This window comes from Orbicella franksi, chromosome 4 (genome assembly GCF_964199315.1).
Source record: "Orbicella franksi chromosome 4, jaOrbFran1.1, whole genome shotgun sequence".
NCBI classification, from domain to species: Eukaryota; Metazoa; Cnidaria; class Anthozoa; order Scleractinia; family Merulinidae; genus Orbicella; species Orbicella franksi.
The window spans coordinates 14,709,601-14,779,800 of NC_138148.1; the positions used below are offsets into that span (position 1 = coordinate 14,709,601).

General features: G+C 42.4%; 4 protein-coding genes and 1 pseudogene across 4 annotated transcripts in view; 1 reads left to right on the forward strand and 4 right to left on the reverse strand.

The window, feature by feature from the left end:
- Nucleotides 1-6,888: 6,888 nt before the first annotated feature.
- Nucleotides 6,889-13,272, reverse strand: LOC145485543 (uncharacterized; annotated as a pseudogene).
- Nucleotides 13,273-26,737: 13,465 nt separating this feature from the next.
- On the reverse strand, nucleotides 26,738-56,623 carry LOC145483533 (scavenger receptor cysteine-rich type 1 protein M130-like). The gene is made up of 2 exons (XM_081462062.1): nucleotides 55,865-56,623; nucleotides 26,738-27,517 (listed from the first exon to the last, which is right to left on the reverse strand). Exons 1-2 carry the CDS (start codon nucleotides 56,106-56,108, stop codon nucleotides 26,877-26,879), a joined length of 885 nt encoding a protein of 294 aa, XP_081318188.1. The 5' UTR covers nucleotides 56,109-56,623; the 3' UTR covers nucleotides 26,738-26,876.
- LOC145483543 (uncharacterized) lies at nucleotides 40,590-41,304 on the reverse strand. Its single transcript, XM_081462073.1, has one exon. The coding sequence runs from the start codon at nucleotides 41,302-41,304 to the stop codon at nucleotides 40,651-40,653; it is 654 nt and encodes a 217-aa protein (XP_081318199.1). The 3' UTR covers nucleotides 40,590-40,650.
- Nucleotides 56,598-58,722, reverse strand: LOC145485544 (uncharacterized). The gene is made up of 3 exons (XM_081464201.1): nucleotides 58,395-58,722; nucleotides 57,831-57,980; nucleotides 56,598-56,743 (listed from the first exon to the last, which is right to left on the reverse strand). Exons 1-3 carry the CDS (start codon nucleotides 58,720-58,722, stop codon nucleotides 56,598-56,600), a joined length of 624 nt encoding a protein of 207 aa, XP_081320327.1.
- An 8,218-nt stretch (nucleotides 58,723-66,940) lies between these two features.
- Nucleotides 66,941-70,200, forward strand: part of LOC145483534 (uncharacterized) — a 45,878-nt gene continuing 42,618 nt past the window's right edge. The window contains exon 1 of the mRNA XM_081462063.1: nucleotides 66,941-68,291. Coding sequence (XP_081318189.1) covers nucleotides 67,316-68,194 — 879 coding nt within the window. The 5' untranslated portion in view covers nucleotides 66,941-67,315 and the 3' untranslated portion in view covers nucleotides 68,195-68,291. The remainder of the gene's footprint in view (nucleotides 68,292-70,200) is intronic.

The window sequence follows — 70,200 nt, forward strand, 5'->3', positions numbered from 1 at the left end:
TTTGTGGGATCTAATTTTTGGCCTGTGTAAAAAGACTGGTTTTCCCTGAAGGGTTTTAGTTTATCACAATTACTGTAACTGATATACCTTCAGACGATCATTTTCTGTACGCTTTTTGGCGGCTACATCGGTGTGTACCAAAGGCAATTTCATTGTTTTATTTCTGAACGTTTTGTTTCTAATTTCATCATTTTGTTATTGATCGGAAGAGACGTTTTTTGTATGCATAATTCCGCCAGCGGAGTAAATTTTGCGGGGACTTTTTAATGCGGGAACTTTTTTGCCGGTGGAGGAAAAAACCGCTAAAATCACGAACATTAAAACCCCATAAAATTTTGTGCCACATGCTATTTATTGATAGCATATCAAGTCATTGCAAGCTACTGTGTTTATTGTGTTAAATATATGACCGATCGCTTTCTGCACTATAACTAACGAATTATTCTGAGATCTGCATGTGAACCATTGCCGTTTGGGAAGCTATAATAAGTTACTACTGAAATAGAGTTGCGACTATCATGAGTCATACACTGATTGTTTTACTTGATGTTTCAGATCCTTGCTGCTGAGTCACCCAACAGGGTTTCCCTCATTGAAGATTCCATGGGTGAGAGTTCTGACTCCGACGACGATCTTCCACTGTCATCAGCTTTAGTTGCAGTTCACCCGCCTGAGCCGACACGACAGCCAAACAGTTACCCGCGAATTCCAGAAGACAGTAATTCTGAGACTGAGGCAAAACAATCTGGTGTCAGAGAATGACAACAAACGCCATTGACACATTAAACAGCGCGATCAGCAGTGTAAGTAATCATTTTTTATACTTCTTGTGTGCAGACACTGTTTTATTGGGAGACCTGTGCTTTGTTCTGATGAAGGGCTAATGCGTGCAACATCAGTTTCACAAACTCGATGCCGTGATTAATTTACCTAGATCAACTCTAATTTTTGAAACAACTAAATGTTTCTGCATAACTAAGTGTTTCGCCCGCCGATGAGACACAACAGTTTCTTCAGAAACTAAAAACTTGCAATTGAATTGCTATATATGTGATTGTAATCTGGATTTAAGACAATTTCGTACCAAAAAGCAGTTTTTCTTTCGGGCTAAACGACAGGTTTGAGTCAGTTTAACTTTTGTGTATGAATATCTTCACCTAATTAATAACTGACTGAATTGAAAAAAAATGAATCTAGACTAAATTATTTTCCAATATCAATGTCAGTAACTGCAAACAATATAATATAGATTTAGGCCAGCCTAAAAGCGTAGCTCCTGGGCCGGGTTGTTCAAAGCCCAAGTAAGCTAACCCAGAAAAAGATAGAATTTTGATTTGAGTTTTCTAACTTTGTGGTGAGGTTTCTGTATATTGTTTGGCCTTCTGTTTTGAGTTTTAATAATCACCATATACAAAAAACAAAACAGCAAAAAGCATTTGAATGGAAGAAAAAGTTAAAATTCGATTAACTTTTAATCCTGGGTTAGCGTAAACTGGCTTCTGAACAATCCTGCCGTGTTTCCAACAAGCTAACCCAATATGAGCCTGCAATCCAATCGATAACCAGCACTTGGTCAGCGGTCAACTTCAAAAAACACGTGACCTCGAGGAGCTGTAGACTTGAGCCCGCGATGTGGTCATGTGATACTGGTCAGTGGATACCTTGTTTTGACAGGTGTCAATTGATCATAACATGGATGTTCAATATCAAGGATGTACAGGGATGTACACGGTAAACCAAGGCTGCATGTCTCTGTCAACCTATTATTTGGAGTATGGCCGCCATGTTGGGCAACTCCGCCGTCGTCGTCGTCGTCATCGTCATGCGTATGCGCCCACGAGCAATACCGCTAGCCATGATAACCATGAGAAAATCAACTCATGGGTTTCCTTTTCTTTCCTATATGAGTATGGGGCTCCACTAATAATTAGGGGAAATGTTCACACGTGTGGTCACTAACATAAGTTTTATTATTGTTTTAGGAACGCCAACGAAAAATCTTGAGTCAGCATCAGAAATGGGGCTGATTACAACCATTCTGGAACGGCTGGAGTGTTCTTTTGCCAGGCAAGAGGCAAAGTTGGACCAACTGCTACAGTCCTTGAGTTCACAGAGCCTTCCGCAGCAGCCACAGCAGCCCTTCAAGCCACAGCAGGTGTCCACCCCAGATGTTAGTAACAGGCAGTCTTCAGTGGAATACCCTTTTATGGCATCAGCTTATTCCAGACCTCCTCTATCAGACCATGGCGTTGCATCAGTCCTTCCAGCGACTCCATTATTTCCGGAAGTGGACAGATTTCTGGAAGATGTTTACCTGATGGACAGAGAAATGCCAGGTATGACAAAACACACGCTTTTGGATTAGCATGCACAGTTTTCGATCTGATTTTTTTCTAAAAGAGACAGACATCATTTTTACTTATCGCCTGTGGCATGAATTCTTCGTATTTTTTTCAACAATGGAATCATTGCAGAATATGTAGGAGTATAGCTTTTCCACTGAAAAATTAAACAAATCGAATGTGGCTTAGCGCTGTCTGTACTCTTATCGACAACGTGTACGTGTCATTACAGTGGTCACTGTCAGTGTCTTTCCTTTTAGAAATGGGCACAGTTCCTGTCGGTGGGTGTCGTGATGTCCAACTAGAAAGAGTGGAATATGATTTTGCCAAAGCTGCAGTAAAGCCATCACAACTGGTTTTGCGCTTGGTGGATAAGCTGTTTTCAAAGGACGTCTTAATGCGCTCTACCGTCCACGGCACAAAAGACTTTGATGCTCTTGACCAGAAGATTATAGCTGCGATAAAGGGTAAGCTTAGTTAACATATTGAAAATGCCGGTCTCTGACAACAAAACAAAGTATGTTTAGGCTGCTAAAACATACTGTTATGAACTTGAATATACGGTATTTTAAAAGAAAAAAACAACATAGCATTATGTTTGTCTTATCATGACCTAAATATACTTAAAGGAGCTCAGTCGTGGTGTTTTGAGTTATTTTGGCCGGGTACAAAATTTCCATTTCACTGAAAGAAACCTGAAAATTAAGTAAATTGAAGATAAAAAGACACCAAAGAGATAATAATAAACCATAAAGGAACAAGGATGGTTAAGGGTGGAGAATTTTTACAAAACTTACCCATAGTTTCTCTTTTTTTCCAGCGGAAGTTGTGCAGACATTCGGATACCAGTGCCAAAATTCTGAGGAGCTGAACAGGATGTGGGAAACTTGCAAAGTTAGCATCAGCAAGAGATGCCAAAACACCAGAAATAAAAATAGACAAACTTAGGCATTTTTTTTTACCTCTCAACAATAGGCACAATGTTTTTATAGATCTAGGTTTAGGAATCTTTTTTTCACTTTTGCTGTTCTATTCTTGTATTTGTATTTGGCAATAAATAGACAAGATTAAAATCCATGTTTCGTCATTATAATGTAATTACCGCATTATATTGACGGCTAGTTGGTAGAAAATATATTCTCCTGTTGGGCCCCGTCACTACGTGAGTCAGGATATATTTTCTCCCAACTAGCCGTCAATACAATGCGGTAATGCTGTCTCAACCTTGTGTTTAGTTTTGTATCACAATTTAACCATTTTTTGATAAAACTTTACTTGGCAAAGAAAAAGCCGAAGAATGTAGACAATTTATCTTCATGCAAACAGAGAAACTTCAAAAAGCGGTTTCTTTTGTGCACTTTCACTCGCGCAGTGACTCACAAAGCGACTACTTTGAATGATTATAACCAATAACGTGCCTTTCATCACCTACATGAAACCCCCTTTTAAATTAAATAGCTCGTAGACATGAACTAGTGTACAGTTAAAGACGTCTGAACTGGAAAAGTTAAGTTTTTGTTTCATCCCAATACATGTACGTCTCGTTCGCCTGTTACAAACACACACACAACTCACTGAAGACTGGGACCTACCTTCCTTATATGGAGGGCAGACAATGGAATGAAATCCAAAATGGCGTCAGTCCATGAGGGAATTCGAGGGCGCATTTCTTGACGTTACTGGCGCACGCTAGACATTCATTTTACGGCAGTGGAGGTTAACACCACGCCTCGACAGGAGACTCGACATGTTGAGTTGTTTGTGAATGATGAACGGCAAAGGAAAGTCGAAGGACTTCACGACAGAGGAGAATGTAAGCTTAGATAGAACGTTATTGACAGTCGAAATGGTAAGGGCATCACACTGTTGTATCTCTTCATAGACAAACTATTGATCGAATAAACGTTAAGCTTGTAGGTTTTTGAAATATCTTGTGAATTCTTTTGAATAGTTTCATTCGGGTTGTGTTGACACTCAGCTTAATTGCTTAAGCTTAATTGTTTTGAAGGTCATCGAAGGGCTGTGTGTACAGTTGTCAGTTCCATTCATTCATAAATACCATACGCTTACCGACACTCACCGAAATATCGTTTCGGGATTGTGATTTTTCGTTTAGCTACGCGAATTTTCGTTTCATTTCTGGTGAAATCTCATCGAAATACCGTTCTTAGATAAGCGAATTTTCGTGTCGCTCAATGAATTTTCTTCGAAATATCGCCTGATAAATCACAATTCTTCGCTTGAAATTTCTACGATATTTCGCGGGAACAATAGCTGAATTTTGAGGAAATTCGTTTGCATTCTTTTTGCACAGTACTGTATATGCCTTGATAATAAAGGGAAGGTTTGGTGGCCTAATATTAATTGTTAGTACATTGGACTCCAGATCAAGTGGTTTGGGTTCGATCCCTAGCAAGGGCACTGCATTGTGTTCTTAGGCAATGTAATCAAGTGGGAGGACCTTTTCTGGACAGCAGTAAATGAATTTTTTCCTTGCAAAAGGGTCAGGGACAAGCAGACACCCCCCTGGATTGACTCTGAAGTTAAAGCACTGTGCAGAAAGGACAAGGCCAGTCAAAGAGCTTTGAAAACCAAAAACCAAGACCATATAGACAATTTTAAATCTCTGAAAAGAAATGTAAAGAAACTGATCCATAAGAAGTACACTGACTACCTTCACAACCTTGCTGATTCAGTTGAAAAAGAACCAAAGAAGTTTTGGAGCTTCTACAGCACTAAAAGAAAATCCAGAAAACTCCCACTGGCTATCAAGAGAAACAAAGATGACATAAACCCAGTCACTGCATCTAAAAAAAAAGCAAATCTCTTTAATGATTACTTCCACTCAGTCTACAGTCACACCAGTACTGAACCCCCACCACCAGGATCCCATCCTGTTGTATCTATTCATGAACTTTCAAGTGTGGCTGTATCTGCTTCTGAAGTAAAATCCATCTTCAACAATCTGGATGCATCAAAAAACCCCGGACCAGATGGTATAACTGCCAGGCTACTTAAAGAGGTTGCACCTGAAATAAGTGCCTCAGTTACATCAATTTTCAACAAATCATTAACAAGCGGTGTTTTGCCAGAGAAATGGAAGGACTCAAAACTTACCCCTGTTTTCAAGTCTGGTCAAAAAGATGTAATTACCAACTACAGAGGTATCTCACTCCTGTCCATCATGTCAAAAGTACTTGAAAGATGTGTACATACCCACATATATAATCATGTTGTGGACCTTCCACACCCCGATCAACATGCTTTCAGAAAACAAAAATCTTGTGTCACCCAACTTGTTCAATATGTACATTCATTGGCAAAAACACTTGATTCAGGTGGTCAAACAAATGTTATATACCTGGACATGGCAAAAGCTTTTGATCGGGTCTCACACAAGAAACTTGTGTATAGACTCGAAATGTTTGGCTTACAAAATCCCTTATTAGCTTGGATCAAGGACTACCTCACAAATAGACGCCATAGAGTCATCATTGAAGGCACTGCATCTGACTGGAAACCTCTCACTTCAGGTGTTCCTCAGGGATCCATCATTGACTCCATTCTATTTCTCGTGTATGTAAATGACATTATGGAACACCTCTCTGCTGGCACAAGTTTTCCTCTCTATGCAGATGATACAAAATGTGCCAGAGTGATAAATGACTTCAACGACTGTTATACCCTCCAAAACGATCTGACAGCTGTATGTGACTGGAGTAAACTATGGGAAATGAATTTTAATCTACAGAAATGTAAACAACTCTGCATAACAAGAAAGAAAAAACCTATTCACAATATCTATCATCTTGGCACGGAAAGTTTACTTATGACTGACAAGGAGAAGGATTTAGGCATAATACTACATCATAAACTGGCCTGGCATGATCACATCATTACAAAAGTGAACTCTGCAAATAAGATCCTGCGGCTAATTAAACGTACATGCGGAAATCGGACAGAGACTGGTGTGATAGGTAAGCTTAACATCCATCTTGTGAGACCTCATCTTGAATACGCCTGCGAGATCTGGTCCCCTCACCAAGCCTTTTTACAGGATATGATTGAAAGCATTCAGAGACGAGCCACGCGACTCATGATCAAAGGAAAATCTTACACGGAATGTTTAAAATCTCTCCATCTTCTTACCCTTAAGTCTAGAAGGACTCTACTTGACTTGATCTTTTTTACAAGTGTTTGATTGGTCTTTTAAATATTGACCTATCCATGTTTATTAATTCCAGAGACACTGCAGCATGCAATCTGAGAAATGCTGACCTGTCATTTAAAATTCAATATTCAAGAACAAATATTCTGAAGTACTCTTATTTCCATAGAACAGTCAAAGCCTGGAACTTTTTACCCTTGCATGTCAGAAAGTCTGAGTCTCTTTCTGAATTCAAACGACTTTTCAAGACGTATTTTTATCAGTTAGATGCTAAATTAGCTTAATCTTTCTTATATTATTATTATTATTATTATTACTACCGGTTTTATTATTACTACTATATTTATATTTAATTTTTCTGTGGTTTGGGTGGCCATTTGTAAGGGAACTTGTTCTTGTTTTTGGCTTTCCCTCAGCTTTATATATGAATATGTATGTATTTCTGTTGAGAAAATGATTAAAGTAAAGTAATACACTTTACTCTCATAGTGCCTCTCTTCACCCAGGTGTATAAATGGGTACCAGTGAGTTTAATGCTGGGGTAACCCTCCAACTGACCAGCATTCCATCCAGGAAGGTAGAAATACTCTTAGTCGCTTCATGCAGGATAAACTCTGGCATGATATCATACCACTAGGCTTGAATGCAGACTTTATCTTTTTTTACCCTGATATATACAAAAAAACTTAGATTACAATAGGTCAAGAAACTGCTTGAGCTCAGTGTTAACTTTTCCAGTGGCAACACTTTGCTTGACTAGTTGTATCACATTGCCTGTGCATACTGTGCAACCTTCATCATTTGCATTTAACTTGGGAAAACCACAGTAACAAAATTTGTTATCATTGTCTTTGACCCTCTTAGGTATGTAGGAGTCACAACCTTTCTTTTTCTCTTGCCAGTAGGAAACACTGTAAGGGTCCATCTCTCTAAGCCATAGGAGACAGACAAACTCACGACGGAACACAATCCACCACCTCATACTTTTCTTCACATTTCAAGTGTTCTCCACATACTTGGCTAGCTTGACATGTTTAGCCTCTCGACCCTGCATGGAGTTTAGGCCAAGCACAAACCCAAGCTTCTCCAGCAGCTGGTTGGTGTGATATGGGATAGCATAGCCGAGGGTCCACACAGTGGGATTCACTCCTTCTAACAGCAGATGATTTGCTGTGAAATAGTTTTGGCACAAGTTTTTCAAATCCTCAACTTGCTGCTTCCTTACTTCCACTCTGGAGTAAATGGCAGCAGCATCCCTGATTTTCACACCAGTAAATGCCAGTGTGTGCAGTTTTACAACAGACGCACTTGACAGTTTGTCTATCTGCAACAGTTCCTGAATAAGGTAAGCAAAGTTCCATGAAAACTTCTTTGATTCCAGTCCAGTGAATCTATAAGAGAAAGAAATTCCCTTCTTTCTCTTCTCACTGAACCACCTATTAAAGCTGTTGCAAAGCCTTCCACACTTTATGGTTTCCCGCACACACTTAAAAAATCCTACCAGTGGTGACGAGTTTGGAAGGTCTTGATACCACTGTTGCTGTCCTTAGTTTAGCTTGGTCAGTGTACTGCATGGCCACTGTCAGGAGAACTGAAAACCACTGCTGCCAGGCATTGTTGGTGTTGTGTAGTGGCTCAGCCTTAGCTAAATCCGCATATTTGCCCAAGGGGGGAACAAATTCTTGCCTAGATTTCTCCTTGGCAATTAACTTGGTGACCTCTGCTCTTTGTTTCCCTTCAGGATCTTTAAGTTTGGCTTTAAACTTTTCAACCTTCTCTACAACTAGAATCCACTTGTTGTAATGCCATGATTGCCAAGTTGCTTCCGGTCCACCAATTGAGCCACCGATAGTGGTTTTTTCAGTTTGGTTCGCATTGGCAAAAGGGGAAAAGTAAACTGCACAGTTATTTAGTTCCCCAGATATGGTGACACCCATTTCATGTCAGCTGGGATCAATTGGAATCTAAATTCCACCACATGGCCTTGGTCAGTGGTGCGTTTAGCCTCCTCTATAAGCTTCATTTCTTTGACCAAATGCTTGGTATACTGTTTCATTAATGGAGTGTCTTCAGCACAATTAGTACCCATCAGAAGGTGGTTGTCATTGCAGCTCTGCACCCTGTTCAGGAGGTTCAAAATGCTGAAAAGGTATGCTATAAATGCAAATTAAACCTCAAACAAAAATGAGGCAATTATTAAAAAGTGCTCAACACTAGCTAGCATATGTTCTAAATAAAGTAACTAAATAATAATATTAAACTAATAATAATATTTATTATTGTCGAGGAAAAGGTTGTTATTCATTGTGGTGGATGCAATAATAAAGTGTATTATCGTTTGTCTCACGATGTAGTCACTTGAGATGTAGATCGCGACGTTTCGACTGCTTACTGCTAGTCTTCTTCAGGCGATAAGGTCGACTGATTGCACGGTATCATTTATATCACAAAGGTCGGCTGTGATTGGTGCATTTCGATCCTCCTATTGTTCCATTGTTCAGGCGAGTAGCTGTTCCCTCAGTGGTCCGCTGTTGCATCGTTCTCCTGTTGTGTTTCTTGATCGTGGGTATCCATGCTTCAGGAATTTCAATTCCACTATCCCTGTTGATGTTGTTAGGGTGAAGTCTTATGTGAATAGCTTCCTTGACCCTATGTGTGTACCAGTGAGGATCTTGATCAATAAACTTGACCTCATTCCAGATAGGATAGTGGCCGGTCTCGTGGGTGTGTTCAGAAATGGTGGAGGTCTGGGTACGGGCAAGTCGTATATCCCTGTCGTGTTCTTTGATCCTCTCCTGCATAGATCTCCCTGTTTCCCCGATGTAGACTTTGCCGCACTCACAGGGAATCCTGTAGACAACACCATCTTGTTTAGCCAGGTAGACAGCTAAATACCCACTATCAAGAAACACAACAACTGGAGAACGATACAACAGCGGACCACTGAGGGAACAGCTACTCGCTGAAACAATGGAACAATAGGAGGATCGAAATGCACCAATCACAGCCGACCTTTGTGATATAAATGATACTGTGCAATCGGTCGACCTTATCGCCTGAAGAAGACTAGCAGTAAGCAGTCGAAATGTCGTGATCTACATCTCAAGTGACTACATCGTGAGACAAACGACAATACACTTTATTATTGCATCCACCACAATGAATAACAACAACCTTTTCCTCAACATTGACCAGAAATATGGGCGCACAGCCCTAAGGTTGATTCGTCGACATAAGCGTTGCTCACGCAAGCTCGCACACTATACCAACCATCTCACCTTTCTCACAAGGTGTATTAAGAACCACATTGTTCCAAGAGATCTGCAAGTTCAGCCGCCAGTTCCCACCAGAGGTGCACGCAGAGTCGCTGAACTAGCATCCATGAGATTCCCGAGGGAAAGAATCAGACTGACGCAGAGAGCCAAGGCAGATATGAAGAAAGAAGCCGAATCAACAGCACAGAGCATAACATCTGCTCCTTCTGCAGATGACGCTGCAGAAGTACTCGAAGAGGTTAAATCCACTACCCAGCGAGTCTTTAATAACACCAAAGACCGTCAACAGTGCAAGTTTGAGAAACTTTTGCGAGAGAAACAGTCTTCTGTTTCTCCTACAACTTTTGTTGACAAAACAAAGTGGGTTATCAACTTGTCATCCGGGACCCTTAACGAAGCTGAGGTGTCCTTACTGAAGAAAGGTCTAAATTTCGCCGTGACTCCTACGAGCGTCCCAGCCACCGAGATCATTGCCAAGATTGAGTCAGCAGTCAGGCCACAAGATGCGGAGCGAGCAGACACAGTCAGGAGATCCGTCAACACCATCCTTCAACAGGCACAGCCACCCACGCCCAACATCACGAAGGAACAGCAGGAGGCTCTTCAAAGCTTAAAAGAGGACAACTCCATCATGGTCCTTCCGGCTGACAAAGGACGCGCCAGCGTAATCCTGGACGTTGACACATACCATGCAAAAATGTCAGTGCTAATTGATTCCGGACCGTACCAGCTGCTCAACAAAGATCTGATGGACCGCTTGACCCGGAAGCTATCTGAGAAGCTGCTAACCCTGAAACGGAGTGGACACATCAGAGGCGGTTTATAATAAGATCAGACCCCGACACAAACAACCACCTAGGATCTATGGTTTGCCGAAGATCCACAAGGCCGACACATCGCTTAGGCCAATTGTGTCGTGTGTCAACACCTTTGCATACGACCTGTCTGCTTTCTTGGCTAACGTATTATCTCCTCTTGCAGGTAACTCGAACTTCACAGTGAAGAACTCAACTGACTTCGCCTCCACCATCGCCAGTGAAGAGATCCAGGACCACGAGATCATGGTGTCTTTCGACGTAGAGTCACTGTTTACCAATGTACCAATCGAGGGTGCTGTACAAGCCGTGCTACAAAAAATGGAGAACGACGCAGGCCTGGCTGACCGCACGACACTTACTCCAGTTCAAATCGCAGACCTTTTGAATTTCGTATTAAGATCTATGTACTTCCAGTACAACGGATCGATTTACGAACAACGAGACAGCACAGCCATGGGGAGCCCTGTATCCACGGTTATTGCTAATCTCTACATGGAGATACTTGAAGAACAAGCAATAGAGTCCGCACCTTGCAAGCCTAAGATCTGGAAACACTACGTAGATGATCCTTTCACCATCCTGGATCGGGATAGAGTTGACGTCTTCCTGCAAGACCTGAACAGTCAACAACCATCAAGCCGTTTCACCATGGAGATCGAGAACAACAACAAGATCGCCTTTCTCAACACGTCAGTTTACAGAGAACCTGATGGCCGCCTTACCACCATTGTCTACAGGAAACCAACACATACTGATCAGTACCTAGCATATGATTCACACCACCCTCAGCCAGTAAAGCGCGGTATTGTGAAGTGTCTGTACGACTGAGCTAAACGTCTCGTCACCAAACCATCAGTAATTGCTGGAGAGAAGAAACATCTGTCATCTGTACTTGTTTCTAACGGATATCCCTCCTCTTTTGTACAGAAGATCACAAAGGCACGAACAACCCCAAGAAGAGAGCCTGTCGCGGAATTTAAATCCACCGCCGTTTTACCTTATGTCCAAGGAGTTTCGGAGTCTCTCCGCCGCTGCCTAGAACAACAAGGCATTTGCACCGTCTTTTAGTCCGACACGACACTTCGGTCACACTTAGTGCGACCAAAGGACACCATCAACCCGGCTAAACAAGATGGTGTTGTCTACAGGATTCCTTGTGAGTGGGGCAAAGTCTACATCGGGGAAACAGGGAGATCTATGCAGGAGAGGATCAAAGAACACAACAGGAATATACGACTCGCCCGTACCCAGACCTTCGCCATTTCTGAACGCACTCACGAGAGCGGCCACTATCCTATCTGGAATGAGGTCAAGTTTATTGATCGAGATCCTCACTGGTACACACATAGGGTCAAGGAAGCTATTCACATAAGACTTCACCCTAACAACATCAACAGGGATAGTGGAATTGAAATTCCTGATGCATGGATACCCACGATCAAGAAACACAACAACAAGAGAACGATACAACAGCAGACCACTGAGGGAACAGCTACTCGCTGGAACAATGGAACAATAGGAGGATCGAAATGCACCAATCACAGCCGACCTTTGTGATATAAATGATACCGTGCAATCAGTCGACCTTATCGCCTGAAGAAGACTAGCAGTAAGCAGTCGAAACGTCGCGATCTACATCTCAAGTGACTACATCGTGAGACAAACGATAATACACTTTATTATTAATATTTATTATTAATTTAAAGAGCTAATTGCATGATAAGCTATTATTTTACATTAATTACAAACAAATTCAGTTCAAACAGGGGACTCGGATAGTACTCATGGTGATTTAATGTTATCATCATGTTCTACAGTTACATTACATGTATTATTAGTCTCATATCATCTGGAAGTAACAATAATAATACCTGTTGCTGTATTATCCTTCCCAAAGGGAGCACCGTCGGCACCAATGGCTACATGCAGAACTGCTTTTTCTCTATTGAACCAATGCAGGCAGGGGTTTTTGTTGTCTAGAAACAAGTACATATCTGCAAGCCTCAGCAGAAAAGGTTTCAAGGGCCTGTATACACCAGATGTTGATTCCAGGGAATGTTTGCTGGCCAGATCTTCCAAGGATAGTACTTGACCAATTTCTATGCCTCTGACAAAGCTCCTGAGTGTTTTGTTAGGCAAAATTTTTGGAACTTCACATGCTTTCATAAATTCTGTTCTCTGGTTTTTCTTTTTCTTTCTAGTCTCTTTTACGACATCTGAACTGTTTGTAATGCTTGTGTACTTTCTCTTGTTCATGAGGCCTCCTTCATATAGTACACGCAAGCTTCTCACTTGATTTTCCTTGCTTTGTTCATAATCTTTTATTTTGCCTTTAACAATACCTGGAATTATCTCTTGCATGCAAATATTTGAATTCCTGATGTAAGTGGTCATCTCAGGTTTTGATGCAGTGCATATTAATGTCATCCACAAACCATCAAGCACTGGTTTGTTGTCTCGGGGCAATTTTCTCTTGGCTCCAGCACAAGTATGGATCGGTCCAAGTGCAGCCATGGTCTTCTTTCTACGTCTGAAAAACTGCCTCCTGGAAAGATTAAGTTTTTCGCTGTTGGTTGGATGGATTTCACTTGAGATAGTGGGCCCTCTGTCATCTTTTACCTTTTTGGCTTGATCACCACTATCATTTTCTACATTTTTTAATTCAGCAATCTGTGTATAATTAAGTTCATACAAATCAACGAAAATGTTCTTTAAGAATAACAATAAATATAACTGTTTTTTTTTTAGTTCTGAATAAATAGTCTGCAAATTAGTCCAGCTCAATTTCTCAATCTGAAGAGCTGATTAATTAAAATGGAACTACTAATGTGTATAACATCATGTCACCGATCACTAAATTCTATGATCAACCAGTTTCATAACACTCAGGCAGGGTGAGCTAAATAGTCTTTTAATATAAGTTTTAAACGTATGAACTACATGAGCAATCCAAATAAAACGGCGTATATTTTATGAAATTTATGATCACACAAGATATTGTGTCAATTGCATATGCGAGGAATAAAACATTAATTTATCCAAACCTTTCGCTTTCGTCTTCGAATACGTTCTTTAGTTTTGTGAAGTTTCGTCTTCAAAGCTTCAAGTTCCGTCCCTTTCTCATTGAATTGTGATCTCAGCTCGCTTATTTTCGCTTCATATTGGACCAGCGCTTGCGTTCTCTCTTTCTTTAAGCAGTTGTATGCAGCAAGCGGAAAGTGTTTTTTTTGCCCACTCGAGGTTACTCTAAGGACCACATGGTAATTTTTTTTGTATCAGGTCAAAAGCTATGAATTTGTACATTTTTAATAAGAAGAGACATTGAACAAACTTCGTATGGCTTTCGATTTTAATGTAAGTTTTACCTTTAGAGAAAATCTTAATAGAAAAGCAATACCTTGAACACTCTTCAGCTGAAATTTCTCGGAAATTTTCGCTTCCAATCATACTACTTTTCTCGGTTAAGTTTTCATTATTACACCAGTATTTACACATCAAAAGAAAGCTACTGAACCGTAAAATCTGAAAAAAGGCGCCATTTTTTTGCTGTGTTGTACCTAGGCTACGGAAATCTCAGTTAAAATCGGCCAGTTTGGCCCAAGATCCTTCCACTTATACATGCAGAAGCCTTTGCCCGCCCAAACGTCGCCATCTTGAAAAAATGGCCACGCGCTGACGACCCATTTGAGGGGTGGTCTGGCCCCATCATGTTTTGAAATCAAGCCTGAAAGTTGCAAATAACTCTCATAGATGGGGATGACTTTTTGGCGATAATTAGTGCATGATCTGAAAATTCCTGGTTTTGAGTTGAATAACAGCAGCCTTCAGGAGAGAAGTTTGTATAAATAACTATAGGATCTATTTTGCACCTGCAACCTATGTAAAGCTGGGCGGTGGCAGGATCTATTCTTGCCGACGGAAACAATATTTGCGAGATCACACATATCAATTCTTTCATGTTTTAAACAATAGTGCGCAGTTTTTCTTTAATACTTAATACAGGTCGATTACACTTGGCTATTTATCCACTGGGAAGTTAAACAAGGGAATATAAAGAGATTAGGGAAATGATGCAATGAGTGTTAGCCCCTCGTCAGTTCAAAGAAGCTAAATACCACGGTGGCAGTTACTGTAAGATATCTGGATAAAAATATGGGAAGCCGCGACAAATTTGCATTAGACCATTGTTAACGCAACGAGGCAAAATAGCTTGATGCTTGATTAGCAACAGAAAAGCTATCAACTTTAAAATGGTTAAGCTAAATGTAATTGCCTTAAGAGTCAGACTGGAAATATCGAGAATGGCCAGGTTAGAAAAATCGAAAGTCCTGAAACTATGCCTAAAGAACGCTTTTTGGGAGCCAATTTGGAAAATATTATTCCAATTTTCTTAGAATTTAAAGTCTTTGAGAAATTCGCGAAAAACGAAAATATGGCTTTTTGCCTCATTAAATATGCAAAAAATATCTGGAAAATTTGACAAAGTTCTCAGTATTCGCACTGAAACAATTTACAAAACTAGAACTCGGGGTAAACTTAGCGTAAGAACTTTACTTTTCTTCTATCTAACAATAGAAAGTTTTAAATTTTTTTAAGCATTTTGAAGGATTCCATCGACCGTTGAAGAATTGCCTTCTAAAGCCCCTATGAAAACGACAAAAGTTGCGTAGTTTTGCGGGCTTAAAACGCATCTTGGTATGTCCGATATGGAACTAAAACAAGTACTCTGCAAAAGAGTCTCATTTCTACTATAATAATATGGAAAAAATCTCTGGGCAATTGAGGTTCACACAGGTAAAATGCAAGAGTTCGCAACAGTCTCTTCTCAAATTTGCATAATGCGGTATGTTCAAAGAACTCTATTGTTGAGCACTATAGTCTGTTTTTGTTCCATTTGTGGGCCTTGCTATGTGGGAAATATACAAAGAAAAGAGAGTTGATCCATGTCGTTATTACAACATTGTTTCATTATTTTACGCAAGATACAAAAAAGCTATAGAGAAAGCCCAAAATATAAGTTCAAAGTTACATAGATTAAACGCGCTACATGTATTACATGACTGGCGTCACGTAAGATATATTTTCAGTTAGCACCAAATGGAATTCTTCGATTATTGACGTTTAGACACATGCTCAAAGCTCAAGTCTTCTCTCATTTTTGTTGTTTGCGGATGATACTAATTTATTCTTTAGCCACAAAGATATAAAGATTTTAGGTGAATCAGTAAACCAAGAACTCTGCAAAGTTGCAAACTTGCTTGCTTGCAATAAGTTATCTTTAAATGTGAAGAAAACACATTTTATGATTTTCAAAGCAAAGAACAAAAAGATGAACCATAATATAAATATTAAAATTGGTAATGAAATTATCGAACCTGTTAATAATACTAATTTCTTAGGGTTGATTATTGATGATGATCTGTCTTTGAAGCATCATACTATTAAAGTAACTTCTAAGATATCAAAGCTCTGTGGGATTATGGTTAGAGCAAGACATTATTTACCTATAAGATTATTACGAACTGTATATAATGCTATGGTTTACCCATACTTGTGTTATTGTAGTGTTGTATGGGCAAGTACTTATCCTTCTAGATTAGACGCTTTATACAAAGTACAAAAGAAAATTATAAGAATTATAACTTTTTCTAAGTACCAGCTAGAAAGTAGACAATTATTTATATCGCTCCAATTGTTAAACATATATGAGTTAAACTCTTACCAAATAGACTTATTCATGTATTCATATACCAAGGGAAGCTTGCCTAGTGCTTTCTCAAACTGTTTCTCATTGAATAATACTATTCATCAACATTATAGCAGGTCTTCTGGAAAATTTCATATGAAATTCAAAAGAACAAATTATGGAAGATTCTCTATAAAATATAAGTTCCTATGATTTGGAATACCTTGCCAGATGTTTTAAAGAATATAAGATCTTTGCAGATGTTTAGAAAGAAATTGAAAACTTTCGTGCTTAGTCAAAATATTGATTATTAGATAAATTTAAACTCATTATCTTACTATTGCTGTTTTGTGGACACAGATTTATATGGCCACATATTATGAAATGTTATTGTTGAGTTATGTTATATAATAGGGGGATGTCCTTAGAAAAGCTTGTATGAGCTTGCTGGGATCTCCTGCTACTCTAAAATGTTATTTATTATATATCACACTGTTGTAATAGATGAGTGGCAAATAAATTCAATCAATCAATTCAATCAATCAACGCTTATAATAGAAGCATATAGGGGTTTGTCTTTCCTGTTTTATACACACACCATTAGTCTGCAAATATTCGAAATGACACTGGTCTTTTAAAGTATTTTTTAACCAACGTGAGTTGATTTTGATGGACAATGGATTAATTAAATACACGAAATGAAGCAAAGAGGTTTTATTAATGTGATCCAGCTAGACCAAGGAAGCAGGTTCTCTTGAAAAATAGAGTAAGACTGTTTGATGTCTATCCCGCGATCTGACCTCGGTTGGAATTCGGCCTAGTCCAAACGTTGTGCTTCTGCCGTGCCAAAGTCAAATAAATTTGGCCCGGCAGTGGCGTGACAAAAAGCTATGAAAGAGTCAAACATTGAATTTAAGAAGAAGATCGGAAGAAGTTTGCTTTGCTGAAGACCTTTTTAAATGCTAGAAAGCAACTGCTGAAGCAGTAGGATATGAATTCACAGGGAAGGAGGAGTCTTTTTTCAAGTGAAGGAAGGGGGAGGGGGGCGGAAGGTCGGGGGCTTGAAAATGAGCTGTGCCGGTGCAAGTTTGCAGCGGGGTCTAAGGGCATCCCCAAAAAACATTTTAAATCTAGGGGCTCGGAAATGGTATTTTTGACATTCTCCATGGTGTAGTTCTTAAGAAAATCAACCTAGTAGATAAACTATAAAATGACAGGTACTTTTAGAGCATTTACAGCAATATATTTTGAAGGTATTGTGAGCTTGATACGTCTTTCTCAGCCCTCTATTTATAAAATTTTGAGGGGTTCCATCAACTGTCGAAGAATTCAAGCCCCCAATGGAAATGGCAAAAATTGCGTAATTTTACATGCGTAAGAGGCGTTTTAGTTTGCCCAATATCAAGTCGAAATAAATACTATGATTAAATTTTTGTATTCTTCAATCAGTTTTTGGAACAAAAAATCTGGGCAGTAAGAACGCGGGCCAGCAAAGACAAACATTTTTAAGGCTAGGTGAACTTCTTTGCATAATTGATGAAAATTGAAAAGTCTCTTCATAGAATGAGTACTCGATATATTTCTAACAGTGTTTTTTGTCATTGTTGGTGTCTTCAATTACTTAGCTTTAATAGTTTCCAAATAACACAGAAAGAGGGAAAATCGATGGTTAAACGGACAACCGTTTGCATAACATAATATCCCCTGTCATGTTTTTTGGCTCAATCCCTGTAAAAGGTAGCGCAAAAGTTCTCGCTGTGGACCTTTCGAAGATTAACCCCTAAAATGTATGACAAGCACCTGTTATTTTTATATGAGTCTTCCCCCCGCCCCCCGCGCCCCCCCCCCCCCGGTGAGTGAGTAAAGTTTGCATGCCGTGTAGCGCAACTTCGGCGTGCTCTTACGTACTGAATTCATAGCCGAACTGAATTCATAGCCTGCTGCATTAGCCACCATTGCTTATATTTGTAGCATTTAAAATGGCCTTCAGCAAAGCAAGCGTCTTCCGATCTTCTGATTGATTGAACTTGATGTTTGGAATTACCTCTGTTCTCTTGTCATTGCCACTGCCGGGACAAATTTATTTGGGGTCGGAACAGCGGAAACGCGACGTCTGGACTAGGCCGAATTCCAACCGAGGTCAGATCACGGGATCGATTTCAAACAGTCTTACTCTATTTTTCAAGAAAACTTGCTTCCTTGGTCTGGCTGGATCACGTTAATAAACCTCTTCGTTTCATTTCGTGTATTTAATTAATTCGTTTTCCATCAAGATCAAAATCGAGACGCATGTTAAAATTTACTTTAAAAGACCAGTCTCCTTTCGAATATTTGCAGACTAATGGAGTGTGTATAAATGGGAAAGACAAACCCTGATATGTCTCTATTATAAGCAACTGTCTAAACCTCAATAATCGAGGAATTGGAGCTACCTGAAAATATATCTTACGTGATGCCAGTCATGTAGTACATGTAGCGTGTTTAGTCTATGTGACTTTGAACTTATATTTTGGGCTTTTTCTGTAGTTTTATGTACCTTGCGTGAAATAATGAAACAATGTTGTAATAACCACATGGATCAACTCTCTTTTCGTATATTTCCCACAAAGCATGGCCCACAAATGGAACAAGAACAGACTATAGTGCTCAACAATAGAGTTCTTTGCACATACCGCATTATGCAAATTTGAGAAGAGACTGTCGCGAACTTTTGCATTTTACTTGAGTGAACCGCAATTGCCCAGAACTTTTTTTCCATATTATTATAGTAGAAACAACACTCTTTTGTAGAGTACTTGTTTTAGTTCCATATCGGACATACCAAGATGCGTTTTAATCCCGTAAAACTACGGAATTTTTGCTGTTTTCATAGGGGCTTTAGAAGGCAATTCTTCAATGGTCGACGGAATCCTTCAAAATGCTTAAAAAATTTAAAACTTCCTATTGTTAGATAGAAGAAAAGTAAAGCTCTTATGCTAAGTTTACCGCGAGTTCTAGTTTTGTAAATTGTTTCAATGTGAATACTGAGAACTTTGTCAAATTTCCAGATATTTTTTGCATATTTAACGAGGCAAAAGGCCATATTTTCTTTTTTTGCGAATTTCTCGAAGACTTTAAATTCTAAGAAAATCGGAATAATATTTTCCAAATTGGCTCCCAAAAAGCGTTCTTTAGGCAAAGTTTCAGGATTTTCGATTTTTCTAACCTGGCCAGCCATTCTCGATATTTTCAGTCTGTGACTCTTAATTGACGAGTTCATGACCCTGAGCTTTGAACCTTATATCGTCAGAGAAAAGTGGAAAATACTGCTTCGGCAGTTGATTTTCCTGAATTAGCTTCATCTAGTTGAAAAATAGCACGTAATGCAAGTAAAGAGATTCTGAAGCGTCACTAAATCGCTAAGGTGGTTGATTTACGTTCATCTCAAGTTGTCAATAAATTAGCTATTTCAATGGCTAAATGTTTCATTTGGGCAAAAACCTGAAAAACCATACCTGCCAAACTTCCTTAATGGTGCGTTTACATGGTCCTACTTGTACCAAGCAGTAATTGACAGAGGGTTCTAACTTTTGAGATTTTGGCGGGTTAATCCACAGTATGACCTGCCCCTTCTTTCCCGTCCCCTCCCCCCCCCCAAAAAAAATAGTCTAAGTATTATACACAAAAAGGTAACATATATAAAATCTTGTTCGTAGCATTTATCTAAAATCTTTCTTTTGTTCAGAGGAATTTGGAAACAAATCGCTCAGAAGTGTGAAGATGAAATTGCGGTCGGAGTTGCACGTTTGAAGTTTCCTATTAAAGTGCGAAGATAGTAAATGGTTTGAACCCAGGAGTATCAGAAGTTCATATAGTGTGTTCGTCCGGGTGAGTGTAGTTCTGAAAAGAACTGTTGTTGGTGACTGACGTTTCGACAACCTGAGCGGAAGTCATTTTCAGAGTCAAGTGAATAGTGTTTGTCAGTCGATGAGGTTATAAGTCTGGTCCGTTGAACGTGATTGGCTGATCCGTCTACTTTAGGTTAAGCTTGGTCCGTGTATTGTTAAGTTGGTCTGTTAGAAGTCCGTTTGTCGGTTTCATTTCTGTGATGGATAAGTCGTTTGTAAGGCGCCGGTAGTTGTTGACATCTGTTAAGAGGCGTTTGCATGGAGTTGCAAACTGTTCCAAACAGTTGCATGGAACAGCCATGGGGTCGCCTGTTTCTGTCATTGTCGCAGAAATTGTGATGCAACACGTGGAGGAACGCACCCTTGCAACTTGCCCACAAACGATACCGCTTTGGTTATGCCATGTTGACGACACCTTTACCACCGTTCACAAACACGAAATTGACGATTTTTATGACCACCTAAACGAACAGAACGCCGACATCCAGTTTACTAAAGAGATCGAAGAAAATGGAAAACTTACTTTTCTAGACTGTTTGGTAAGCCGCGAAAACAACGAACTACGAACGACAGTGTACAGAAAACCGACGCATACCAACGGATTACTTGACGAATCATCCTACAACCCGACTTCACACAAAGCCACGACTATAAAGACTGACGAGACGAGCGCAACTAGTTTGACACAGCGGACAGCTTACGTGACGAAAACAGATACCTTGAACGTGTTTTTCACAAAAACAACTACAACGCTGACTTTGTTAGACGAAACATTTACTGACCTACTGAAGCTTGGTCCGTATATTGTTGTACGTGTGTTTACTTGTGTATAAGGCTAACTCATGTGTAAGCCAACCCCCCATTCTCAAGGTAAAAAATCGGATTTTTCATCATTTCTGGTTAAAGTAGTGAAATTCAGTCCCATAGAAATTTCCCAAAAAAGTTAATCATTTCTTCCTAAGAATATACTGAAAACACGGTAAATTAAACAAAGCAGAGCAAAATGTAATCATGTGCTGTGAAGTTTATTAGGACTTGTTTATATCATCACAATTTAAACACATACGAGCACTTTGATTTACTAGAGAAGTATTTTACGATATTTGGAAGTACCGGTAAATCGCATTGCATTTAACTAACCTTTATCTGAATGTTGAGTTTGAAAGGAGATTTAGAAGACCAGAGGAATGCCGAAGAGCTTCGAAGGATCGCTTAATGAAAACACCGCCATCTTGGAAAACTTGGTACCCAACTACGAATTTGAGGAGTACTGGAAACTAACATAACTGCACGTGCTTTCCAAAGTTTGCGTGTGCGAGGCAATAGAGAAAAAAGAAAGAAAGAACAGGGCAGGGCAGGGAAGAAAATAAAGAGAATAAATAAAGACACATTTAATTCGTTGTTGGTCTTTGACTTTTGTTAACTTAGTGGCTCCTAAAGGAGCCGTTTGTAGAGTAAGCAAAGTCCCCGCTCACTCGAAGCCAGCGAATTCTTCATCATCGCTGTCGCCAAACAAGTTCTGCCACTCTCCTGATGTTAGGTGGTCTGCATACACTCCGTCTTCATCCTCATCATCAACAGGAGTGGTAGGTACATCTTCGGTTTCCTCCCAGAGAATTTGGTCCTCTGTGCCATCCATCGAATTGGAAATGCCGCACTTCTCGAAGGATCGGGCAGGCATCTCGGCCGGAAGACTACGCCAGGCATTCAGGACCCACGAACATACAGTGGGAAGCGATGCTGCTCTCATGTTTCCAGCAGGAAAGTCAAGATCTTCTGGAAGCTTTTGGGCAATCTTCGTCTTCTGTCGAAGAGCAAGATTCTTCCGTCGAAGGAACTTCGTACACCAGCAGTTGGAAGCCAGGAACCCGGTTATCTGCAATTCAGCGGCCACTGCCTTCGCCTTGATGACTACCATGTTGCGGGTGACAATGTAGCCACTCTGCCTTTGCTCTTCAATCCAATGGAGAAGCTTGTCTTCTAACTCAGCTCACTGGCACGGTTTCCGCGGTTGCTGCATTTGTTCTTCAACAGCATTTACCAGGTCACTAAGCTACTGTAATCGTTCGATGAAAACGAAAGTTCAGCACCGTAAACACCAGCGAAGCTTTAAGAAAAATGTCTGCTCTACAGATCAAAAGACACAATAGAAATCATCTCCAGTAGGTCTGCGTTTAAACCACTTAACATTTATAATTTCACACTTTTTTGTTGACGAAAAATGTGCCGAAAACTGGCAAAACTCAAGTACAGTTAGAACTGGTTTTGTAAACTCGGTTTTCCTAACGGACTTCAGGCAATTGTTATGCTAATTTCTTGGATTGCTTGGTCAGGTCTTTGTGTATGACTCGTGGATAAATCGAGGGGGATTTTTTGGGATGATTTTTTGGTCATGAAAGGTCGAGTTATACACGAGTAAATACGGTATACACATGAAAAAAAGTCGAACTCATATTTCTTTTTTTCCATCAGTGCGTTGAAACTCGAAAACAAGTTACAAGCCCAAACTTTTGCCAAGTAACAGATAGTGGCAAAACATCTTGGAGATCTGAATAAAAGAAGCACAATGAATTTTGAAGTATTCCGTGAGCTTTGTCGAAAAAATAGCGGGCAATTTTTATCAGTGTTTCTTCAATACATCATTCAAAACCAAATTCTTTTTATCTAAATGATTGCTATACCTGTTTACTTTCACTTAATTATTGTCCCTTTTGATGGTTTTAGGCAACATTTAAAAATTATTTAGGGGTATCACGCAGACTGAACAAAATAGGGCGATTGGACAATTGCATATGAAAAGAAGATGGAATATTCATCAAACTAAATTGAACTGAACAGCCTTGATGTTCGAGATTGGTGATACCATAACACAACAACAATAACAACAACAACAGCAACTTTTTATTATGACTCGCATATTTACAATTTTACAGAAATATTTACACATTAAGTTAAAAAGCTTGACAGTAGCAACAGCGCAAACCCGCACGTAGCCTGGGCTAATCTAGGCGGGCCACATCTACATATATGTTAGACCATTAATACATAGATAAGATTGTTATGCAACTACTTATAGAAGGATTTACAAAACCATTTAATACAAGTACATTTACATATTTTGATTGACGCTAGGAGCTATGATTTACTAGAGATAAACTAAACTATGAGTTGGAATTAATCAGGAACTAAATTTAGGAACTTGAGTCAGGGTGTCGACTTCAAGATAGTCATCCCTATCTGAAAGAGTCTCAAATAAAAATCTATGAATTTTTTACTTAAAGATTGGTTTAGATAAATCTCTCCAGTCTGGAGAAATTTTATTCCATAATATTGCTCCAGTTCTCGAAAAAGGGTGTTTGAAAATTTCCGACTCAACTTCTCTCCGAAGATAATACCACGCCTATGATGTGTTACGCGGTTGACGTAATTTTGGGAGCAAGAAGGGGGAATATAATTTACATTCTAAGCACTGTTTATTTCCACGGTAAGACCTACCTACATAATCCTGACCAATAACAGAGCTTGTCATAAACTCTTTTCCAAACCGGATTTGAAAAACGTCGGCTTTGTGTTTTAGTGTAGAAGGAAAACATTTTGACGACAGGGGTTTTAGGAAACGATGACGCATGCGTTTAGCCCTAAATCTCAAGGGTGCACTCAAGGTTTTCTGCGGCCATTGATTGTTGCGTTTTCAAAACGTCTGATGCATTTTTGAAGTGCAAATGCCCTTTTTAAATTTCTGAAGTATAGGGAGAATGGGGCCCTAGTGTGTAAAAGTTGTTCGGAGATCCATTACCAGTATAGGTCAGTAAACAAATGGTTAATCAGTGATTGCGGTCCAACCACGGGCATGAAGAAAATTAGGCTTGATCCCTATCGTTGGTAAGGGTAGGACAAAAGTTAGTGGGACCAAGAAATTAAATATCATAACAAAAAACAAGTGTAATGTATCTCGAGGGGTAGGAGGCAGTACAAGCTTGATCTAGAAAAACAACTCGAGCACGTTATCATGACGGGACTTGAGCCAGAGACATACTCGGCCTTATTAACTATTCTCCCTGTCTATGGAAAGTAGAAACAATCACAAAACTTTGTCCATTCTGTAAGGTATTGCATGGGCACTTTTCTGTGGATACTCGAAAATTAAGACCTCTAAAACAACGAGCAGCTCAATCTCATTCAGAAAATTTCCTAAAATCGAGGAGATATTTATCCAGACTATTCATTCAAAGAAGGGGGAGGTGGAGAGGGCAAAAAGAGACAAGGTCCGGCGATAAGAGAATGTTAAGGTGACTTATGTTGTAGCTAAAAGTCTCTAATGGAAAAACGAAATAAACACTCTAGGATAAGCAGCAGTCCCTAGTGGAAATAAGCTTGTCAGATTTAAAGATGACTTTCAGGCTTACAAACCGTGTTTGCAACACATTTTCTCTATCTAAGGACACTGAATAAAGAAAGGTTTAGCCAGAAGGTTATTCTTTCCGATTACAATATCGCAATTTGTATGTTTGTTATGTCAAAGGCTCCTCCATGGGAAAGCTTTTTTACCCTTTAAAATGCTTCTTGGATCAACACCGTAACCACGGAATGTAGAGAGGACAATACATTGGCGTGTGTACGAGCTTTGAAATATCTCTTCCAGTGTTGAATTCGATATCTCACGGGTGAGATGTCTCGGATGTAGTTCCGTATGAATTTTACAAGTGGTGAATTTCCAGTAAAACACTCATTTCTACATGTACCTCAATCATTTATCATTGCGAGCTAACAATTACACAATTTTCATTCATCATTGATCAATGTGGATAAACACCTCCATGTCAAGAAGTAAATAAAGTGTCAAAAAAACAAACCATCTGAGAAAAGGAACAAATGACTTAATAACAAATGGTAAAGATGAAGGTCAAACCAATGTGGGTTTTTGTATTTAGAATTTTTGGTTTCCTAGTCCCTTCCTCTTCACCCAGAGGATATTATAGCCTGTTGTCTTTGGTGAAAATCCTTGAATGGACTAGTAGTATGTCACCCTCATAAAAGTTTCAGTTTCAGTAGGAAAGTTTCCTTCCCTCACTGAAATCAAATTACCATCATCAGAAAAAACCGGCGACAACTAAAGCAAAGATGTTAGGTTTTGTATCCCCATACAACACCAAATAAAATTTCATCAAAATTCAGATAAAAAAGGTGACAACGCAGGCTCTTGGGTAGTAAGCACAAATGACTCAATCATTGTCTTAGGACATTGAATGCTGCAGGACTCAACTAATTAAACATGCATCTCCACAAACATGTACATCAGGAGTCAGCATCTCAGACTTATCCTTAATCCTAGGATAGTGTATGCTGCAGAACTGAACTGAAGTTATCTGTGAGAAGAGGGCACTCTCAAACACATACATTCAGGAGCCAACACGACCCACATATCCCTTGGTAATATATGAAATTACACATTGAAAAGTTTTTCAAGCATACATGGTAAGAAGAAAGTCCAAAAAAAAAAAATGGATCGTTGTTACAGGCAATCTCATAAAATTTGTCCTAAGGGCAAACACTCTGGATTTCAATGCATGCAACAGAAGCAAGCAAGTGTCAACTCACAAAACTCCTTAAGATCGCCACTACTAACCAGCTTTTGCTTTTCAAAGGCCAGCTGTATGAACAAATCGATGGTGTGGCTATGGGTTCATTCCTTGGCCCTCTAATGGCCAATGTCTTCCTCTGAGATCTTGAAGACAAGCTTACTCGCGATCGTGTGATGCCCACATTATACAAGAGATATGTTGATGATACCTTGGCCAGAATGCCCAGCAATGACGCTGCAGTTTATTTTCCCACTACTCTTAATAGTTTCCACCCCACCTTCCCCGTCTTTTACGATGGAGCTTCCTGTTGATAACAACATCTCCTTTATCGGCATTGGAATAATCAAGAAACAAACAAAGATCGACTCACTAGTATATATAGAAAGCCGACAAACACAAAAAGTGTCACAGTTGCATATATCATAATGTAACTTACGATACTAACTTCATATACCAAAGTATTATTATCTACTGAACAATTTCTTTACTGAAAATTTTGTAATTACATATTTTACAGCTACGGGCATTTATGTCGGTATTAAACTTTGCAGTAAAGTAGTTATAATTATTATTAAAGCTACAAAACCAAACCCAGTAAGCTGGAAAATTTAAAACAGTATGAAAGAAAACAACAGTATATGACTGCATGGCTTTATAATTTTAGAGATCGTTGTGATAATTATAATAAATAGAATTAAACCTATGTTGGGGTGTGTCAACAATAATAAAAGAGTCAAACTGGTATATTAGAGACAATTTACAAGACATTAAACAAGTTAACAAGGAAGAAAATTCTAAACTAAGGGCCCAATCTTGTATTCTAGAAATGTACATGTAGATGAAATATATCGGGATTAATTAGTAGAGATGATATATTTATGTGTATGTAAAACATTTTTACAAGCTGGTAATATCTATATAAATGGTTAATTGCATGTTCACTGAAGGCCTCACCTTGTGAGTGTACATGTAACTAAAGTTGTTATTTTCTTGACAAGTATTAATTGCATATTGTAAATAATTAATGATATATCTTGTATTATCAATCAGAAGTTGGTCTCTTTTTGGCACAAGAGATTAAGGCCTAGTTGGTAACTGGAACATTGTTAACTGGTCAGCTATTTGTAACACACAATACTTGCATCTTCCTCATGCCGACAGTTGTTCGATCCCCAATCATTATGTGGACAGTCAAGCAAGGAGGCCTCTCCTCCCTGACACTGAACATCATCTAGCCAGATACGATCAGAACCCTCACCATATGCTGCACAGCAAGGAGCTGATAAGGCGCCAGAGTACCCAAGCTGACGGCAAAGCACACTGGGATCACTAGTGTGCCAGTAATCATCACAAACTGTACCCCAAGTCTCATTGTAGTAAACCTCAACACGGCCATGGCTAGCCCCACCATCAACTAAGCGAACTGAAGACATTCCATAAGAACACTGGACACTAGCATCATTGCTATGAGTGCAGTTATTGTTTCCCCATCCATCATGACTGCATTCATCAAGAAAAGATTCGCTCCCTGTGCATGCTACACCAGCCATCCATATGGGTCCAGTTCCTTCACCATAAGAAGCACCTCCATGTGCCTGGGTAGCCTGTGGGAAACCCAGTTGCTTGCATACTATGTCTGCATCATTAATATCCCAACCATCACTACATATTGTGCCCCATTGGTTGCTGTGAAATATTTCCACCCTACCAGTCAATGGCGTGTCACTATCCATGAGACGAATGGTGCCATTGGTAACACCTGGTGACCAGAACAATAGAATGGTAATCAACGTAGTAGGGGAATATGAAGTGTAAATACACAGTAACACATATCTGATCATGACGAGACCAAAAAAACTGTAAAAACAAGAAATAGAATAGGGAATACTTCCCATTCATGTTTAGTGAACTTAAGATTTCAACAGTACATGTTTTGTTGTACTCTGAACCACGTTATATGCTGTAACTGGACTCTGTCTTAATCTTTGATGGCAGGTTTGGTTGCTGTCCCACAGGAATTTGTAATTTTCTCAGAAAAAGGGTGAAGTTAAATAGATTGTTCCTGCTTATTTTCAGACTCAGTCCAAAGTGAGGTCAAATGATTTCACCCTTTGGAATTTAACTACCACTTAATTTCTATTTACTTGTAATCATAATTTTTGTGGTCCAGATAACTGGTGTGAGAATTTACAAGTAGATCAAGAAATGATACTCAAACCCCCATTTCCCCAAATTTCTGCTCTTTTGACACTCTTTTCTGAAAGTTAAAAGTTAAATACAAATTATGAAAGCTCTGTAAGAAGTGAAATGTTTTATTTTGGTGGCAAAAAATTTAACGGTGATCTTTACTTCCTAGTTATTTCTCATTTCCACTCTCCTCAGAGTTCATTGAGATGTTTCATGTTTGAGGTGAAAGGGAAAGCCTGGATTTTAAACTGTCGTTTTAGTAGCTTTTTCGACAAATGTTGACATCGCTGATGATGAAAGCAGGATGGCAATAGAGTCCTAAAGTGTGACGTCACAAAAGAATAAATTTGAGAAATTATGGGATTTGGCGCCATTTTCGAATAGAGCGTCCTTAAAAAAGGGTCCTTGCCAAATATTACCTCTTAATTGTAATTCCCAGCCGAAATATAAAGGATGAAAATTTGGTACAGCCCCATATAAATCCCTCTAATTTTGAGTCAGTTCTAAACTGAAGGAACTGAAACAAATTTTAAAGGGTTTGTATGGGATGCTATCAAACTTTGATCCCTTATATCTCTATCGGGAATTGCAATTCAGAGCTAATTTTTGGGATGAGGGCATCTTTTAGGATCCTCTGTAAGAATATGACATCATATCCCATAATTTCAAAAATTATATTTTTGTGACGTCATCACTTTAGGACTCTACGGATATTCTCTTTAAGCCTCGGGTCGAAGCAACGGAACAGATGACACAAAACTGGACATTTTGCAATCCAAGAATCAACGAGAGCACAAAATCACGTCTAACGTGACATGTATGCAGTAGTTATTTCTTGTTTGCATTCTATTTTACGCCTGAAAACATCAGTGTAGGGAACTTAAGCGATGAATCTTCTGCCGCATTTTTTTGATATTGTGAGAATGCCACAAAATGTAGCTCTGAAAATATATGAAAGAAATATCTCAAGTGCTTCTTTTCGGCAAATTTATACTGGAAATTGATAGGAAAATACTTAGGTAGATATTTCTTGTTGATGTCGAGTTAGGTTAAGACAGAAAAATGGCTTTTGCGTTTTAGTGGATATTCATAAAATGGCCAAAAGTCATAAAGTCCCATGTACCAGTGAACAGTATGCCAGCACAGAAAAAATATTGAAGTCTCCAAACATTTTATGGCTGTTTTGAGAACTTTAGTGATTGTTCTCAGTAGTAAAGGACGTTAATTTGAGCAGTAACCAATCAGGAGCCAGGGATTGTACCACGTGACCTAAAAATTCCCATACATTCTTTTAAATTTGAAAATCCAAGATGGCGCCCAGGTGTAAAAACATGGCGGCCGTGACGTCACAGTTCGCGCATGCGCAAAATAAAGACGAGATACAGGAAGTGAAATTTCAAGAATTTTATTTACACATTTTTAGATTACATGGGTGAGTATCCGTACGGAAACGATTTGAAAGTGTTCGTGTCTACGACGCGTTTGTCGAAGACGAGTCCGTAGCGTTTAGTACGTGTGATGACTTTGAGATGTTTGGTAGCTGGGTTTCTGTAGAAGAAGTTGGGGTTGACGACATCGATGTTGCGTCGTTCACCGTCCTCAAGAGGTTGTCTGAGTTCGTCGAGTAGATTTTGTTCCATGACGTCGTAATTGAGTTGTTGTGCTCCTCGTACATTGAGTGAGAAGCCTCGGACTTTGCAGCAGACTTTGCCTTGGTGAGTTTTGTACCCGTAATTCTTGGGGCCAGCGGAGGTGAAAGTGGTAATGAAGTCACCGTCGTCGAGTTCGTTGGTCATCTCACCCAGGTAATCGCCTAGCGGAACGTCGGCTTGACCTGGTTTGTGCGAGTAGATGACGGAATCGGTGTCAAAGTAGAGGACTTGTTGTTTTAATTGTTCCAGGTAGCTGTATAATTTGAGTCGAGCCCAACAGGTGGTGAAAGCGGCGACGAAGATGTTGATTCGTCCGTTATCGGGTTGATTCTCTTTGAGTTCGGCGTGGACGACCTCTAACGCTTCGTCGTTGGCAATTCTGACTTGTTGTATGTCGTTGAAGTGATTGGAAACGATGGCAAAGAGGTGCGCTGCGGTGTAGACGACTTCGGTAGTGGGTTTGTGTAGGTTTTCACCGAACTTGCCCCAGAAGGAGTTGAGCATGAGTTTGGCGGTGGCTTTGCGTCCTGGATTTTTCTGGATCATGGTCGGATCGAGAGCGATGCCTTCTTTCTGGTGGTATTGTTGCACGTAACGTGTCTTGTCTTCAGGGGTGTGACACCAGTTGGGGTAGCCAGCGGATTCCTGTTTGATTTTTAGCCAGGTGTTCACGTAATCGGCGAAGAGTCCTGTACGGCGTTGTTCTGGTGGGAAATGGTGGACTTCGTGGATCTTGATGAGCGTGTATCCCATGGCAACGGCTTTCTCGATTTCTGGTGTGCACCAGGTCCCTCGTAGCGTGCGTTGCTCTACCGTGTGAGAGCATCGATGCGATTTCTCAAGGAGGGGTTTGTTCATTTCGTGTTCCACGCACGAGTGGCAGAGTGGGAAGGTGAGTTTTTTCTCGTGCCGAAAAGGTAGAACGGGGTGGTAAAGTTCGTGAGGTGGAAGTATGTCCACTTTGGCCATACCGAAGTAGTGATGGATGTCTTGGTCGTCGGGGTTGACGATGACTTGCGGGTGTCCTATGGGGTATTCGCCTTCCTTGTTGACCCAGGGGTAGAGCGACGTCACGTCGACGTACTTGGTTTTTTCTCCTCGTGCCACGTCGGTCACGTGATGCAGTTTGACAGCGTTCGTGCGTCCTCCGAAGAAAGCGTCTCGGGGTTCGAGCGGATGGACGATTTCGAACGTGTCTAGGAACCGACGTAGATCAGGGTCGGTTTTGACTTCTAGGGTCCAGTCGCATTCCCACTTGACGCAGAGCTGGTAACCTTGGCGACTGAGAAGGTCGTGTTTGCGGAGTGTGGCCTCGTAGACTTCCTGCATGGTGCGATCGGCGTGACAGATGGGATATCGGTCTCGATGGGTCGGGAAACAGCGAGGACACCCGTGCCATAGACATCCGTGGAATTCGTAGACGGTTCGAGTGGTCGGATCGTATCCGTCCACGAGCTGATTGGCTAGTCGTACTTCGCCGCCGTTTCGTACCGTGAGGATACGATCACCTCGACCCGTGCGTTGCAACGAGTGTTCTTGCCATGCTAGCCATTTCAGGGCTTCGATGGACTGATTGGATCGGGCCCCGTGCCATCCTCGCGGGGGTCTGGAGGCGATGGTGTTGAGCGGGACGAGTTTCTTGCGCCAGAATCGGTTGCATGCGGAGGCGATGGTGACGCATTTCTCCATGGGATCAAAGTCGGCTTTTTGTTTGAATTCTTGTCGGAACTTTTGACAACCCGCTTTGAGGAGTTTGACGTCCGACTCGCAGTAGGCTTCCATTTCTTCCCTTAGTACGAAATGGTAGTCGTTGTCGACTTTCTCTTGGTACCACTGTTCGAACTCGGCTTTCTTTTTGGCGGACATGCCGTCGGGATCGTACATGTCTCTCGGAGGCATGGGTCCTTCGTACGCTTGGTTTTCTAGGGTGTTGAATTTGTGCGGGAAGAATCCTTTACGCAGTTCTGTGATTCCGAAGGTGGCGGGAAAGTTGGCCAGCGGGAACGGGAGGAAGCACAGGGAATCTTTGAAAGTCAGTCTGTCGGATTTTAGGGACAGTATCTTGGTCCCTACAGGGATTTGGTCAGTGACTTCTCGATGCGCAGCGTAACAGTGTTGTAAGATGAACATCCCGTCGTAGCCTTTTAGATTGTGAAAGATGACGATGACGTTCCGATCCTTATTGTCCTGGTCGACGGTGAGGTATTCGAGGTGCTCGAACATGTCGGCGGTGCAGTTGCGTCCGTAGAAGGAGTAGCATATCTCATCTTCGTCGTTTTCCAGGCAGAGTAGAATGGGTGTCTGATTCCCTTCGGCGTCGGTGATGGCTTCGTAGTCGCAGTACACTTGAAGGGGAGGGTCTTTGTCTACCCAGACGCTTGTGTCTGGATCGTCGGGTCCGGGTTCTTCGAAGGGTCGCCCGTTGACTTGGTCGCGCGGCACGCGTATCCTTTCGGGCTCGTCTTCGTCTTCGGGGATGCGTTGGATGTAACATCGGTGCGTCTCCAGATAGACTTGTTTTTCACAGATGCGGCATTCGCCCCATCCGCACTTGTGACCACGGGTACGCACTCCTCGCTTGTTCTTGTGTTTAAGCTCGTAGACGTGGCAGCACTTCTCACACTTTTTGTAAGTGTTGCAGATGGAGGGGGTGTTGAGACTCTGCCGTTGCAAGTGGTCGTTGTAGCATCGGTCTCCGAAGAATTGTCTGTGACACAATCGGCAGATCTCGGTGGGTTCGGGAAACTTTCCGCGTGCTAGGGGTCGTTTTTTCTCGATGAAATCGGGGCAGTCTTTTCGTTTGCAGGCGGGGCACCATTGACCGAGGCAGGGATGATGATGAAAGTCGTCGTGATCGTAGCCTCGATTGCATTCGTCGCAGAAGTAGGATTTGCCGAGGAATCCCTTAAACGAATTGCATCCGTCGTAGTGATCGTCTTCTTTGATGAGACGAATGATCTTGGTCGAGGGTTCGGGTCCCACGTAGATGATCATGTGTGGTGGGTCGATGGACATGACCTTGAGCTGGTAGCCAGGTAAGGCGGTCTGAAACTTTTGCAGTTCGTGAATGCCGCAAGGTCCTTCGGGAACGTTGGCTCGACGGTGTAGGTCTTTGGCCAATCGCTCTTGGACAGGACAACCCTGTTTGAGATTGTGGTAATCTAGGTCACGCGTATTCATGTCGGCGTCTACCAGGGCTTTCATGGTGACGATGGCCCGGGCGCAGCAGAGAGTGTCTTTGTTTTGGATGGCCACGCGCGACCGTTTGACGATGTGCCGCACGGCGGCGCAACTCGGTCTGTATCGTTTTTTTCCACTGCCACGACCTGGGGTACGTATGAAAGTGGTTTCCATGGTAAATGTGTCGTCGGGGGTGAATTCTTCGTTGGAGTTCAGTTTGGCTGCGAGAGACTGGAGATAAGTGTCTAGTCTTTCACTCCCTTCTTCGAATTCTCTCACGGTGAAGGTGGTGGATTGAAAGGCGTGCGTGAAGGCACGGGACTGCATGGTGAAATGTACCGTGGAGTTGGGTGTCAGGGTATTATCCTGAGCGATTTGTTTCTCGATGGATCGTTGAAGGGCACGAGTCAATTCTTGACCTAGATTGTCCCTTGGATTCAAGTCTCTGTGTTGTCTGAGCGTGGCTTCGAATCGTTGTTTGTGGAGGACGTTTCTCCAGTTACGTCGAGCGCCTATGGGTCTTAATTCGAATTCTAGAGGTGGTCTTGCGCTACCACCACCTGATTGGATCATCACCGTGTCGAGAGCCGGATCAAAGATCCAGTCGTCATCGTCGTCGAAGGGGAAGGCTTCGTCGTGGGTTCGTCTGTTCTGCGAAGACATGAACGAGACAAAAAATGTCACCAACATCGCTTTTTTATTTTTACACTAACCAATCATGATACATGAGCATATGAACGTCTAACTTTGATTTTTTATTACTTACATGATTTAAGGCGTTTCTTAAACTGATTCCTAGATAGACTTTCTTTTTCTCGTTACGAATGTTGACATAATGCCCATAGTAAGACGTGTGATAAGGTCTACTACCGTACAATAATCTACAAACACTTAGTTGACATTTCCTCATGCGTATTTCTATGTGTCCGTAACCCCATTGGCGTTTCAGCTCGCCATAATCTAAGATTACTCTGTTAAGTAGACTCAAAAGTTTATTGTTCCTTCGATCGCGTATACACTGCCAGGTTGCCAAGTCAATCACGTAACACTTTAGTTCTTCTGGTAGTCTATCCCAGTAACTCTGTAAGAGAGTGGTTACTTAGTTAATCCATAAAATTCAGCGTGTTGAATTTCATAAAAGGTAGGATAAATAAAAGTCTTTTCTATGGGGATGCGTTTCTTGGCACCTTTTATATGGTAACCTAAATACGTTTCTCTAGGTTTGTCGTAAACGTCAATGTAACAACCTATTATTTTAGTGTCTCTGAATCTGTCTTCTTTCTTCTTTTTGATACAACATCCTGCATCGCATAGAACCCTGACAATCTTAATGTGTCCTATTCCCCATTGTTCTTTCATTTTGCCGTATTGTATTATTTCACGGAGAAGACGCCGTAACTTTTTGTTTCTTCTGCGCTCGAGTAGGATTTGATTCCTGGTTAGACGCATGATGTAGTCCTGCAGTTCTGGAGGAAGCCAATCCCAGTAACTCTAAAATAAAAGTCTTTTGACGTCATCGATTCTGTAATAGGCATGATTAAGTCCGTACCCTAGAAATACTTCGTACTTGTGTTGGGTTGTGTCGTGTTCGAGCGTATAGAATCCATACACGACCATGTGCTTATTTTTCGTTCCGGGAACTTTTCCTTTGGGGCAATGCTTTAACAGACACGTCTCTAGTTTGACTTTGATTGGTCCTAACCCCCATGCTGCGCGTACATTTGCGAAGGCGTGTATCTCGTTGTGCACGGCTTTCCACATTTTACGTTCGCGTATTTCTATGAGATACTGAACCTCTCTGAGGTGAAGTATGTACGCCTGTATTTCAATAGGTAGCCAATCCCAGTAACTCTATGAAAAGAAGGTGATGAACAAGGCGTGACAAAGATGTCGTGATAATTTGTAACCGCAAAACACGACAAAACAAAATCTCAAGTCCAAACGGAAGTAGAATTCTAGGGTGAATGAGGTAACTGCGAGTCTAAGTTCCATGGTTCAGTTGTCTAGTGAAGCTACGACCGTACTTAGATAACAGGGCGTGTGACAGATCTGACAGTACAACTTTTCATGGATCACTCCCTTGTTCACCAACTGAACGTCGAGTGCTTGTACGTAGCAATCGAAATGAACGTAGTAACGGCAGCACTTGGTACGACCACAGGTTTCGGTTCTAAGGACAACTTTTTCACATAGGGTGCACGTTATATTATCCATTTTTAGATACTCACTTCTTCTTCTTCATGCCGATCCATATGCTGGTTCATCGCGGCGTCAGTGATCTCAGTCATGATTTCAGCGCTCATACAAGTGAAGACACTCAGAGTGCCGTGAACGGATCGGTCCGCTCGTTTTATAGGTACGATAGGATAGTGTCCAGTCTACGACCGGGGCGTGGAGGGGGGATACCCCCTATCCCCCTGGGTCTATTAGGACCACGTGACTTCTACTCGAGCTGTGATTGGTGATTGACTTGATTTAAAAAAAGCGAGGTCAGCGCATTCGGTGTTTTTTGACCCATGTCGGTCGAACCTAGACGCAGTCGTCGACTTCGAGGTCTGGCACCCGAAGAAGCACCTATTCAACAAGTATGTTTCATTTGTCAGAGAGATATCGACATTGGTTCCTTGACGCTATGTCGACGCACTCCATGCTGCAGCGTGTTCATGCATCGTCGTTGCTACCAGGAGATGGTAAGACAAGTGCGAACCTGTGGCAACTGCCGACGCGTGATCGAAGACAATCAGCCTGAGATCGTGCTTGAAACCGACGAGGAACTCGAGGATGATGATGTCGATCCGTTCGTGTTACCGTCAGGTGTGAATGGCTTAGTTAGATTTACGCAAGAGTTGACTCGATATCGTTATCAGGAAAGACCTAGACGCAGTCATTACGAGGGGTCGTATATGTGGGATGAATTGCCGTATGGTATTGACCCTGACATTTGGCAACGTTATTATGTCATGTTGGAAAATTTCGTGACTCTGTTTACGAATGAAGTCATGCACGTACACGGATGTGTGCGTCTCCCCGTGGAACCGACACGAGATATTAGGAATGTTTTGTACCGTCTATTCATATTTAACACTCCTTACTCGACGTTTAACTTGATTCGAATTCTAAGGTTCAGACTCTTCTTTAGACGCGTGGATGGACTAAGGAATATTGTGATTCAGCATCTATGTGTATTACCCTTTCCTGGAGGACCCTCGCTTTACAACGAGGACGGTCTATGGAACTGACACTGTTTTTTCTTTTTATAGTGTATGAACAACGTCAAAGAATTCGCGAGGACCTTTTGCATTTCAGAGACACGGGAAGACCCTTTGAGACGCACAATTCATTGACGCGTTCGTGGAATCACTTGCGATATCCCATTCCCGTCACGGTGTGGTTCAATTACTATCTCGAGCTGGAGAACTTTGTGCGGAACTCAGAGGGACGAAGTCCCCTGTACATTCACGGCACAGTGTTCATGCCCTTTCATATTGTGGCATTCGATCACATACGCAAGGAAGTGTATCGCATGTTTTATTTCAACACCCCTTATAGAGTGTACAATTTCATCCCCAGACTTAGGTTTCGGTTGTTATTCATATCTTCGACCACGTATGGGGACCAAATAAGGATCGATCGACTGTTTGTGACACCGCGTGTCTCTGATACTCTGTACCACAATGGTATGGCGTGTGAGTCTTGAAAAATAAATCAAGAGACTTTTTGAAACAACAAAGTGTGTAACTTTTATTTTCAACAACAATAAAAATTTTACAGCCTTAAACGTTTCTTGGCTTGCATTATTTTCTTAACGACGCGTTCTGTCATGGTTTTACGTCCTGGTAATTTGTCTATGCCTTGGATCATCTTGGCATCGGCTTTCCATTTGTCCTGTAAGTTCTTGGCCCTTGAATAGTCAATGTCGTGTTGTTTGGCCAGTCGGTCCAGACGATTGACCCCGGGGTCTCCGCGTGCTAGACGTTTCTTCAGTTTGGTACCAGGTCCCATGTACTGATAACCGGGCCAATGAAACTCTATCCCAGTCTTGCCCAACCATTTTTGGATGTCGATCCCGTACCCTCGTTGTCGGCGTCGTGTTTTTCTCCTAGGGGGTGCTTTTTTCTTCTTAATCCGTGTCATATCTCAGTCTTCGTCTTATGGGGGCGTCCCAATCTTCCCACCCTTCTCGTAACTTTTCAGCCTCTGTCTTCTTGGACTTCTTATACGTCTTTGCCTTGCCTTTGGGACTGTAACCACCGTCGTCGTCGTCGTCTTCGATGCTGAGTGAACTCAGTAACTGCTTTCTTCCTGCCGAAAGGGCTGCTTTTTTCACACTCCCTTTTAAACTCTTGGACGACCTCTTACCGGGTTTGGATTGAATGGGAGGTTTGGGCGTTTTCAACTCCTTTTTAAGACCTGACGTGGAAGGGGGTTCTTGTTTGATGATCACGGGAGGTGTGGGTTCTTTGGTGGCTCCCTTGAGTATCTGTTTCAACAGATTTTCGACGGGTGCGTCCACCATGCCTTCGGGCTGCGTCGTCCCTTGGTAAGTGATAGGACCCGTTTTACCCGTCCGTATACGTTTCACCAGTTTACTTTCTTCGGTGGCGAGTGGTTTGGTCATCTTGACGGCTAGGCTGTCTGGAATACGTCTGTCTTTCAAGATGAGATGTTCTTCGGCGGCCAAACGACCCGCTTTGTCCAACAAGGCATTCTCTGTAATCTGACCCTTGTAATAATCTTGCAATCGATTGAAATCTTGAACGGGTACCATCATGACTTCGTTCATACCTTCTGTTGACTCAGGGTCGTGTCAGGAAACTCGGTCAATTCTCTCAAGGCCGTCTCGTAACAGTCTTGCCAGTACCGTATGGATTCGTCTTTCTTTTCCAACTCGAGTTCGAGACTTTGAACGGTTTGCTTGCCTTTCCCACACTCACTGCACAACTCGATGCACCTACCAGGCGGTGTGGTATCTCGTTTCGTTTGACAGGTTTGGCAAAAGTCACCGAATTTTAAAGCCATGTACTCTTGATACAGGGTGTGGTACTTTCTACCCCAGTACTCGGACGAGTCTTTCCATCGGGCTTCGCGTCGATTGGCGTCTTGCAACAGCTGCACGAGCTTAGGAATGGTAGGGTCTTCTCTAGGTACGACATCGGGTACGACGTCGATTCCCTCCAGCGGGTAACCGTCTTCACTACGTCCTTTCACCGTACACAACATGCTTTGAAACAACCGTGTAATCCGCTCCAGAACCCTGCCCCGTTCTGACTCAGGAGATGCTCTCTTCGACGCTTGAGCGAGTTTTTGCGTCGACCCACTTCGCGCAAAACCTTTTTATGTCTTTTCAGTTTCCCATAAGTCTGGGCGTTGATGGGTATCCTCTTTTTCAGCAAATTGAAAACCATCTCGCTGATGGCGTTGATCTGATCTTTGTCGGCGTATTGCAGCATCTGTTGACGTCTGTTTCGATTGGCTTCTTTCAGGATGTCCGTCAAGAAACGACGTTGTCGTCGTAACCGCTCCATCGTGGACTTATGCGTACGAGCGGATTGATGTACTCCTTTTATCGCTTTCATCTACGTCTGAAGGCCACCACATTGTCTCTGATTCCTTTTGATGCTTGACCCGCTAATTTCAATGCCGCCGTAATAAAGGTAGGTGAGGGTCCCGATAAGAACATACTGGCTCCTTCGGCGATCTTGTCTACCAATCTAGGTTTGCGTCGTGCCAGTGCTCCACCCCTCTGTTTACTTCTTTTCCTGGGCTTTGGTTTATTTTTCATCATTCTTCGTCTCTTCCTCCTTCGGGCTGTCATGGTGACGAGTGAGGTGTACGTAGGATTGTACAATCTCTTTTTATCTCTTTTTTCGCGTAGCGGCTTCGAGTGCTTTCTTGGCACCGAAACCGGCTGCTCCTGACGCGGCACCCAACGCCACGGCTTTACCTCCGGCTATCAGAGCGGGTATGAGAGCTGCTAAGGGAAAAATACCCCCCTTATGTCTCTTACCCGTCATCCTCTTCTTAATCCTCTTCTTACTCCTCCTTTTCAACGTTCTTCGGCGTCTCATGTACATGATGTAAATGGTGTATCAGAGTCAATCACGGGTCACTTTTATAGCGACACGTGATGAAATCGTGTGTCATAGTCTAGAACGTATTTGTCGTACGTGGGAGGTGTGAAATCCGTCACCACGTCGTCCAACGTTTGCATCTTGGTCAAAAACCCATCCAATTCATCCACACCGACCATGGCGTAGTTCCTCAGTTCGGTCAGCGTCTTTTCGTAGGTCGTGTAAGCGAACTTGGACATGTCCATCTTGAACGAATACTTCTTGAAATCGTTCCATCCTTTTAGTAAGGTGGCGAAAGCAGTCAATCCCACCACCGCGTACCCGTCTTTCCACAGGGATCCCAAGACGATACTCGTGGCCACGCACAGTAAGGCCAGTCCGTTGAGAATGGCGTTACACAATTTGTGATGATAAAACATCTGTCTTCGACACCACCAATACTTGTGATAGAACGCATACAATCCGTCCAAACGTTTCAGCGAGTCCAACTCCACCACGGTGGTGAAAGGTTCATCCAATAGACAGACCGAAGTGCGGATACTTTTTTTCATCGTCGAGGTCGACGTTTTTTCTTGCGTCTCAACAGTCCTCGTACCCCTCGACCCACGCCAGCCGTGGCTGCACCAAGGGCAGCGGCCCTTCCAACTCGGATTCCTGTTCTCGCTGCGCGTTTACCAATTGCTTTTGCCAATGCCAAGGCAGCCCCTTTACTAACAGGAGCTAACGTGGACAAGGCACCTGTGATAGCACCACCCCACTGCTTTCTCCTTTTATTGCGAACAATACGACGTCTTCTCATGGCTGTTGTTCTCAGTTACGTACACTGGTCGAATTGCGTGTCACGGTAGGACGTTGTCCGTTTTTATAGGTGGTGGTGATCGTGTTGGTGGTCGTGATACCTGCAATGCGACGACCTGCGGCCGTTTGTTGTTGTTGTTGTAAAATCTCTTCCAGTTGTTGCTGCATCTCGGCTTGGTTGAGAGTACGGTCTCCTCGCCTTCTTCTACGACCCCCTCGAGAAGGAGGTGTGGAGTCGTCACCGCTACTACTTGAACCTCCTCCGCCTCCACCTCCACCGCCTCCACCTCCACCGCCTCCACCTCCTCCGCCTCTACCTCCTCTGCCTCTGCCTCTGCCTCTACCTCTTCCACGACCGCTACCACTGGCGCTACTTCGTCTACGACTCCCAGCATCACTGGACGACGTTGGTGTGTTTTGACGTGGGACACGTCTAGGTCGTTTCCCTCCTCGGGTAGCTCTGGCCAAAGGTGTAGCGTCTGTTATTGAACCGACACCAATTGTGACGTTTGAGCGCGAGGGTCCTGGGACAGCGCTACCGACACCCGCCGGGACGTTGGTCTGTGACGCACCCGCAGTGCCTACTCCGACTCGCGATACATTGGGCAGGGGCGGTGTCGCCAGTTCCGATTGCGGTGAAGGAACGGGAGTACTCGTTCGAAACCCGGACCCCAAAGGCGAATAATCGTCAAGAGCCGAGAGGTTGACGAGTTCGTCAATGTCAAATGATGATAATGAGCTCATCTCTATCTACCATAAGAGCTCACTTTTATCCATGTACCTTTCTCTTTCTATCTTCTTCTCGGCGAGTTCTCGTTGTTTATGAACCAAATAATCGAAACCTTCCCCGTTATATGCGTTGATGATGGACCGTACTTGACGGTAACTCTCGCATTCCGTGACCTGTCTCATCGGTTCGTAGTCCAACTCGTGTGGGTTCATGATGTATTTGAGCCTGTTTTTACACAAGTGGATGAATAGCGGAAACCACTCGACCTCGCTCCTCAACATGATGCAAACTGATGGCATCGGACGAATCCCTCGTCTTTTAATACGCTGCTGAGGACGCGTTGATCGTCCTGACTGGCTGGATGAAGATCCAATAGCATGTAGCCGTAAGGTCGATCCGTGACCTTTCGAAACGTGTCCAACACCTCCTGCCATTGCGTGGGAAACGATTGCAGAAGTAAATTTCGTATCCCCAATTGATCTCTAGGGTTCTTGAAGGCAGCGATGTAATGCGCGTTGCGTGAAATGGTCTTGGCGAATTTTCCGTTGGGGAATAGATCCTGACACAAGTAAATCACCGTGATGTTACGATGATGCGAGTGTTTGGTGAAGAGATCCAACACGCGTTTGTCGTTGCCACCCTCGTCCATCAGATCGTCAAGGACCAACACACCTCCTCCAGGAAACCATCGGGGTAACTCGTCGCTGTCGGGTATGCCTTCGTGAAACTTGACCCCACCCTTCTTGAGCTTTTTGAAACCCTCTTGCCACGAACCGTAGCAGTAATGAATACTAGGGGGCGGTTCTCTGAACAAGTCGCCGTTCTCCAAGAGCAGTTTGGTGGTGAACACCGTCTTGCCACAGCCTGACGGACCCGCTATCAACAAACTCGACGGAGTGTGAAATTGAAACGCTTTGCGTCGTTCCATGATCTCGAAGAAAATGGTCCAGGGTCTCTGTACGCTTGGTGTTTTATCGGAACAACTTGGACAAGGGGGTCTTGACGGCAGGGATGCGTTTCAAGAGACCCAAGAGGGTGACCTTACGATTGAAACAGACGGGTTTTTTCTTGGCCTTACTCTTGATCTTGGCCCTGGCCCTCTTGGCAGCGGCTCTCTTTCCAGGTTTCTTGGCGAATTTACTCAAGTCTCCGAACTTGTCCTCGTACCAATGCCTCTTTTTCATTCTTCTTTTCCTATCTTCTTTCTCGGAAAGCATTGGCTTAGCGGGCGTGGCTCTCTTGCGTTTCCTACGCGTGGTCACGGTCGTAGGTAAGGCACCAGTGTCAAGGACACCCATTGGAGCCAGTTGAAGAGCGACTCTTCTTCTTGCGGGTCGGGGTTGTTTTTGTCGTACCATGTTGAAAGCACTGGGTTGAGGCGCTTTTTTACTCGGTTTTCCGTAGCGTTTTTCCAAATTGGCTATCACGTCGTCCAAATATCGATGCCCTCTAAACTGTAGATCCATGAAGTGTGTCTTGTATAATGAACCCTTTTTATTTTTACGTCGCACCTTTTATGCACTCGCAAAGTGATGGCGTAAGGACTTATTGCCGTATCGAAGCACGTTCCAATACGGGTAACACTTGTAATCTCTACTAGCGTTCGTTTGAAGTCTGGCTCGGATACTCAGGTGTAAAATGACGTATCGAAGCCAATCATCTTTTTCCCGGTCCAGTATGAATCGGACTCGACGGTAACTGTCACAATCCAAAATGCGTTCAATTACCTGTCGAAGAGGATCGTCCGAGGACAATTTCGTAGTCTCTTCTCGACACAGTTCTAAGAATCGACGGAACCATCGGACTTCACTACGCAACATCCTTTTTCTCAAAAATGAACCTCTTTTATTTAGAACAGCTTACTTTATAACAAATGACGCACTCCTCTAAAGGAACCTACCGTGTCCTGGTGACACGGGGTTTTACAAATCTTGCGCCAGGTCAACTCGTCCACGATCAAACGTTTCAACATCTGTCCTACTTTACGATCGTTCTCTACAAATTCGTTTTTCTTAAAACGATTCAAGAACGCGTTCATGTCACGACCCTCGGCTCGGTCGATCAGGAACATCAAGGCGTAGTCGCCGCAACTCTGACTGAACAGGGACTGTAAACTCTTGCCGTTGTAAATATGGTACTTGAAATGACGGTCCAACCACGCTTGGAGAGGCTGGACGGTTCCGTACGCGTCCAACGGCAGGGCGTAACTGTCCAGGATCTCGCACTTGTCCTTGTCGGCCCACAAAGCGATCCAATGCACGCCCGGTTTGTCGTGAGGGTCCGTGTTCACGATGTAAGCGGTCGGTCCTTCTTGGGGGACTGTCCTGGGAAGGCGATCGCAGGGTACCGTCCCGTAAAAGACACAGCGTAGGGACGGATTCGTTCGTGCCAAATGATCCAATTGTAAATTATTCAGGGCTACTTTCTCCATTTATCTCATTGATACACGTCGTAGGTGACGACTCTGTTCTCGTTGATCTCCAGCAAGTTCTCGAATTCGGCGTATAACAAGACGGTCAAGTTTTCTCCCGGGTTGGCTCCAAAATCGATCATCAGACGCAACTCGCCTGACTGCTTGGGGTTCAACACTGGACTGTCCAAACATCCGTTGGCTGTGTTGTCAAATACAAACAGGTTGCATCTCTTGCCGTAACCCCAGTCCACTTTTCGTACCATGTTTCCTTTTCCCCTACACAAAGCTCCCGAGGCTTGGAGGAATCTGTAGTAGCCTCTCTGATCTTTTTCGTCCCCATCGTGATCGAGCTCCAAGGTCTCGTAGGGGTATTCTTCACCTCTCACCAATTGTTTGATGGAAGAGATATTGAATCTTCCAAAATTGAACGGACTCTCCGTGATGGTTCCATTAAAGGCAGCTTGTTTCAACAATACCACGACTAACCGATTAGGTAGCTGATTGTGGAAAGGATTGTTGCACTCGAAATGACGATCGTCGCTGGGATGAGAGTAGGTACGAATTTCACCTCTCACCGTGGGGTAAGTGACCACTCTTCCACTTTTCATGGTAGACATGACTTCTCGGTACACCGAGGGAGTCACTCTCACTTGAGACAGGAACAATCTCACATTCACGTCGGGTTCGGTCAGTCTCAGAGAAGCGGCACCGCCCCATCGGATGGTCCACAGAGCTGGGTCATTGAAGTACATGTCGATCTGGATCTGAACTCCGGGTACCAGTAACTTGCTGAGATGAAACACTTCCAGGTAAGGTTTGAACCTCAAAGTCACTCTCTTTCCACCTAGGAACTGGACTCTTGCATCGACCAAGTTCTTGAGATCTTGAGGTAGCGCTTTGTAATCATTGTGAGACGGATTCAGCTTATTGGCAGTCAATTGATCGCCATCTCCATCGTCGGGTACACCGAGACAATTGTACCACCCATTGGGTGCTAGGATCGTTTCACCGTCGTCTCGGTCGTAGTTCAACAGCGCTTCTAGGTAGGCTTTGTAGTGGTAAGTATCAGTCTGAGGGCTGATCAGAGTCCCATTCAATCTCACGTTGATCTGTTTGAAGAGGGTGTTGGCAATATTGTTGGCGAGTCCAATGATATCGGCAGCCAGCAGATTCGAAGCGTCGCTTTTCTTGACACTCCATTCCACTTCAAAGAAACTCTCGTTCAAGTCGATAAAGTCTTCCTGAGGGTCGACTTGAAACGTCACAGGGTTGATGCCCGTATTGAACGGGTTGATTCTCACCACACGTCTAGACGCCATGCTCAGATCCGTGGGAGGGACACTGAACATGTTCAGGCGAGGGTTACGAACCCCCGCCGACCTGGCATGAGCCACCATGTCCGTCATCGTCGTCGTCTAGGTCGTCTTCGTTTCCTTCTCAGTGCGGACTGTACCCAACGATAGTTTGGACGTTTTGAGCGTGCGCGGAGTATCGAACCCCCTTTATACGTGCGTACCCCTACAGGGATACGTCTCACGCGTCTCGAGTAGATGGGAATCATAGTCCAAAGAGGTCTTTTCTCACTCTTTTGGACAACGCTCGCTGTAGCTCTTGCGTCGCTTTACGTTTCACAGCCCTTGTCGCTCCTCTCTTGATCCCTGCGAGTCCTCCTCTCCAATTGGGCTTTTTTCCTTTGCCACCCGCATTTAAACCTTTCAGACCCTCCATGGCCGTCTCGGTCAAGACGTCTCTTAGAATGGTAGGACCTCGTTTCTTGACGTCTTTCCACATGGGTCCGAATCCGTCTCCAGATTGCTTCATTTTATCGGGATGAAATCGTACTAGTGTTCCGCCGATCATGGTTTCTTGAAGTGTAACGTCACGATCGTATTACCCGTTCCAAACGTCACCAATTTACCGGTTGTCTCAGCCACTTGCACTTGTATAATGTCGATGAAGTCTTTGCGCACAGGAATATATTGAACGTGATAAGGTTCGAAATACTGAGTACCGGCCCCTTTTCGAATCAAGTTGACCTCTCTCAGTAAATCCGTGACTTGATTCCCCACCACGCTACTGCCTCCCACGTCGGAGTACAAGAACAGGGAACGCGAACTGTTCCCCACCACGACTTCGAACGCCTTTTTCAGGTTGAGAAAACGCCAATCGCAATAGATGCTGAGTTTCAAAAAACTGTATCCCGATGATTCTGTTTCGATCACCCAAAAAGCAGGTAATCCATCCGAGTCGTGTAAGTCCCCGACGACGCCTATGTCTGGAATTTCATCTTTGAAGAATTCGATCTGCAAGTTAGGTCCCAGTTCGTACGAACTCCCCTTCTTAATGATCCATCCCATTTTCGTAGCCAGGTCGACATTGAAGCGTAATGCAGGTATGTCTGTGATGGGTCTAATCATGTCTTCGTTGTGTGTGACCAATTCATCACCTTCCCACCTGAATTCTATGTAGGTTCTCTTCCCATCAGACGTGACATATTTGGAGCCTAATTTGGGTCCATAGTTAGCGAAGATGCGTCGTCTCTGGAAATAGGCAATCATGGATTTCATGAATCCAACGCCATCCACGTTGTAGAACACCTCTTTGAGATCCTCCGTATCAAAGTTGGCGGCTCCCAGATCATGTCCACTACCGAATAGGCATCGCCATACGTAACGGGCCAAGGTGACTTTTTTATCGTGAGGATCTTTCTCCGTCAAGGAAGGAAGCGCCACTTGAGCATCCGGCATGGTGATGCTACTCAACCCCACTATCCATCCTTCTCCCTCAAGACGTATGGGATTAGGCAACCGGATCTTGAAATTGTTCGACGTGTTTTTAGGAAACTCGCCCTTGCTGCTGTGACTGGGTAAGGTGACGTAAAAATCTTTCATCCTTTCTTGAAATGCAACGTGATCGTGGTCACTCCCGACGCAAAGTCCACCAGTTTTCCGTCGTCCTCAGATAATTGCACCTCGACAATGTCCAAGACGGATGTGCGCACCGGTAGATATAGGATGTGTCTCGGTTGAAAGTCGACGACGTTCTGATCGTAATGAACTTGTTTCAACAGATCCGTGACTTGATTTCCCGTCACCATGCTCTGTCCCACATTCGAATACACGAACAAGGAACGACGGTTCCGACAGAACGCCTCTTCGTAACTACGATCCAGGTTCGTGAACACCCAATTGATGAAACAACTCAAATGTAACGCTCTCGAGTCGATCTTGTAAAAAATCTCGTCCCCATTATTCGTGGCCACGATCAAGTCCGTGGCATTGGGTACGACCTCGGGAAATTCTTTTCTCAAGTTGGGTCCCATGACGTAACCCGGTTGTCCGTTTTGCAACGTTCCCAGCTTGATCCATTTCATCTTCTTGGCCAATTCCATGCCGATGGACAGCTGTGGATACCTAGCATTACTGTTGATCTTGAGAGTGGTGCACGTTCTCGAGTTGTCGATGACGCATTGTCCATTCTCGGACCGATTCATGACCGTGTACAGCAGTTCGGTGGGATCGTTGGCGTTGCTCTTTTTCTTGAACATTTGCAGTCCGTGTACCGTTTGATCCCTCAAACCCATAATGTATCGATCTCGTATGATGTTCATGAGCTCGGTACCGTTACTAGGTGTGAAGTCCAAATCACCTTCTTTAATCTGGATCGTTTCTTCTGTGTAGAGGTTGTGTCGAGGATTTAACAGCACCAGCCACCAGAATTGAAACAGAATATTATCTTGATAGTCCATCTTACGCACCGCAGACGGAAACGAGAGGTCGCTGACACCCACTTTCCATCCCGATTCTCTCAACTGTAGCGGGTTGGGCAGACGGTTCTTGAAACTGTTGGCCTTGTTGTCCGGAAACTCGCTCGTGCTGGCATTGCTCATCAACTGCACGTAAAGTTCACTGGGAGGTTCCACCATCCTTAAAGTGTAAGGTCACCGAGGTCACGCCCGAGGAAAAATCCACTAGTTTTCCATCGTTCTCAGCCAATTGCACCTCCAAAATATCCATCACGTTGCTGCGTACGGGTTTATATTGGATGTGAGCGGGTTCGAAGTTGACCTTGTCAGGGTCGTGAGGGACTTCTCTCAAGAGATCCGTCACGCGATTCCCCGTGATCGTGCCGCGTCCCACATTCGAATACAAGTACATGGGCGGACGAATACTCTGACTGACTTTGACGTCACCCCCATAGTGTTGTTCGTAGAGTTCGTCCAGATAGTCAAAACGCCAATTGCAATAGGGACTGAGCTGTAAGGATCCGTCGTCCGTGATGTTCCAAAAATTCGTGGATTGAGAACTGGATCCGTTGACCCAATCGAGTTTGAAAGCGGGTACTTTGTCGTCTTTGAAGAGTTTAACTACGTGATTCGTCAATTCGTAGGAGTCCAGTCCAGTCTTTTTCACCCACTTCATCTTCTCGACCATCTTAGGACCAAACCAGATTTTGGGTCGCATTCTCATATTTTTCTGATCGAGGAACGTATCGGTGTTGTCGATGACCAAAGAATCCCCTTCCCAACGAAACGTGACGAAGTATTTCTTCCCGTCAGGAGCGCGTAGATTTTCATTGGTACGTTCCATGTACTTCGTCAGACGGTCTTGGTAACGATTCACCAAGTATCGCATGAGCGATTTCCCACTCGTGACTTTGACTCGGTCCTCGTGTAGATCTGAACCATTGATGTAAAAGCTAACGCGGTAGATATTTGGATACCAGATACCGTTTGAACTAAGTTGAAAGGTTTCGATGGTCCAATCGAATTCCAATAGCTTGTCGTCGTCTTCGAAGAGGTGGGGTCGGTGATGCATTTGTGGGTAACGTAGAGGGGGTGGAGGCGGATAAGAAACACTACTCAAACCCACTTTCCATTCCTTGTCGGACTCAAACAGGAGCGGGTTCGGTAGCCGGTTCTTGAAACTGTTGGCCTTGTTGTCCGGAAACTCGTTCGTGCTGGCATTGCTCATCAACTGTACGTAAAATTCTCTCATTGTTTTTTCGTCTTGGGCTTTTGGGTCACGTACAAGCCTTTCTTATCCACCCAACTGTCGTACTTGACTGGCCAACCTTTCCAGCGTACCAAGACTTTATCCCCTTTTCGTTTGACGATCTTCTCGATGCGGAACAAATCGTCGTCTTTCACGTTCACCTTTTGCAAATCCTGCGCGTAAAACGTGCCCTCGACCGCAGTCCCGTCCCATTCTTCCACCTTGTACGTGGTGACCTTACCCGGACGCACCCTACGTATCACAAACACCTCTTCGGTCCAACCAGGTAAATACCCTTTCTTGAACTGTCGGAACTTCTTGTTCAATCTCACACGATCCCCGACGTTGAGTTGCGGTTTCTTCAATACTTCTTCAATATTTCTGCGGTTTCCGTAAAGAGTCTCCCACACGTCATCGCTATTGGTTAAAGTCACTTTATTGGGAGCCATCTTGATACTGCGATGATACGATCGATTGTACCCTTGGACCATCTCTTGTAACACGGGTACAAACTTCAACGTATTCTTCACGGTGAAGTACCGGTACAGACGTTCTTTCAAGGTACGATTGAACCGTTCCACCACGCTGGCTTTCGTATCGCCCCGCGTCGAAAAATGATGAATGCCTTTCTGCTTCATCAAATCCTGAAACGTCTTGTTGTAGAATTCCTTCCCGTCGTCCGTCTGAAGATTGAGGGGTTTTCTACCTCCTTTCAAGATCTTAGCCATGCCCTCCGTCACCGCTTTACCAGTCTTGCTCTTCAAGGGTTGGACCCAGGCGTGCTTGGAAAACACGTCCACCACCGTCAAGAGATAACGATACCCTCGATTGTACCTGGCAATGTTGACCACCTCGATCAGGTCGGCCGTCCACTGCTCGTCGATGCCGAACACCACCACAGGGGCGGTGGGAAACCGACGACGTCTGGGTTTGTGTAGCGTGTACCCCAAATCACGCTGCAGGACCTCTCTTGCACGCGGTACCGAGATCTGATTGGCCTTAGCGAATCGCGTCAGACCACCCAGACTACCGGGTCTGGAGGGATCCCGATACCGTCCCAGTAAAGTCCCTGTCGAAATCGGCTTCTTCTTTTGACCTTTCTTCATAGTCGATAAAGTTTGTACACGCACTGTCTCCACAACTCGAAACGCTGCTCTCGTACCTCGAGATACTTCTTAAATGAATCGGGCTGACGTTTCAACCACAAGATATAAGCGACAAAACGCATCACGTTAGGTTCGACGTCGGTATAGTCAAACACGTCCAGGGGCGAATCACTGACATCGCAGGGGATGGGTTCACGACCGTATCGCGCATAGACTCTAGTGCACTTGGAACACAAAGTCGTCCAACTCCACCGATCGGCCATGGTCGCACACACTCTCGATATCAACCAACACAAGGTATGAGACATGGTTCAAAATGATTCAATCCAATTTTATTTCAACTTTCTTATAGGTACAAAAACGTCGTGCCTGATTGGTTCTTACGAAAAACAACACCTCTGATTGGCTAAACGAAAAAGAAGGCGAGAAAAAACACTAGTCTGAAAAGTAATCCTCGTGTACCGTGTTCTTAAGATCATCACAGTCTTCCTCGTAGGTATCCAGGGCATAATATTTACAATTTCTCATACCGCATTCCCCTTTACCAGGTCTCCACTTCAGGGCTTCAGCCTCGTTCCCCTTCACATAGAATGCTTGTCGCATACTCTCCTTACACTCGCCACACAGGTCATCCCGATCAGCTTCAATGGCACTAAAGAAAAACCGATCCTTCCACAGATTACGCTGATGCATGAGATCGTAAATCAACTCTTCCAACTTCAGACACGTTTCCCTGTAATCTCCCTTTCTGAAAGTCAGTAACTCTGCCACCCTGGGACTCTCGTCTGACTCCAACACCCGTCGTGACAGGTCGCGAGCGAACCGCAAGGGTTCAAACAGATCACGGAGGGTATCTGCCATCACGAACGTGAGGTGATTCGTGGCGATCAAACAGACACTCTCGGCGTCCAGGGTGGGCTCACGACAATGCATGAATTTGAATTGACCGCTACCACTTCTGTACATCACGCGACACCACTCACCACAGAAAAGGTAAACATTTTCGTTCTTCTTCATCATCTCCAAAATCGTACCGCCCCAGTCAGGACGACGTCTCATCAAGAGCTGAAAAGACCACAGACTATCGGGTATTTGACCTAACGGTTCGAAGAGATTGTCAAAAATGTACAGGTCCACTCTGACATCCTTAATGGCATCGAGATCTGTAAGCGTGTGAACCTTCTGACCCACGCTCTGCTCCACGAGGTCACGAATCTGGTTCGAGTTGCTATAGTAATTCATCTTGACACCCTCAGATAAACTCGTTAAACTTCTTTCCTTCTCGATCCGCACGCTTCGTGATCTCCAAGCCCGACAAATGAGGGTAGCAACCACGCACACCCCAGTCAATCAAGTGCCTCTGGAGCCTATAGTACAAAGGAGAGACAAGACGTATCTCCAAATCAATTATCCTAGCATGTAACGGTCTTTCGCCTTCTTTTTCGACTGAATCCAAAACGTCAGAAGCTCGATTAATCTGTTCTCTCAGATCTTCAACGATCTCTTTCACGTCTCTCTCATCCAAAATCCTAGGATTCATCACCGTGAATGATTTCACCGCAGCATGCGTGCTCCTTTTATACCTGCGCGTCACCTCCACATTCACTCAGTACGCGTACTTTCACTGATCACGCGTACATTTTTAAAACCAATCGAAATGAAGACAATCACATGACACGGCTCTGATTGGATAACCAAAATTGCCTATAAAGTAGAACCGCGTATTCCGTCACGAGTCATTTTTAAAATCAGTCCGCATGGATTCACACGTCGAACCCGTCAGGAAAAAGAAAAAATTGTCCAAAAAGAAACTGGAACTGCTCATGCCTAAGAGATTGGAAGGAGAAGGTAAATTACAAACCACATTAGATCGATGGTTATTCAAAAACACTCGTGCCAGACTACGTTTCAAAGAACGCGTCCTACTCAAAGAGATCACCCCAGACTCAGTCAGTTGGACCACCGTCCCTCTCAAAGGCTTCTCTGAACCTTGGAGCGCCTTTTCGATACAACGTCAAGAAGTCAAACGCGACATGAAAAGTAACCATCGACGTCGAAGACTAAGACTGACCCCCAAGAACGTGCGAAAAACCAGACACATCCTAGAAACCATGCTACGTGAAAACACCTTGATGGGATACTAACGCGTTCTCTAACTTATTCATACAGACCCAAAAAATCTACCTGCCATTCAAGGGGGATGCATGACCGTGATCAGTGAATCCCCTCCTAGAACCATGCAAGTGCTGGAACCGATAGGACTCGATAGGTTCAGGAAAGACAACCTCATAGAAGTGTCACCTGAAGTGGATCACAGAGGAGAATCAACCGAAGTACAAGTGTTGGAGGAATTCAACCCCGATCAGTTCCTGAACCAACTGACCCCCCAAGTTCACATCTGCCCGCGTTGTATGGTACCCATGAAATACGGGAGTGTGAAAACCAAAGAAGGGGGTATCTGGTTTGAGTATTACCGATGTCCCTCTGAACGATTCTACACCAAGTGTTATGTGACCTGCGGTGTTAATGAAGGTGTGAGTGCGTACCTGAGACGCGTCGCCGAACAGACCCACCCCTGCTACAGGAACATCGAGCCAGCCCGTTTCCGATGTCTATGCAACAAGTCCCTGATCTTAGCCACCTCCCACTCCCAGGCCAACCCGGACAGGCTCTATCTCAAGTGTCCCAAGCGCGCCTGCAAGTTCTTTCAATGGATCGACGAATACCCCCGTGGAATAGCCCAAGACCTACTGATTAATAACCCAAACTAAGAAAAAAGAGACACAGTTTTTAAACACTCCGTTTTTTTATTTTTACACATTAGGTAACCTATCGTTTGCATTGATCATGAGCCTCATTGTATTCTGGTCCACCTTATTGAAAACTTCATAATAAAAGTTTATGACATTCATGTATCGCTTCGCCGTCTTCTTTTGTTTCTTTGTCCACGTGGACTGAAACGGTTCGAAACCGTAGCACAACATAAGACGGTGAAACGTGATCCGGTCCACAGGCGGCTTCACGGTCTGGTTCCAAACAAGGTTCTTGCGAATGGCAAGGATGGCATTAAACAAAGTTCTGCCAAACACTTTCTCAACAATGCGGTATTGGCGTCTGCTGCGTGTCCAGTTCTCACGCTGTTCGTCAAAGAATAACAGGATCTGGTGCAACATCACCTCGAGCTGACTCGAGTCTTTAAAACGGATAACCCAACGACGGCCAGACAGCAAATCTCGTATCGGGAAATCCATCGCTTCGTAAAACCTGGTCCAACCTTCGTCCATCATATCAATGGCCTCCGCGTAGGTCACGTCAGGTTTTCTAGGCACATGGTTTTGCAGTCCAATCTCTCTCAATGCCATGATAGCGCTCAATACAATGACTTAGAGTGAAGAGCGGACGAATCCGCTACGCTTTATGCAAGTCAACAACCAATCACAGTCCGAGTAGAAGTCACGTGGTCCTAATAGACCCGGGGGATAGGGGGGTATCCCCCCTCCACGCCCCACGGTCGTAGACTGGACACTATCCTACCACACGTATAAAACGAGCGAGTCGGACCGTACACTTTCACTCTGAGTCATTCCATGAGCGCTCATTATAGAAGACTGTGGACCCTAACATTGCTGTGGATTCTCAACGTCCCAAGTGAGTATGGAAGCGTTAGAGCGTTGTAATTCCGAGTTAAACACATTGAGAAAGCGAGTGCAAGAGTGGATGAAGGATGAAGAAGAGACCACTTTGTACAGGGACCTAGAAAACCTTTTAGGTTTCATCGGTGTGGCTCTGGACGCCATAGATCTCTTGTTCCTTGAAGAGAGGTTGGGGGTCGCCGACGAGGACGACATAAATGATTTAGTGATTCATGTAGACTTTGCACGAAACGTCTACCAACAATTATTATGAAATTTTTCAGACATGGAACACGACCATTGTTACGTATGCAAACAAAAAAGGCCATGCTGCCGCCTACCGATCCTCGAATTGGGTAGAAATGGGACCCACGACAAATCCATAAAACCCGTCAAGGGAGAGCTTAGAGAAGCCTGGGGACTAGGATGCGTATGGAAAACATGCTGTGGCGCCATCTATGGCATGCACATCAACATGGATACCAACCGTTACGAACCCGTCTTCCTGGGAAACCACTATGCCGAGGCACTGTCACGTGTCAATCATGTTAAATCGTTCTTGTAAATAAGGGCGCAGGTCAATAGGATCATGCACACGTCCCAACTCTGTAAAAATTAAGTCGTGTCCAAATAAAAAATGTTTTGTTCTATTTTTCAGACTCATGTCATTAGCTAACCCCAAGTGTCTATGGTGTAAGGAAGGATTCACACCCAATCACAGTATCAACGACTACTTCGAGAGCATTTGTTGTCAACAATTCTATCACGGAACCTGTAGATCACGCCACTCACCAACACACTGCCCTCATTGCAAAACCGCAAATTTCGGCGAACCTCACCATGACAACCCCAAAACCAAGTCCTAAAGAGGTAAGCGATGGTCTAACGGTTAAAAAATAATCGAGTTATGGGTCTTAAAAATTATTTTTTATTTTTAGAGACCCCTGGCATGTAAAATCCATTTGGACGAACCCTACCCAGACGAAGATGTCATGCTCCTCTTCCTAGCACAACATTTTCCCTACCCATGGTACCTGAGAAAAGACCTCTCCGACATATGGCCCTTCGGACGCGTGTTCGAATCCTCATCAGGCATTCACGGAGAATTTCTAGCCCCACAGACCATGATGTTATCCCTCGTGCACCTGGGAACCCATGACGAGCAAGCCCTAGGAATGATGAAAAATATAACACAACAAACCATGTACATTCTCTCGTTAAATGATCTTTATTAAAAATGTTTTTTTTCACTCTATGGGTGGTCGTGGTGCAATTTCTTTGATAAATGCTTGGTAGGCTAACTCTTCTCTATCTTCACTATCGCTCCTCCACGCATTCCATCCGGCCTCAAATCCATCCGGCATCTTCTCCAAACGCACAGGGTCTTCAAACGATCTGGACTCGTCCGCAAGCATCTTATCACTCACAGTTTTTCGGAACCTCATCACCTCATCCGCCAGCTTCGATACTTCTTTCTGCAGGATGACATCCATGGCGTGAGAAACAGCGTTCTTCATTATCCTTCCGTGAATACCATCCTTAATGACATCCAACACTCTCGCTGCAAAGTCTTCTCTCGATTCGTCGTCTATTCGTGGTAACTCCTCCTCAGGAACACTCTCAATCTTCACCGTGGTCTTGATATTCTCTGAAGCCATTCTTCTTGTCGATCTCAAAAACAACAATGACAAACTCACACACTCAACACCCTTTTATTTTCCACCTCCGAACCTCGATTTCAGGCATTGGCTAGCGCCTTATGCATGTGACAACCTCGATTTCATGTTACCCCTTATCTGCGCATGCGCGAACTGTGACGTCACGGCCGCCATGTTTTTACACCTGGGCGCCATCTTGGATTTTCAAATTTAAAAGAATGTATGGGAATTTTTAGGTCACGTGGTACAATCCCTGGCTCCTGATTGGTTACTGCTCAAATTAACGTCCTTTACTACTGTTCTCACTATCTATGGTAGAATAATGTGTATTTGCTGTTGCCCAGTGCAGATATTTGCCATCAATTAAAGGCTAATCAGAACACCACGAAATATGCACTTTACTTAAGATGGAGCCAGGGAGAGAAATCAAATTGTCTAGTTCAAATGAATATCTGCTTCGAGACTGATAATAGGGGAACACGATCCAGTGGATTTTATTTTCACACGGCCTTTCTTGTTGCAGAAATACTAAATCAAAGACAGCTAACTTGAAGGGAATAAAATATTTTGACATTTGCGCCAAGTTTGAGCGAAATTGGTGATTTGAGCTGTATCACCTCCTGCCTGGTGTTCTCATGGACACTCTCTTAAGGACGTTTGCACTAATATAAATCTTCGAATTAGTGCCTGGGGCATTTATTTCAAATTTAGGAGTGTGTTGGCCTATGCGTTGGCCGACGCATCCGTAGGATCAGATTTTTTTACCTTTTCCGTTTAAGCTAAGCTAAAATGTGATCTAGCTCTGTAAACAGTAGAATATACCACTTGCCATTGTACAATTACGCTAAGTAATAGTACTGCCCATAAAGGGTAGTGGGAGGTGCGGTGGCCTCATGGTTAGTGCGCTCGTCTCTGGATCGAGCGGTCCGGGTTCGAGCCCTGGCCGGGGACATTGTGTTGTGTTCTTGGACAAGACACTTTTTTACTCTCACAGTGCCTCTCTCCACCCAGGTGAAAAATGGGTACCGGCGAACTTAATGCTGGGGGTAACCCTGCGATGGACTAGCATCCCATCCAGGGGGGAGTAGAAATACTCCTAGTCGCTTCATGCTACAGAAACCGGGATAAGCTCCGGCCTGATGGGCCACTTGGCTCGCATGCAGACTTATAAAGGGTAGTGATGTTGCACGTAGAGGGTATGATGATGTGCTGATTTTACCAATTGGATACCCAGTGAAAAGCTGCCACAGTTTCATCCAGTCCTTTGTTGGAGGAAGCATAAATACCGTGCCCCAAATTGGCTCAACCAAGAATTGGTTTATTTGTCCAGCTTGAGGGTTCAAGGATAAGTCTGACATCCACCGTACAATTTGATTTTTCCTATCTCAGTGACATACCTTTTCTTCATTAAAAGTTAGAAATTGTGAATATTGTGAACTTTCAGTTTTGTGCATAATTTCCCAGGTAAAGATAAGTTCAAATGACAAAGCTACAATGTCTTGCTGTTAACCACGAGCAGCTCCTTTTAATCAACATACGTTAACCCTTAGGGGCAACCGCCTGCAAAGCCCATAATTTGGCTTGGACATAACTACGGAATACACGTGTAGAAAAAACAATTTGGGTGTTCGTGGGGGGTGGGGGAGGACAACAAAATAAACAAAAAACATAAGAATATGTCTTACCTCTGTAACTTGCTCTAAACCCACGGCGTCTTACTGAAGCATTAGATGTAAATCTGATATGAAGTTTGTTTGATGAGCTTGTTATAGGGGAAGGCAAAGATGTACCACTGAAAGGGCCAATCAGAGGAGATGAAGACGAACCACCATCGTACACATACAAGTAATCCGCATCCAGTTCAGTGTTGAATGTAAAGAAAGTAAGTTCCACCTGTGTACTTGAAGTTAAATTCCACTGACAATCCATATCATTGTCATAATAGTAGTTGGTGTTGTAGTTGTAGTCATAGTCACTGTTATTGGTTGATAAAATTATTCCACTTGAGCTAGTTTGTTCTAGCAATAAATTGGCACAGGTGCTTGTAACTGTCACCAGTGGCTCTGTCAAATGTTAAACAATTATTGGATGAGGTTTTCTGTGGTGTCTGGTGTCGAAAGTTATCGTGGGCAAGGTAAGGGTTATCAGCCAAAGTCAAAAATCTACTAAAACCTTTATTGAACCTTTGTTTCATCATACATTGTTCCAAAGAAAGTATGAATGTGCTGAATACTCCATTGTGAGTTTAGCCTCAAAACACAAAGACTTCATTTGTTGCTATATTTGTGGAAAAGGATCAACACACCTCCTCCTTCTCCCTTGTGACCTTTAAGATTGTTTAGTGTTATGCTACGTGCTCTCTCTTTTCATTGTTTAACAGGTTAAATGATGAATACTTTCAGTTAACCTTACAGAACACTACAATTCGGGAAATCGTTGATCCTTACCAGTGCATCCATTTCCAGTAAAACCAGCTTTACACTGACACCAGTAGGACCCTGGAGTATTTTCACAGACAGCATTGGCACCACATACATCAATAGAGGCGCTGCATTCGTCGATGTCTGAGAAATCCAACAATAACAACAAGATGGTAATGCTTGCAATACCATAAACATCAAAGGCTCCTTAAGCCAACTCGTGATATTAATATTTCATATTATAAAGGTGGTCAAAAAGATTTTAAGGAGTTTGTATGTTGTGTGACACAACATACATTTTACAGCAATCATTTATTCACGAATAATCATTAACATTATTTACGTGGAACACTTATTAAGGTCATCAATCAATCGGCAGTTGGTACTTTCATTGTATCTGTGAGTTCTTCATGAATAATTCCTCACTTGTTGGATGTCCAAGTGGTAAGATTTCAGATGCAGTAGTCTGAATTTCGTGTGCTTGAATCCTGTTGAGGTAATTTTTTTCTCCCGAACTACTAACAGATGGCTTGTGTTGATATAGGTATTATAAAATAAACGTAATTCAAGTTAACTCGTAGAACAAAAACACTTTTCGCACTTGAAACCCTTCAGCATGATTTTTGGTAATGCTCCAGTTAAAAGGTGCCAAAGCTATCGATGGATCAAATTACATTGTATTCACCATCTTTGCTGTATACCAAATAGTCTTGTTTTATCTACGAGCACTTCTTCAACTTTAAGGTGGAAAGATCAGTTCATCGCTGTAGCAGCCATTGCAGTCACAATGTTCTTCATGAATAATTTGTATAGGTTTAGAGTTTATTGATCAACCGACTCCTTTGTGCTACAACTCCTTCTAGCTATGCCATCACTCATTAAATAAGTACAACGGTGAATCTACTTATACTCAATTGTTTGGCAAGAGGGGTGAAGAAAACCAGGAAATCCAGCTATTGACCTACTTTGATAGTGAAAAGCTGTTTCGAATAGGATGAGAATGTATCACTAACATATGACACGCTTTAAAACATGGATCAACATGCAATTAGTTTGGTTAAACTCCTTGAGACTGTAGTAAATTTGTGTGTATGTTGAATGCAGGGCTATTTACCTTATCAATGAATTTAGAAAATCTGGGAAGAGTGAGTCTTACTTTTTCTCGACCCTGTTTCTTCCAAGATTAAAACTTCCTGTGCCATTTAGTCAATACACGCATCACTTGACTCACCTTCTGTGTCCATGTCACAGTAAGCAAGTACACTTGCTTGAGGGTTGATAGAATCAAACCAGTATTTGCCACTGACTGCTTCTACTCCTTCGCTCGCTTTGATTTCTTTACATGATTCAGCAGGTAACTCGGGGATAGAACCAAGAGCAACTGGTGGGAGATAAGCTGTCAGTTAGGCTTATTTCCACAAATAAATAAGATAAGCCATCACACAAGTGTATTTGTCTGTTTCATAGCCATTATTTGGCTCAATTTACTAGCAAAGTTTAATTAGAGGAGATAACACTTTTGAAAAGGAATTTTCATATTCCTTTCAGGCTATTCAGAATGGAAATTCATATGTTATTTGCAGCTGTTTCAAGTTATTCAGGGTTACATGACATCAAACCACGGCCAAAAAAGTGATTGCATCAGGAAAACTTGAAATGGAACACATTCTTCCAGAATTATGTCGCACCACAAAAATTTAGTGTCTGCGACAATTTATGGAGTGACAAAATTTACTGTTATTCCTATGTCTGAAGTTCTTGGTTTGTGCATATTTCACGTAGTCCATAAATTTACCTCTTTTCTTATGACGTCTATAATAAAACCTGTCAGAGTCACCCACAAAATCTTCAGGTCTTGCTTCCTTTGTGCGGTTGCTCAGCTCACACATTTCTTGGGAAATAACATAATTAAAGCTTTGGCATCTGATGTCATTGTTGCAGGTCTTTATACAGTCAAATGCAGGTGCAGCCCAGTTTGTTGTCGTGATTTTCTTAAACACATGTTGTTTCAGCATCATTCCATAGATGGAAGTTTCAGTTGCACATTGTTGAGCAGGTACTCCATAAAACATCAGACAGAGTGTCATCAAAGATGTGATATGAATTGTCTCTGTACCAGCCATTTTACAAAATTCTTTAACGACAGGAGTCCTTCAAAAAGATATCGATAATTAGCATTAATTATATATCATTAAAGTTACATATCAGTATGGTCGATCACTGCCATAAGCGCTTTGTCTAGTGACTAAAAGAAAACGGTTACCACATTTATAAAGAGTTTATAAACTAGGGAGGTCACTGTAAATAATATATTTTTTGTCTTAAACAACATTGTCCTGCAAGAACAAAAAATGTCTTGTATTAAGTGTCACTAGAATCCCTGACTCAGCTTTTGGAAGAAAAGGACTTTCCATTTCCATGTGGGCAAATGAAACAAAGTGTCTATCTTTAAAGAGCAACATCGTTGAAAATCCTTTCACTCATTTAAATAAAGGTACAGCGTTTGACTATAGCAAGTCACAGGTAGGAACGCAGATAGCAAGTAACACAAGATATTAAAAAAGCAAGGCCAATAGCCTTGTTCCTTTTGAATTTCTTGTTCACTAGATAAATACTGGTAAGTTTACTCAACTTAGTAGCTACGCTATCGAAGAAACAATCTTTTGAAACAATGCCCCACTGTCCATTTGTATGTCTGCAATAACAATATTTTCTAATCTTCAAACGTCATAGACAGAAATCCTACTTGCAAAAAAGAAATGGTATTATTGAACAGAACTTGAGAATTACAAAAATATGCAAAAATTGGACACTTTGTTGGTGCCAACAAAGCGTTATGCAACTTAGTCACAGCTTGATCAACAGGAAGTTACTAAATAGGCAGCAAATCAAGGACTGAAGAGGCACTTTAAAATTGATGACTGCAACTGCTGCAGAATTATTGCATGCAACGATAAATTTGTGACCCCGTAACTGAGTAGAGGGAGAAATGCAAACAGGAAACACGAACTTGATGCAACTAGCTCAGTGTGACAAACTTAAGGCCGCCTCAATGAAGACGCATGCCACTGGAAAAATTAAAGCTCTTAAAATCCCAAAATGAAGGCTTAATAAGAGAAGCGTGGTGAAACCAGAGAAGAAAATCAAACCACCACTGGATGTCCAAGAGCATAGTGGTTAGCTGGCCACTTGCACTTGCACCTGTGAAGACTGTTAAGGAGTCAAGTCTTGAAGTTTCCACCAGGTTTAACACACACAGTGACGAAGGAGAGCTTCACCTTAAGAGACTGAAGCTGTTTCTTGGTGAAAAACGTAGCTGCTTGCCAGGTTGCGAGTTCAGCTAGTAATTCCTCGAGACAGCTACTAGGAACCTCAAGAAAGAATGCTGCTGTGTCTACGAGAATGCCAAGACAAATCAGAGGTCAAAGGCGGCGAATCCTTTTTAGGTGAAGAATCCAGTCCAAGTTGGAGAAATGACTGAGTCAGGAAAAGCCAGAGAAGCAAGAGAAGAATATTTAGCGCCATAAACGTCATTGAGATAAACATCTGCCAAAAAACCTTGCTCTGTAAAAATATGGACAATTAACCACCTTTGTCGTACATTGCAAATCATAGCCAAAGTACATAAGCCGAAAGAATAATGAGTGTCAGAATAAGATTGTCCTTGATAAGAATACTTAAGTAAATTGTAGTCTTTGGTATTGATAGGGAACTGCTGGTACGCTCTCCACAAGTCTTTAGAAAACAAGATAGTTAAGGCCTTCTCAAGAATGCATTCAACGAGCCGACCATCCCGGGTAATTGCAACTTGCAATGTTTGCCCAAATAAGTATCTTGTGGGATGCTATCACTAACTGAGGAGCTATAAAGAAAAATCAGGTCCATAACAACCCGTCACATCGATGAACCTCGTTTAGGAATTTTCTGAAGAGGAGAGCAAACAAAGTCATCCAGAAAGTGGTGACAAACAAAGGGTCTGGCCATAGCATTCCAGGATGACTCAGTGCCAATATGGACTTGCACATGAGAAGCAAAGTGTGAAGCTAAAGAATGATTATGTAATGATGAGACGGGACATGTAGGTGCGGTGCAATTAATAGGCCAACTATAAGAAATGAAATCGTTCACCATTTTATCTTGGTAGTTTGAGAGAAGTATTCTCCATTTTTAGAGCAAAAGCAACGTGGGAACTAAAACCTTGGTGCCAAAGGCCCGTTTTGGATAAGGATGGGGCGAAGCAATTAAATGTCGAATGTTAGCTTAAGTGTTGAAAGATTCATGTTCATGTCCATTCTAGGTCAAAGAGGTCGTTAGTCTTGAGTATCGCTCATTGTGGATGAGTGAGGGTAAAAAGCAGTATGTAGTCAGGATCATCAGCCTCGCACACTCGTCATCGGTGTTGCTTCTTGTAGGCAGCTGCATCTTGCTCATCACAGTTGCAAGCAGTGGTATAATTCCAGGTTCTACAAGGCTCTGGGACAATGGGTGGAACTGCGTGCTGATTATTGCCAGATGATGCGCTGGCAGAATTTGGACAGGAGGTCTCGTTTCGTGTTCTCAAATCGGAATGACCGAAAAAGGTTGTTGTTTGAATCTGGACATACTTGAGATCTTCCCAATCCAAGAGACACTGTGCAACTTTTGTTGCGGTAAATTTATGAAAAGCGCCAACACTAACCCTCAAATAACCTGAGTATCAAGCCTTTCTTAACAAGAGGGCAGGGATAGGGGGGAATTGCAGAGAAAGGCCTGACACAAACGTTTTAATTGGCCTATGTCGGACATCCAAAATCTGGATGTTTAGCTGATTGAATAATACACAATGCAACATAATGTCACACTACCGGAAGTGAAAGAATTTTGATTGGTGGTAAATTCTTTTCCGTCGGGATATTTATCAGGCGTGTTATTTCATCGTATTGGTTAGAAAACAGAGCTCTCTTTGCTGAGCTCCTTCAGCTTCATTTTCACAAGTGCTTTTATTTCTTGCCGCTTCGCCTATAGGGTCACTCCAGTTGGGGATCGCTGGCCTGGAACAGGAATTGAACCCTTAGGACTGGCTCTCTAAACAGTCAGTTAGTTGTTATTATTATCGTTTTTGTCCATCCTGTATAATGGAAAAGCGTAGTTACCCAGTGTTCTGCAAAATTTAATATAACTGATGCAGATTGTGCTAAATAAGACTGTTCTATTTATGGATTGATCGAATCTCTTTTTTCTCCATTCAGATAAAGTCATTGACCATGGTGAATGTCAAAATAAAACCAGATGTGGGCTTTGGATGTGAGGTTTTGCACAATGAAATCAATTTGCCTCGCTCTCTTTTCTCCTTTGGAATGTGAAGCCCAATGTTGAGAGGTTAAGATCCATTTTGCAGTAACTTCTGGTGAACAGCCGTTGCCAATAAAAAATAACATAAGTTTGAAAGAGTCATTGTCTCCTGTTGGTGTCTTCCAGAAAAATTGCTGAATGTTGGTGGGCTAGGTTTGGATGGAATAGAAGACGTCTCCGTTAAGTAAGTAGAAAAGTTGTAGGCGTTCATTAGGAATTTGTTGTCTTGATTGTTGCCATATGCAGGTGTTAAAAAATTGTAAAGTTGGGATTCGATCTAGTTCAATAAGACGTTAAGTTGTTATAGCTGTAGAAAAGGAAAAAGGAAATCGATAGAAAAAAAATTTCATTTCCATTTTCGTTCTAAATTGTTGGTTGTAGGGAATGTGAGGATGTTTGTTTGGGAATATATGTATAGAAAGGATACAATTCTGATTCTAGGAAATGTGATGATATTTGTTCGGGAATATATAGAAGGGAAGCAATCTTCGTTCTCAAATGTGGGTTGCAGTAAATGTAATGACATTTGCTTGGGATTATATTGAAAAGGGTCAGGTAGAAACCTGTTTATGGTTAGCGCATTGATAACGGGTTGAGTGTGGGGTAGGGGTTGGGGTTAATGTGTCTTGTGGGGGTCTGGGACCGGTTTCAAAAATAATTTTGTAGAGGGGGAATTTGAGAATATATTAAAACTGTTTACGAATATATTAAAATTTTTTACGAACCAACAGGTTAAAATGGGGAATAAGAATGGAGTTATTTATTCTTGTACATATAAATATGCGCAAATTGAATTATTTTTAAGGAGCTGGATTGAGGAGTAGAGGTCTAAGATGGATAGAGATGGAAAGAAATGGAAACCATCCGGCCGGGTAGAGGAAAAAAGGATGCATCGGCACCAAGTCACCTAATGGTTGTGAGTCGTCAGGGACAAAGCACAACCGAGCGAGGATGTTTCGAACCTGGTACCAGGTCAATGCCCGACATCCTCGCTCCGAGTCCTTGTTGAAGAAAATAGGAAAAATAGCGGAACTTACTGGAGAATTTAAGAATACATATTGGAACTTATTGGGGGAAAATGCGGAGATAATACAGAGGAGAATAATTATGTAGATAAAACAAATGGACCCAGAAATTGAAACTTAAAAGTGAGAATGTAAAAAGTAGAAAAATGGCGTGAAGTTTGTAGATGTAGATTGATTGGAAACGCCATGAAAGGAAATAAAATGTAAATGGGGAGGGGAGTGTAAAAATCATATGAAGGAAACAAATAGATACGTTATGAGATATGATAGGACGCTGTTGTGTCGCTCAGGTAAAAATAAACCAATCAAAATGTTTTTTGTCGGCTTTGTTGACTAGCTTGAGTGTTGCTAATCAGCGAAGTGGAAAGATCCTAATCTGGGATTTTCATGTCATTATGGCGTGATCGCTATCATTGCGTGATTGTTATGACGTATTGGCAGTGCGCGGTTGCTCTTGGGAATGGTCGCTCTGTGGAAAGGTCGAAGTATGTTTTTTTGTTTTTCGTTAGACATTTCAGACGTCTGAAATGGCGGGGAAAAAAACTGTATCTTGAGATAAAGGAGACAACGATGTGCGTTGGGAATAGCAATGAAAAGGAACCAGTAGCGTTGGACAATCGAAGTCGTTGGTAGAGAATTAATTGTTAAGATTTTTTGTTCCATCCTGGCAGTCGAAGGTCGATAGAAAAGGATGGCGTGGAGCGGTGAGGAGGAATCCTGGACCATTGGTGGTAAGTTAAACGGTTTTAAAATCGGAAAATGGATAGCTGCTGTATCGCAGAGATATAATGGTTTTGGAAATGATTGTGGGAATCTGTAATTCAGCTCAACATTGAGAGTTGATATGAAGTATTTATTGATGAAAGGATTGAACTAAAAATCGAATGGAGGTATATTAAGTAATTTCTGGGTAAACATTTTACAATAAGGAGATATAATTACATGTAATAGGAAGATAGATTTTTACGTACATTGTGTGGAATATATCCCGCAATAAGGGAAGTATAGGTGTAAAAATATTACAATTATAAGAAATTGGAATTTTGAATAAATTTGAATTTCGCATTAAAAGCTTAAGCTTGAGCTAATATGTATTGATACATGTTAAATTATTGAAATTATAAATGAAAGATGACTAAAGGTTAAACGTCATCTAGAATATGGTTCAAACGTAATAAAACAAAGCAAAGTAAAGTCTTTGTAAATAGAGGCTTGTAGACTTTTTCGTTCGATTTTTTATAATTACAACACTATGCATATTATAGTGGCTTTGTGGTCAATTGTAGTTTAAATTCAAATAAATCGTTAATAAAAATGTATCAAGGATGTCCATTCTATATTAGTGGCAATTTAGTAGTGATATCCATTTCATATTGACGGCAATTTAGTTTGAAAATAAATTAAGAAACACGGAAATGTACAAGAGTACATTAATAAAATCGGTTTCATTAAAATTTTCAAAATTGGAGTATAATAAGTGTATAAACTGGTTGTTGAGCATAAGGATTATGTAGAATTGATAATTTTTTGAGTGTAAGAGTTTGTTAGTGAGTAGCATAGTGTGGAATTTTGTGGTGTTGCTTTGGTGAGTTTGGGGATATTTATGTTATGGTATTTGTGTAGGATGTGGCGTACAATTTTATCAGTTCGAGCGTGTTTGTTGTATTTGCTGCGGTAGTAAATTGTAGGTTTGTTGTTGTAGGTTTGTGTGTTTTGTTGGTAAGTCGTCGTCGTTTGTGACTGTAGTAGGGTAGCCAGGGAAAGGAGTTTTCTGTAATACACAACATCCCTATTTCCCCACTGATTTCTTATCAGTGGAGTGGGAACCCTATTTTAGGGATTCCATATTCAACACCTATAATGCCACAAAGGTTGCTAGTTTTACTACTGATAAATAAATATATATAATGTAATAACGATCTCTACCTTCAATGCTTCTCGTCGAAACGCTCCTCAGTTGTATTAATCGATAGCGTTGTGTGCTAGTTTGACGTGGTTTTATTGTTAACAACAAAGGTGGCAACAGATTGAAAACGTGCTGTTCCCTGACTCGACGTGACTATTTGATAATTAGATTAGTTCTTGTTTATCGATGAACTAAAAATTTGCGTTTGGAATAAGACAAAATCGTTCCTCTTCGATTTCGGTTTCGTCAGATATTTAACTTAATTCCATTTATCTCCAGTAGTGAGTGAAAAAAATACACATCTTTATTATATTTCCGAGGAAACATGGGTATCATGTTGCATACCTTGGCGAGGAAAACGAAAGCATCCAGTTACAAACGTTGGCGTGAAATTTAAAATTTGTCACATTTGCTACTTCTACGTAGTATTGAATTTAAAATGAACGACAGTCAACGTAAAATACCTTAATAAGATTCAAAACCGTCTTGGCAAACGGTTATTGTAGGTTATTTTTGGGCCTTGAAAGAAAATACAGACATGAATCGAAGTGGCTATGAGCCACTGAACTTGGAAAATGGATCGTCTGTAAACAGTGACAATTTTGATGCCACTGACTTGAGGTTCTAATCCGTAGAGTTAAAGCTAAAGCCCACTGGCATTGTTAAGGAATAGTGCAAAACGAAACGGTTAGATCTAGAGAATACACGAGGAGACGTGACACTGTTGAAAACATTATGAAGTTATCGGTGATCCTCATCCGAGAAAATTATAAAGAAAGTACCGCTTCTTGTCGGCCGAAGCAAGTAATAATTCTCATTTTCTTTCCTACTTTTTTTGTCGTTCTTTATTTTTCCAGCCAATATCAGCGATTTTTTTCTCTCTTTTTCTTTGTTACCTTTTGAGAGATCTTAAAAATAAAAACAAATCTATCCAACTTAGAGTCATAATATTAATACCACATGGACAGCAGCGCGTCTCGTCCTCTAAACAAAGTTAAACCCTGTTTGGCGGGGTTCCGACTTGGCTTGGTGACCAAATACGAATACCCTGTAATAAGTTCTGTTTTCTTTTATTTTTTTTCCCCTTTCTCGTTTTTTTTTTTTCTTTCCTTTGCAAGGCGATATTAGTGACTGCACAAATCCCAGCCTTGTGTAATGTCTTTTCTTCTATTTATCAACTATTTGTTCGAACTCATTTCGCCATGTCCGTATTTATGTGTATATATTTACAGTACCGTAAAGCAATAGCGAAACACGTCGCTCGAATATTCCTCAATTCTCATGCCTGTTGATCATCTAAAACTTTAAGAGTGACTTCCTGTAAATACTACGGATAGGTGTGCAAAAAGCAAAATTTCAATTACCTCAAACTTTTTCATAAGAAAGCCCTCTGAAAACTATTTAAGAAAATACAACTTGTAGTTCATTTGGATTTATATTTTTTAAGTAAAGCGATTTTTTAATTTTCACCCTTGAAGAAGCCTTCGAACCACTGAGAAATGTGCTTCGTATTTGCGACTCGTGTAAGAAAACTAAAACAAATATCAAATCTATTTCGATGTTACACAATTCAATGACCCTTCCTTTACAAAGTACAGTTATTAGAATTGGAAAAGATTCAAACCTGAATTTTTCTTAAAAATTCAAATTTACCCTCCTAAACAGCATTATCAGAGAGCTCGATTTTGGCAAATTTCAACGGCAAAACTCCCTACCTGGTACATGGATTCCGCTGTAAAGATGATATTCTATAGAAAGAGTAAGGTTTCCTCTATCGTTCTGTGAAATAAAATTTTTGGGCAACTTAAACTGCGAATTTAGACGACCGAAAATATTTACGGTACTCGCTTAAAGTTTATGACCTTTGAACTTACAGTTGTCCTCATGAATACAAGAGGTAACCTAAACAACAGTTGAAATCTTAGCCTGAATGCGACCCTTTCCCCCATTTAAATGATTTGTAGTTATTCTTTATCTTCTGCGGACAATTTTATCGAAAGTAATACTTTTTTTACGCTGAAAAGGAGTTCTAACTTGTTTTTGAGTACGTGCGTATTTGTTTACTGAAGCGGAAATTTGTGGATATTAAATTTATTCCATCTAAGTTCTATTTCGTGTGCTGCAAAGCGTTTCGTGTTCTCATTAAAACAAAATGGTATTGCCAAGTAGAGGGTTTTCTTCTCCGATTTTAAAACAACATATAGTTTTGGACTTACCGTCCACATGCATGGCTTGATTTACTCAGCAACGTTACACCGGGTGTGATAGCGGTCAGATGGCGTGACGATAATTGACAAATCGCTTTTCGCAAATCGAATTCATCAAAATATATTTATTATATCTTTTGACATCATAATGCTTTGAGACTACTTGATAAAGACTCTTGTGAAATAAGTCTACAAAATTTTGAAACTCTCATTACGGTGAAATGAAGAACCTGGATCTACTATTTTTATGCCGCGGTCGTGTGATCCTCAAGTGTGGTATCACATGACAATGACAACTAAAAAATGGCCACCTGCAGTTATTCTCAAATCGTCGGTGGCATGTGCGTCATGTGCGGTCCGAGGGTTTCTAATCCCGCACATGTTCAATTTGTTAAAATTGGATAATGTGGCAAAGATATTCGAGGTGTGTTCAGAAACGGCTGAGGTCTGGGTATCTGTACTTGTTTCGAACGGATATCCCTCCTCGTTTGTACAGAAGATCACAAAGGCACGAACAACCCCAAGAAGAGAGCCCAACGCGGAATTTAAATCCAACGCCGTTTTACCTTACGTCCAAGGAGTTTCGGAGTCTCTCCGCCGCTGCCTAGAACAACAAGGCATTCGCACCGTCTTCACGTCGGACACGACACTTCGGTCACACTTAGTGCGACCAAAGGACACCGTCAACCCGGCTAAACAAGATGGTGTTGTCTACAGGATTCCCTGTGAGTGCGGCAGAGTGTACATCGGGAAAGCAGGGAAATCTATGCAGGAGAGGATCAAAGAACACGACAGGTATATACGACTCACCCGTACCCAGACCTCCGCCGTTTCTGAACACACCCACGAGACTGGCCACTATCCTATCTGGAATGAGGTCAAGTTTATTGATCGAGATCCTCACTGGTACACACGTAGGGTCAAGGAAGCTATTTCCATAAGACTTCACCCTAATAACATCAACAGGGATAGTGGAATTGAAATTCCTGAAGCATGGATGCCCACGATCAAGAAACACAACAACAGGAGAACAGTACAACAGCGAACCACTGAGGGAACAGCTACTCGTCGGAACAATGGAACAATAGGAGGATCGAAATGCACCAATCACAGCCGACCTTTGTGATATAAATGATACCGTGGAATCAGTAGACCTTATCGCCTGAAGAAGACTAGCAGTAAGCAGTCGAAACGTCGCGATCTACATCTCAAGTGACTACATCGTGAGACAAACGACAATACACTTTCTTATGAACAGGCAGGCAACAAAATTTGCGTCTGAGGGTGGAGTCTTCTCGACTGAACCAGATTTATCCCACGATCCCCCTTCTGGTTCGTCTCATGTTGTATCCATTGCTCTGGACAGGAACAGTGCTTTTTGTTGCTACGTCACCTTATCTCCCATAGGTCCCGATGACGAGGGCATACTGTTGGGTACAAAATACCTTCATCCAGGTCAAAACAACCTCGGAGAACTAAAAGTTGTGTTTTCCTAAATAGTTTCCAGAGGGCTTTCTTGTGAAAAAGTTTGAGGGAATTCGATTTTTGCATTTTGCACACCTATCCGTAGTATTTACAGGAAGTCACTCTTAAATCACGGCTTGAATCATTGGAAAAATTCATACAGCTCATCAATTTTGTGATTCTCAATATCTTATTTTTCGGCAATCGAGTACGGTTGCATCTGTATAAAGGGACACCTTCGGGAAATAATTAGCTTCTCTGTATGAAATCGTTGGTGTGAAAATCTATTCAATGTAGATCATTTCTGTGGTAAGATATTGAGTACTTGCGTCAGAAATTCAAAGAATAACTAACTTGACACGGTGTTAGCGGCTGTAAAACGGCCTTAGACGGCGTGATGTTGGAAATCCGGGGGGGGGGGTACTCGAATATGAAAAGGTCGGGTCGTCGTCTTGGGTACAAATCAAGGGTTCTGGTCTCACTTAGGGTGTTGATGACGAAACGTCACCAGCTGTCAAAGTATCCTTTAAGGTGCACTTGAAGAAATAGTAGTAAAAGAAACGCTCTCATTTAGTTCTGTGTAACGCTTGATTTCCGCTGATCTCTGGAGCACGCAAGTCGGGTCTAACAGTGTTCGCGGGATCCTTTCTTGAACATTGGCTTGTAATCGAACCTATTCCGTTTTAAGTGGTATCTTTCAAGGGTCTAATGAAGCTCGAGCAGCACCCATATTAGTCTCCTTTAGGAGTTAAATTTAAATTTTCCGACGAGCATTCCTGCAGGTGTTTTGATATGGGGATTCCAAATGTCTAACAGGAAGTGATGGAGTGATGGAGTGAAATCGTTCCCCCACTACAACTTGGAAAATAATATTTTCCAAAAGGCCTAGAAAAGGGAAAAAGGCCTTGATGACTACTAAAGGTGAGGACCTGTGTGACTACTGTATCAGAATTATATTTAGACTCCCCTAAGCCTTTCCCAAGCTAGATATGGAAGGGATCTGAATGAGAATTCATAGAGAAGTCGTCCTGGAGCATCTTCGTTGCTAAAGTTTTATTTTTTCGCGGAAAACGACGTTCTCGTTCCAGTGCCCCCTCCCACTCTTATTTTAATTCGCCTTCTTCTCTTTCGTCATGGTTTCCGCTTCTACTATGTGATATTGTAGCCAGGGTCAGTTTTAATTTAAATGGTGATAATTACTCATCAGTTGCTAAGTATTCCATGTTTTTATATGCTTCAGAGTCCATAGATTATTTGATTTTCGAAAATTACACGAACAGGTTACTGCTGCGTTAGAAGTTGTTTTGAATTCGACGAATATTGCCATGCCAGATGAAATGAATTATGTTTTTGTGCTATGTTGTTTTACATCAGCCTGCTATTCGCCTGCTATTTCTGAGTTGGTGGCCTTTCACAAAATAGTTTTAAAGCTTTGTCTCCCAGTCCTGGGTTTCTCTGAACTAGAAGAAGGCAGCAAGGAAAATGATTGTTTATTACAGATAATATTCCGAAGTTTATAAATTTATAAATTCACCTGTACTTCATTTGCAAATTCAGATCAAATTTGACCGCTTAAGCCGTTGAAAATTATACCTGTCGGCGCGTGGCTAGATTGTTTTGTTTTGGTGAAATATAATCAAAATAAAATGATACCAGCTCTTTAAAGTA

Bases quoted from the DNA above. Each gene is read 5' to 3' on its own strand.
- LOC145483543 (XM_081462073.1), bottom strand. From the start codon at position 41,304: ATGGAACGACGCAAAGCGTTTCAATTTCACACTCCGTCGAGTTTGTTG.
- LOC145483533 (XM_081462062.1), bottom strand. From the start codon at position 56,108: ATGGATTGTCAGTGGAATTTAACTTCAAGTACACAGGTGGAACTTACT. The intron at 27,518-55,864 runs GTAAGACATATT...TCTGGTCACCAG, and splicing joins GTTTAGAGCAAGTTACAGAG to GTGTTACCAATGGCACCATT.
- LOC145485544 (XM_081464201.1), bottom strand. From the start codon at position 58,722: ATGGCTGGTACAGAGACAATTCATATCACATCTTTGATGACACTCTGT. The intron at 57,981-58,394 runs GTAAATTTATGG...ATCTCCCACCAG, and splicing joins TAGACGTCATAAGAAAAGAG to TTGCTCTTGGTTCTATCCCC. The intron at 56,744-57,830 runs GTGAGTCAAGTG...TGGATTTCTCAG, and splicing joins CTGTGACATGGACACAGAAG to ACATCGACGAATGCAGCGCC.